General features: G+C 41.4%; 4 protein-coding genes across 11 annotated transcripts in view; 1 reads left to right on the top strand and 3 right to left on the bottom strand.

Annotated features, from left to right (window-relative positions):
* LOC147256392 (solute carrier family 35 member E2A) overlaps positions 1-1,837 on the bottom strand; it is a 7,235-nt gene extending 5,398 nt beyond the window's left edge. For both annotated transcript variants that reach the window (XM_086214330.1, XM_086214329.1), the window contains exons 1-2: positions 1,547-1,837; positions 1-304 (exon numbers count right to left, since the gene is read on the bottom strand). The exon at positions 1-304 is cut by the window's left edge and continues 148 nt beyond it. In XM_086214330.1, the coding sequence (XP_086070456.1) occupies positions 1-132 (132 nt within the window). In that variant the 5' untranslated portion in view covers positions 133-304; positions 1,547-1,837. The remainder of the gene's footprint in view (positions 305-1,546) is intronic.
* Positions 1,838-3,585: 1,748 nt separating this feature from the next.
* LOC147256391 (uncharacterized) lies at positions 3,586-11,231 on the top strand. Of its 2 annotated transcripts, none has more exons than XM_086214328.1 (9): positions 3,586-3,753; positions 4,877-4,973; positions 5,092-5,266; positions 6,310-6,455; positions 7,709-7,885; positions 8,593-8,709; positions 8,809-8,895; positions 10,421-10,568; positions 10,773-11,231. In XM_086214328.1, the coding sequence occupies exons 1-9, from the start codon at positions 3,740-3,742 to the stop codon at positions 10,790-10,792; spliced, it is 981 nt and encodes a 326-aa protein (XP_086070454.1). In that variant the 5' UTR covers positions 3,586-3,739; the 3' UTR covers positions 10,793-11,231. The 2 variants fall into 2 exon arrangements, with proteins under 2 accessions (XP_086070454.1, XP_086070453.1); XM_086214327.1 differs by having other exon boundaries at positions 10,760-11,231.
* nadka (NAD kinase a) lies at positions 9,407-31,261 on the bottom strand. 4 transcript variants are annotated; one of them, XR_015117917.1, is made up of 13 exons: positions 31,106-31,261; positions 30,295-30,468; positions 27,813-27,896; positions 16,844-16,973; positions 16,495-16,603; positions 16,328-16,413; positions 16,142-16,244; positions 15,862-16,004; positions 14,636-14,735; positions 14,005-14,162; positions 13,663-13,745; positions 12,926-13,262; positions 9,407-10,555 (listed from the first exon to the last, which is right to left on the bottom strand). XR_015117917.1 is itself a non-coding variant. In XM_086214325.1 (12 exons), exons 2-12 carry the CDS (start codon positions 30,441-30,443, stop codon positions 13,115-13,117), a joined length of 1,293 nt encoding a protein of 430 aa, XP_086070451.1. In that variant the 5' UTR covers positions 30,444-30,468; positions 31,106-31,261; the 3' UTR covers positions 9,409-13,114. The 4 variants fall into 4 exon arrangements, 2 of the variants coding, with proteins under 2 accessions (XP_086070451.1, XP_086070452.1); XR_015117916.1 differs by having other exon boundaries at positions 9,410-9,993; positions 10,350-13,262; XM_086214325.1 differs by having other exon boundaries at positions 9,409-13,262.
* A 1,951-nt stretch (positions 31,262-33,212) lies between these two features.
* gnb1a (guanine nucleotide binding protein (G protein), beta polypeptide 1a) lies at positions 33,213-71,272 on the bottom strand. Of its 3 annotated transcripts, none has more exons than XM_086214323.1 (11): positions 70,889-71,272; positions 47,670-47,776; positions 46,340-46,378; positions 46,055-46,161; positions 42,995-43,058; positions 41,519-41,681; positions 40,153-40,219; positions 39,178-39,379; positions 38,789-39,005; positions 36,352-36,467; positions 33,213-35,471 (listed from the first exon to the last, which is right to left on the bottom strand). In XM_086214323.1, the coding sequence occupies exons 2-10, from the start codon at positions 47,724-47,726 to the stop codon at positions 36,361-36,363; spliced, it is 1,023 nt and encodes a 340-aa protein (XP_086070449.1). In that variant the 5' UTR covers positions 47,727-47,776; positions 70,889-71,272; the 3' UTR covers positions 33,213-35,471; positions 36,352-36,360. The 3 variants fall into 3 exon arrangements, with proteins under 3 accessions (XP_086070449.1, XP_086070448.1, XP_086070450.1); XM_086214322.1 differs by lacking the exon at positions 70,889-71,272 and adding an exon at positions 48,969-49,117; XM_086214324.1 differs by lacking the exon at positions 70,889-71,272 and adding an exon at positions 48,287-48,446.
* Positions 71,273-71,633: the final 361 nt, after the last annotated feature.

Below are 71,633 nucleotides of genomic sequence, written 5' to 3'. Positions count from 1 at the left end.
GACTGTGATCTTCAGCACCTGCTCCCCTGGCAGGCTCTCGCTGCGGGCCAGCACCACCCGCTCCTGCCGGGTGCGAAACGGTGACAGAAGGCGCCATAGCGGGTGTTTGGCATTCTGCTTGGTGCCTGGCATCGCCCCTGCTGCCTGGGGGCCCCTGGAGGCCCGACAGGACAGGGGTTAGATGGAGGTGATGGGTCTTAATGAAAGTTTTTAAAGGTTAGTCCATCTTCTGATCAGTCGAGTAACTGATCTTGCAGTGGCCGCTGGGAAAAAAACTTAGATGCTGATGTCGCGCCTGCAGCACCTGGAATACACAAATATGGTCATCAGGACAAAAACCATCTTTGCATGCGCTGGACAAGAGTCGTGACAAGTGTCACATGAAAAGCTACTCACAGCGTTTTCATAACTTTGTATTTAATGTGCTGATAAATAGTTTCACTGTTGGCCTGATACGAGCCCAAATCACTGGATCTGAAATCCTAAAAATGGATATTTGTACGCCCTATGATCCATTTGCCCAACTCCCAAGCAACGCAAACTCTGAGCAACATGGTGTTAAGAGACAGAGGCATCAGGGGTCACACAGACTGGGGCCCCTGCTGCAGATGTTACATAATCAGGCTGCAAGAATTTCAGTCTTTAGGGAAGGAGGGAATAGAGCAGCATATTTATTTCACATTTCCATGCAGCAAAGCACCACAATATAAATACATTATTAGGAGGTCTGTCAAGTAACTAAAAATGTCCATCTAAATAACATAATATTTGAAATGAATTGATCATCTCAATCGAACCAGGATGTCAATTTTGGCCATGCCGATCAGGATTAGATATTGAGGTAAATATTAATAGATATATATTTTAGAGCTCAAAATCTTCTGTTGATTTCTAGCTGAGACTCATTCCTGCCATCAGCTGGTTAATTCCAACATAAATCCATGCATGGGGTCAAGGGGCAAGACCACCAATAATTATTTTATCTCTACTTTATTAGTCTAAATGCATTAATCAGGTAGTTTGCCCACCTTATTATCTACGGGAGGGAGGACGATATTGTATTGGTGACAGAGATGCTCAATCGGAGCCATTCCCAATAAGATCAGACATCACAAACACAATTTTTTTTTTTAAATCAGAGCATTTTACCACTCACATCACGTTACACATATTTTACGTATGTGACGTCAAAGCGCATCCATTTTTATAATATTTCTGCTTCAAAAACTTGGTTTGAGTAGTTTAATTGGTTAACGCATGAAAGTGTGCGAGCGTCAGCAGAGATTCTCCCACGTAGGAGACACGTCCTCAGGAGAGACTGACGCCAACCTGCACTGTTCGCAATAACGGGACGTGTTTTACACCGCACAAAATAAAGAACGACGCAATTACGAAATAAGAGGGCGAAATAAGAAATTAGAGCATTAAAAAAAAAAAACCCACTCGACCTTCGAGGGACAAAGAATGAGATTTGAAATGCAGCGTTTTGAATCTCGCTTCACACGGGGTTTGACCCTAGACGCCACCTGCAAAAAGAAAGACTCACCTGTCGGTGTCCGTGTGCAGATTAATGTTACAGTAACACAGCTGCCCACCCAGACAGTGGAAAGTGGTATAAAAGAAGGAGGCTGCACGTTGACGTTAGCTAGCTGCTGCTTGTTTAGGGAAATGTGCTCATATGTAAATGTAAACAGGCGAGAACGCCAGCCGTGCTGCCGGTCATATACGGCTACATGAGACAACAACTTGCTGTGTCTCCCCACTCAATCATTCGTCTACCATCTACACGGGTTCCTCATATCTGTACACCTGACTTTTGGACGTGGCTGCTAACACCGTCAAGTTAACCAGCCCCGAAACGGAAACGTCAAAACCTTCAAAATAAACTTCTCAGCACGAACTCACCTGCCTTTCGGGGCAGAAATCAACGGAGTCGTAATGTATTTTGTGTTCATAATCATTCTGGAAAGGATTTAGATCCGCATTTTTTTCATTTGAGCTCAGTTTTGACCAGAAATATCATTTTTGACTTCTATGAACGAGCGAATAATGCTTTTATTTTCTTAATGGGTGCAGGCTTAGTATTTCCGGTCAGATTTATTGGCTTTTGACGCTGCTGCCACACAGCACACCGATGACGCTTTCAGGGTCGTTTACGTTTCCAGAGTGGACTGTAACTTGAGAAACTCAGCTTCTGGTTGGTACTGATAAAGATGAATATTTGCGTTTTCAAATACAAATGAACCGAAGAATTATTTCTGTTTATTGATTTATCAACACCTTCTGCCACTTTGGATGTGATGAATATTCCATCCATCCCTTTTCTATACCGCTTGGTTGAATGATACTGGTTTTTAAGTGGACGGTGGCAGCTACAAAGAACCGATATCACGGTTTGTTATTTTGGTTTTATTGCCATTTTGGTTTGAGTTGCATATTATAAAGTACAACAATTTAATAATGACGACAAACGAGAAACAAAATGACTGAAATTAAACACTTATTACAGAGAAGGAGATACTAGTGAGAGCTGAAGTCTGTAAATGTTTGGTTTTATTTGGTCTTTGGGGAACATTATTACGAAGATTATTTCAACACTCTGAATTACTCATCAGTTGAACTCCTGAGAAATATTGGAAAATAAAAATGGGTGTGTTTCTGTTTTGTTTTTTATTTCCTGACAGGTGACGAACAATACATCGATCTACATCCAAATTAAATGCTCTAAATCACGCATAGTTAGCTAACAGCTTAAAGTTAATTGCTCCAAAATTTAATTGGTGCCTCACTGGCCTGAGTGGTTTGATACATTAAAGACACCATTCTAGCCTGCTAAAGACGGACACACAAACGTTTTTCTATATCTTGGTAAGACAAAACTCTTGAATTTATGCCATGTTTTTGAGGTGACAATAGTCAATAAACTCCTTTACATGGCTGCTGAAATTTAAGTCCATGACTACAAGTTTTCGGAGTACTTGATATGTTCATTTTAGTGTCATCCATTTCAGGTGAAAGCTGACTCTTAATATTTCCTTTTTAGACAGTTCTAAAATATATATATATATATATATATATATATATATATATATATATATATATATATATATATATATACCGTCGTGAACTCCCTGTGTTAACAAAAAATGCCGAAAAATCTGGCGCATCTACAATTTAAGAAAAAGTCCGGAACGATCGGTGACTGTTGTGTCGTGATTAATGGCATGTAGTTCCTGACCGGACCACTGGAGGGCAGTCGACACGGATAAATTAAACTGCTATTGTAGGACTTCATTACTGCACCACAAACCTAAAAAAAAAAAAACAGAAAACGAATTCTTTTAAACTTCCACTAGTGTTTCATTTAAAAAAAAATCTTGGCGGCTGGTTACATTTTTATTGGGTTTAATGGGAATTTCCCTACTGTGACCACTAGAGGACTCCACATTAAAAGTATTATTTCGAGAGAGGGATTAATAATTGATTCAACAACAAACATTCTCAACAAACTCTGGAGACTCACTTTCATGGAATCATTTGGCTGTGATCCTCTAGGGGGCAGCGTCGTTCACCAGCAACGAAAATAACAGAGGCGAATGCGAAGACCGTAGAAGAAGAGGGTTGGCCAGCAGTTCCTGTTGATATGAACGAAAGTAAATGAGTTTTTCACATCTGGGGTGTCAATGAGGGAGGATGTGAGGGACTGAGGTGCGGGCCCAGCAGTCTTGTCCGGGTGGAAATGGACGAGATTAGGTAAGTAACAGACGAATAACAGTTTGTTTTGGGGTCGGCCATTAAAAAGAAAAGAAAAGAAAGTGACAAACTCTGGCAACTTCCTCAATTCGAAGGCGTTGTGATCATGTTAGAGGTCAAATAATAGAATAACCAAACAACAGCTGGTTCTACGAGAGGGGGGGGGGGGGGGGGCTGTCGGGACCGGTTCATGTTTTAGCTTCTTCAGGTTAAAGTTGAGGTCTGAACCCGATAAGACTTATAAGAAGAGAGATGGAGACGTGACTGAAAACAACCAAAACAGACTTGTTAATGAGGTTTTTATCAACTCTTAGGGACCCGAATGAGCCCCAGCAGGCACGTGCGGCCTGCATTTGTCTTATAATCATTATTATTATGATCATCATTATTATTATGATGATGTTATTGTTGTTATTATGATGGCTGTAGGGAGACATGAGTTAGCCAGGTGGTTCCCTGAATGGACTGGTTCATTCGAAGGTGCACGAATCTACACTCGAAATAACCAACAAAGGTCACGTGGTCTCTAAAGTCATGAGTAATTTCCCATCCACCGATTGACTCAACTTCTAATATTCAATTTTGTTTGCAATACAAACAGTTACTATACAGCAAACGATGTGAATATCCACAGTTTTTTTTTACTCATTTGTTTGGTTTGGTCCGCACGTTGATGACGCAGTAATAGAGTCGTGGATGTCTGTTGGTGTAGAACAGTGTGAATGGTCTTTTTTGCAGTTTTCTCCGAGGTCCACATGCTGATGTTCTGTCCGCTGGAACATCTGGAGGCCGTGGTTATGACGAATGCTCTCTGTTCATGCCTTACACCTTTTTTGTTTCTCTCTTTCAATGTGCACTTTGCACTTTGCCATTTTGTGATTTTTCTGGATACCTCGATTGATAGTCCTTTTTGAAAAGTAAATGCATTCAATTCTATTTTAGGATTCCAGTAATTATCTTTTTCGTCATACCTGCTCTTTGAAAGGTACTTTCAATGATGAATATATTGCAATCGTTTCTTATCACTGATTATTTTGCTTGTTATCCACATAGAGATTTTTTTTTTTTTTAAGGAAGAAACTGCATCAATGTTGAATGTGTTCATATGTATCTGATGCTGCAGTCCACTGTTGGGCAACCCGGCCCGGGAGGGTCCAGATCCTCTGTCTCCAAACCTGAGACCGAGACACCAGGAACTGATCCCAACACCATGTGGACCGGTGAGATGATCCCTCCTTTCTTATGCTGCAGCACTTCAGATCAACTGACTCTACTGCTTTTTACTGCCTCGTGTTAATTCACAGTCTTGGTCCTCTTGCCCCCCCCCCCCCCCTTCAGATAAAGTCCTGGTCCGAGCTGTCCTGCCTGCTGAAGCTCTACTTCTGCTTCACCATCGCGTCTCTGCTGGCGCTGCTCGGCCTCACCCTGTCCAGCATCTACAAGCAGCGCATGGACAAAGACGTCTCCGGCGAGGACAACTTCACCGTCTCTCTCATTCAGCTGGTGGGAATCTGTGAGTGCCCCCCCACCCCCACCCCATCAGCAGGGCCACGCCTGCTTCCTGTCAGCACTTTAAGGAAGTAATTCATTTGAATCAGTCAAGCTGATAGTAAAAAGAAGAAGTTTTCCTGATGTAATCATGTGATGGAAACTGGCTGGATAGTGACGTTTGGAGAGTTTTGCTGCATCGTTCTGCTGTTAAACTCAACGCTGTCACGTTTTCTCATTTGAAACCTGAAAATATTCCATGAAGCAAACTGGAATCGGTGTGAAAATCTAAAGAGCCCGTAAATGTAGTTTCTGTGGGCTCATCAGTTAATCGGCTGATCATTTTAGTGCCGATGTTTGTTCTTCAGTGATTTACTCAACTTCTAAAGATGCACTTCCAGATTCCACAGCACTGAGGGGACAAAGGCTTCCAGTGTGTTGAATCCTGCAGCGGGAAAATCTGAACGTGTCTTGACTCCATTTTGTGAGAAACTCTGGCTGACCCTGATAGCGTGAGGCGGCCCTGCTGAAATAGCTGCAGCTTTTCCAGCATGCACAGAACTTCTTTACTGCTGAGAAATACAAGTTATTAATCCTTCAGATTGTCATCTTAGTTTGGGTCCTTTTTGGTAATCCTCCTCTATATACAGTTTTTGTTAACGGAATATAAATCACATGTGTATATAAATTCCTAAAAGTATGTAGAGATGACCCTGTTCCTGTGTGGGTTCTCTCTGGTACTCCAGCTTCCTCCCACAGTCCAAAGACATCAAGAGGGGACGAGGCTGATTGATACTCTAAATTGACCGTAGGTGTGACTGTGAGTGCGAATGGTTGTCTGTCTATGTGTGTTGGTCCTGTGATGGACTGGTGACCTGTCCAGGGTGAACCCTGCCTCTCGCCCGTAGACGCTGGGATAGGCTCCAGCCCCCCCGTGACCCTTAATAGGAATAAGCGGAAGACAACGGATGGATGGATGAATGGATGTAGAGATGATGGAGTGGACGAGTGAACAAGCCACGAATGTAAAATGTTTGGAAATAATGGGGTGTATCCAACGTCCTGCAGTGTTCTGCATCTACTACATCGTCCGTGGCGTTCTGCAGGAGAACCGACAAGAGCTGGTCAAGTTTGTGCTCAGCGTGCTGGTGGTCATGGTTCGATCAGTGGTCAACTTCTCCGTCCTGGACTTCAAGGACAAGCAGGAGCTGCTGGTACGCTGCCGCCCTCTAGTGGACGCAGAGACACACTGACGCATAGCTGAGGAATAAATTACTTTAATCATAAAATAAATTCAGCTAAAGAGGAAAAAAAATTCCAGCATTGTGAATGACACAAGCTCATTTATGAGACAAACAAGAATGTGAGTGGCTGGACTTCATCTGATGTGATGTCATCGAAGTTCTGATCATGAATCTTCTCTTAATATTTCTTCTTACTCTTTTTTTAAAATCATGAGTCTTTCCTTCTTCTCCCTGATAAACATTAAAAGTCAGTAGCTAAGTGTGTCAAAGGTGACGCTCTCGCATCCCTGACTTCAAAGATCGAGGAGAGGGAAGCAGGCAAACACACGTCTGATGACTCGACGCGATCACCGTTCACAACAGTATCACCAGTAGCTTCATATTTTATCGTTCGCGCTGGCGGCATCCAGAGCCAAACCTGCAGAGTAGAGGGTGATGAGAGGGTTTGAGGCAACGTTTTTTTGGCAGAGACGGACACCTCGCTGACACGGCGATTCACACTCGTAGCAGAGGTGGTAAAGGTACACACATTCATTGCTCAGGCATCAGTGTAGTTGTAGTAGCAGAAGTACTGCGTAGCAGTTACGTGTTAATGTTAAAATGTAGAGAGTAAAAGTAAAAAGCTGTCAGAAAAATAAAGTGAGGAACAGATACCTGAAAAATCTACTTGAGTGCAGTAACAAAGTACTTGTACTTCGTTACATCCCATCACTGCACACTGCAGCAGTTTAGTTCTTGTTTCAGCCTCTTGATGCGGCCGTCATGAGTTACGTGTCACCGTGTTTGTGGTTGGCGTGAACGTTAAGGCAAACTTAATCTGTCATCCTGTCACACGTATGATTCTACAGATCACCAACATGGCTGCATGGCTGATGCCAGTGTTGCTACTCTCTTCCTGTCCTGCTCTGTGAGCGATAACTGATGGTGAGATTTGATCTCGCACATGAGGAGAAAACCCTGCTGAGGCTGCGTCCCTCACTCGCCTCTGACATGAACCTCAACACGACAACACACGGCTGTGTGTTTTGTTGATCGGTGGCCTGCTTCTACAGACACTTTCATCTCCCTGATTGTCACTCTGTCACAGGCGTGGGATCAAAGATCAAACTACAGGATCTTTCAGCGCACAGCGTTGATGCTGCAGCTGCGTGAGCACCTTTTAGGCAATAAACCTGCCAATCACTGCGGAGTGTCGCTCATCTTTGTGCTTGTTTGTGTTGCAGGTCCGGTTTGTGTGCATCATGTGTCTGGGGGTGGTCCACATCTTGTGTGCCACGCTGCTCATCCAGAGACCGAACATGATGGCGTTCCGTGTGGGCGGGGCCTTGGAGAGCCTCCAGGAGCAGTACTACCTGCTGAACCTTTGTTTCTCCATGGTGACCTTTGACCTGCAGGCTCAGGTAGTTGCAGAGTAATCTTCAAATAGTGAATTGCATAGTTTTTTTTAGTCCGGACTGAGATGAAAATGTTCATTCAAGCTCATCAACTTGGTAGTGAAACTGACACCTAGAGCCCAGAAGAACGCTCCGAGTGCAAATACTGGAAACGGAGACCAAAAACTGGGCTCTTTGTAGTAGATGGCGTTCCTGGGCGCGTTCTTCAACCCTTCACCTCACAGTAGAAACAAGCATCAGACAAAACAAGCAGACGCAGGTGTAAACAAACTCTCCTGGAGGAGCTAATCAAGGATAGGAGTCCCTCCCTGACTGTCATTGTTGATCTGCTGTGACCCAGTTTTCCTTCTGATGTCATTGTGTCCTAGAAACACTTCCAGGGAGCATGTCTGCACCTGCAGCTGATGACCGCGTGTCTCTGACAGGCGTGGCAGGCAGCGTTTGGCTTCCAGGCTGTGTCGCGTGAACGCCTGAAGGGTGTTTTAGTGGTTTAGTCTGACTCACATCCACTTTGACTGGAGGATGAACGGGTTGTACTGACCTCAGGGCAAAGTTTTACACGTGAGAGCTGCTAAACCATTTTCTTGATAAGGGAGTGCAACACAGAAGAAGAGACGAGCACCACGTGGAACGCTTCACGAGTTCATTAGAGAGGGAACAAAGATAAGCGTGACAAGAGTGGACTGCTGATGGTGTTGTGTGACCTTTTCCAGTTGTGTTTGTGTATCCTGATCACCACGTCCGACTCTGCGATGTCGACCCCTAACAGCATCATCCTGGGCGTGGGCGTGGTCTGGGCCTGCCTGACCTCTGCTGTCGGGGCTGTCGCAGTGAGTGGATAGAAAACCTTCACCAGGATGAGTTCTAACTATCTGAGTATTGCGCCCACAGGAGCATCACATCAGCTCTAACTGTTAGTTGTTCCTCAGGTTTTAAAGGAATCCAGAGTCTTGGTTTGGGTCTTCATGGTGCAGAACCTTCCTCAAGCCGCCTTCTTCGTTTATCTGATGTACACGGTGAGTTTTACTCAGACACGGCAGGTGAAGAGCCACCACTGAGGTCACAAAGGTCAGAGTGAGACCAAGCAAACAGCACACAAGAGAAAGATCCTGCACTCTCACTAAGCTGGCAGGTGGAGCTGACTGACCTTCTGAGGGCTGGTAACGAACACAGGTTTGTGATTGGTAAATCAAAGGATTCCTACACACAAACCTCTCCTGGGAGTTACCAGAAGTAACCGTTCTTCTCTCACGCTGAGTTCGATTTTCAGATTGTGAAGCCACAGCCACCATGAATTCAGCACTCGTCCTTTTTTAAAAAAATCTGTCATGAAAACTTTCATCAGCATTCAACACTGACGAAGGCCCGAGTGCCAAAACTGACCTGCTGATCCAGTTTTCATTAAATGACAAGGAAGGACTCAGATGGAGTTGCTGTCTTCTTCATGAATGTTACAACCAGCTCGGCTAGGGAAAGGGGAAGCAACGGTGAAATAAACCAGATTGTTCAATGATTTAATTTAAAGTTATTTATTTAACTAAGGCAGGATAAATGAATTTACAAAGGAGGTCAAAAATAAGGGCAAACCAAAATTACCAGCAACCTAAAAAGGTTTACAAACTAAATCAAGTGCAAAAAGAGCTAAATAAGAAATAATTAACTCTAAACATAAGCCATGCTCAAAACCTCCAAGGTCCATTTACGCAAGTTTCTACCTAGACAGGAAAATTGCTAACTAATAGCAGGCTCTGCTGAAAGCCCCGTCTCAGCCGCTCCTTGGCCTTTTTATACTCGGGGAGGGCTGGTGGATCTCGATGGAGATTGGCTGCGGCGGCCTTCCGCAGCAGCTCTCAATTCAGGCTGACGATCTTCGTTCTCCCGCGTCCACTCCCTACACGCCCCCACACTCTCACTCATTCATAAGCTGCCACTCCCAGGCCGATTGGTTAGATTGAGGAGGGGGCGCGGCAGCAGCCGTAACAATGAACCAGGTGGACCAGTTTTTGGTGGCTTTGGTCTTTTTATGTTCGTTGAAAGAAGACAAAATACGGAGAAAAACACTTCCTGGAGAGAAGGAGATTCCAGGAAGTAACTGTACATGGTGCAAACATAACCTGGCAAAAAAAACCAAAACAAAACAAAAAAAACTTAATGAAACTACAGCTTTTTTACGAATGAAACTCGATATGGTTTATTAATTGGTGACCTTAAAGGCAGCGACTGCGACCTTCACACAGTCGTCAGCAGTGACCATCATCATCAACTTAGACTCTTGGATTTGAATCATAGAAATCCCACTTTAACAAGAGCAAGTACCAGAACTGTAGTATCTCAGTTCCTGTTCTATGAAACCTTTTACAGTACCACTACAACCTCTCAGGAGACATCTGAGCGTGTGCAGGCAGATCCTCTCAGATGAAGCTCATACCCAACTTCTTTTTCTGTCTTTATGGAGCCTGACATTAATCACCTGGATTTAATCATGCTGTACATTCTCGTTGAGTTCCCCTGCAGGGGAGTGACGGTTCCGTGCAATTTCAGGTGGCAATGAAATGGTTCCAAGACAGCACGTACACGCTGGAGGCAGCAGCTGTCACCGGAGCTCTGATTTCCTTGCTGATTAAAGTGGTTTTATTCTGGAGCCTCGTCAGACTGGTGAACAGCTTCGGCCAAGGCCTCAGGGAGAGAAGTGAGTGGATCACACACACACACACACACACACACACACACACACACACACACACACACACACACACACACACACACACACACCAGAGAAATATTAACAGCATCTTTTAAATATGTGTGTTCCTGACCTTGAGTGTGTCTGTTTTGGCTACCAAGTGTTAAGACATCCAAATATACTAATAATAACCTCAGGTTTTCCTTGCAGTGTTTGCACCCACCAAGTGATTTAACGTCCCAGCTGCACGTCGAGGGACCAACACGCCACATTTGTATTACTCAGAAACTCCTCCACTATCCTGACTAAAGGTTTCAGCCAAAATCCTTGTGCCTCTACTGGTTGTAAAATAACTTTCAGATGCAAACGTGTGTCGTAGCACAGCTACACGGAATGATTTGTAGCTTGGATGCTTTTTAAAATTTGTATGTCCACTCTAATAACTTTACCTCCTGATGTGTGAAGATTGAGAATATTTCCTTCCTCTTATTAACTGATGTTTACTGGCTACTTTTTTTGAAAAAAGTTTTTCTTAAAACATGTATCTTCCAATTGGCATTGTCTCAACTACTCCTTTTGTAGTATTTTTTTTAACTTCCTGCTGCACTTTTACTTGAATTACTGATGTGATTTTTTTCAGTCCGTGTTTCATAAAATATGAAAACCAAAGGGATGTGTGGGTCTGTTGCTGCGACGCCGCTGCTCAAACAGGGGGGATACACACTTCCAGGAGGTTTTACTCTCTCTTTATTAAAGTGGTCTGGGAGGAAAAATAGCAGAATTGATTTTAGAAACAAAGAGTGGACACAAAAGTGAGAGAACTTCAGTTACAAAACTGGAAAGCACTTGACAACATTTCATAGAAAAGAGAAATCAGAGTCCAGACTGGTGTGAGGGCTCACACACACTCACAGGAAACTGTAGCACCAGACTACAGCTGAACCTGCCTTACAGGGACTAACAGACTGGTTCGATCTGGACATTAAAATGCTTAATCTTCAAATGAGACTTGTTGAAGTTGTGCTTGAATTAACTTCCACTGCCTGTAAAGTTTTCTGACCTGTTACAAAACAGAATCTTTGCTACTAAAAAAAAGACTGACTTAACAGAAGAGCTTATTAATGTAAAAAAGTACCAAATAGATTTATTTTAAGCAATGATACATTCTAAACCAGTTAATAAACATAGATTTTTTTTTTTTTTTTACAAAATACATCTTATTCAAGCATCATATATGTACATATAGTCAAAGTTAAAGGAATGATTGCCATTTAGAGCTGGGTTGGTCCTCTGTTCATCCTGGTTGGACGATTATGTTTCGACATCTGAACGATACGGTCGGATTCAGTGAAGACTGCAGTGGCAAACTTGTAAACTGAACAGAAACACACACACACACACACACACACACACACACACACCTGCATACCATTAAAGCCCACTAATATGTAGTTTAGCTATGGCTTTGAAGACTTTCTTTAAAAAAAGAACACACATCTGAATTGTTTCTTTGCCTGGAATGAACATGATGCACCACCTCATGACTGCAGATCAGAGTCTATGTAACATTCTACATATCGAGTTGATTTCTCGGCTACAGTCAACACTCGGGTGCGGTGAAAAATCAACCAATCGAAAGTCTGTACAGTTAGTGAATTTAAAAATGATGTAAACTGTGAACATACTTCCATACGTGAATGATACCAGTGTTTAAGGCACCGTTTGTACAGCTCTGCTAAGAAGGTGGACTGGAATCTGCTGCTAACATTTTCAATTTTACTTGTTTTTAATCAACATGAAATTTGAAAAGGTTCCTCAGAATTTTCCACAAACGTGCAACTCAGCCTTCAGCGCCTCTGAGAGAACTCTTATAAAGTAGACGCGTCCCTGCCATCCGTCGAAAAAGGTTAAAAAAGTGCTGGAATGGACCTGATAACAACCATCCGGAATAATCTAATAATCCACCGCTGATCCTTGTGCATTTTAGTCCAAGATTATCCTTAATAATCTTTTCAATTCTTTGTAATTACATGACAAAATGTTTTACACTTCTACGCGTCAAGAGTGGGGTCATTCAAAACTTCCATTGAAAAATCGACTATTTTAATGTGATTACACCTTTTGAGGAAATATCACATACTCCTCGTTAAAGTTGCATATCATCACCTTCTTAAAATAATCGCCTTAGTCATTTTTTTTTTCAGAAAATACAAAAAACTGGAGACAAAACATCAAAAGGAGTTGCTTTAGACAAACGAAAAAAAATCGTCAAAAAATGACTGGCAATTATTTGAAGAAGGTGGTATCTTTTTTTAAACTCCAAACTTCTCTTTAGCGTCTCAGACTATCACGGTTAAACTCACATTTCTTATTCTCACCATCTCCTTTGCTGGGCGTGGTTTTGCTTGGACTCACTGTTAATCATCAGCTGCTCTATGGTAGCTGAACTTTTCTGAATGGAGTTTCTATCCATAAAAGACCAAATGGCACAGAGAGAGGTCGAGGTAAAGCCAGAGAACTTAGCAGGAGACATGAAGATCCCGGAGTCCTCCTCAGAACTCTTCGTCCTCTGAGCTGAGGTAGTTCTGCTTTTTCCTCACGTTCCAGTGTAAACACTGGGCCAGGCTCTCGAACCAGTCATTGACCGGGTCCCGGAAACAGATGGAGGGAACGGGGAAGCAGGAAGTAGTGATGGTTATACTGGTAAAAGGGATGGACAAGACAAAAAGGAAAATCCTTAAAGGGTGAGGAAAGAAAAGCCCAGGTATTTCCAAGAACTAGAACAAAAGAAGAAGTGATGACATCGTAGAAGGTGGCAGGACTTCCTTGTGAGGCAACTCTGGGGTATTTGTTGACTTCTTCGTCAACATTTTAGGAACCAGGAAGGCGATTATCTTTACATGCTTACATAAAGGAAGATGGGACGCTCCTTGCCTGGAGCCCCCTAAGCAGGTTGATAAGGTTACATAACAGGCAGCTGCTAAACTTATTATCCTCTCACTGTGAGCTTTGTTTTGGCTCCCTTCACTCGACTTACTGTCTATGTGCTGCTTGTTTGCCAGGTCTGAGGTGTGATAACCCGCTCAGTATGTGGACTAACCTGTCTCCGTGGCAGATCTCCTGTCGCTTTCTTCCGTCAAAGGACACCCAGGCTGTGTTTCTGGCATCACGGGACAGCATTATCTGAAAAGCACAAGAGGAAACACACCTTTTCTTAGGGCTTGTTTTTTTCTGAAATCATGTAATTTTCCATAAGACTTTAGGTTCATCTTCCTGATTTAAGTGAGATGAAGCTAAGGGCTTTATATAAGGCTTTCAAATGATCCCCTTGAACAAAATGACCAACTTTACATCTTAAAAAGAGCCTCTGTCATCGTCCAGATGATGTCGCTGCAAATTAAAATTAAACCACTTCTTCAACACGTTCAGTGGGTAGAGGTACCTTAAGCTCCACGCCGGCAGGGACCACGATGGGCCTGAAGGAGAGCGAGTGAGGGCAGATGGGCGTGATCATGATGGCCGGGACGTTGGGATGGATCATGGAAGCTCCTGCTGCTACTGCATACGCTGTGCTGCCTGTGGGTGTGGATACTATCACACCTGGAAACACACACACATTTCACTCATAAATACTGTGACCCACAGGTGACTGCTCATTGTTTTCAAGTCATTTCCCTGAGGCAACTCAGGTTACTGGAAGTAATAATTCATGATAAAGCTGCCAAAAATGTTAAGTGTAAAACTAAAAACCCCCTTGTGGCACCAAAAAAATGTACAAGGCCTCAGATCTGCTAGTAGATATTTGACAGAAAGACTACAATCATACAAATACTAATACTTCGAAATGGTATTTGTATTGAATTGTGTGTCCATCTAGAAACGTGCTGACTACAGACTGTCATAGTCTTGCATGCTTGATTTGTTTGCTCTGACATGTATGACAGCGCTCTCCTGACTCTGCGCGTGCGTGCACACACACACACACACACACACACACACACACACACACACACACACAAAACTGTTTCCACTTTCCACGACCTCTGAACAGGCTGACATCTGTGCTGTCTCACCATCTCCCTGCACCGTGGTGATAAGGTGTCCATCCAGGAAAAGGTCCACGTTGGAGAGATAGGAGGAGGGTCCTCTGTCCACCACCACCTCGTTCAGTACCTGGAACAAACCCCAGGTGTCACATAGTGATGTCAGAGGGAGCACATATTGTATGATGTGGTCTGTAAAGCTATATTATTATGGAAGTGTCAAATAAGTTCAATCAATCAATCACAAGCAGATAGAAAAACACATTCTAAAGATGATTCACTGACACAAACGTGACTCTGTGCCAGTAGAACTGTAAGTGTGAGCTTTACACCTGCTGTCACACCCTGTTCTGGCTCAGGTTGTTCTTTAAGAACTGGTTCAAAGCCCACAAGCACTGAGTCGTTCTGACGAGGACACGCTCTTCTAGTGTTGACATGGTGGACCTTGTTCACCTCGCCATCAGTCTACAAATGCAGACAATGGAGGTCCAAATGTTCCAGGGGTTCGTGGTGGATCTGAGTCCGTGTGAGAGGGGACGACGGCGGACAGCCCACTCTAGATGTGTAACACCACAATCCTACATACATTCAGGCATCCAAGCTGGCGTTTTTGGTTCTGTGTAAATAAGCGAGGCATCACAATGGCAGGGGAGGCCCAAAGTTAAGTGCTGCTGTTTCAGCTTGGACCGAAATGTTGCCCCGTTGTTTTCTCGTCACCAAGAGTTTTACATTTTTAACTGGGAGATAATAAAAAAATTCTGCTGGCCAAACTCCAGCCCAGCCCAACAAAGCAAGTAATGACATGTGTATTTATTTTGATAAAAGGGGAAAAAGAAGAATTTTGTCCTTTTAACAAGCTTTCTGGCCTTAAGAATACATTTCTGAGTTCCCAAGGTTCACCTGAACACATCCTGAATTAGCTCATTTACATCTGTGACAGGAAAAATAGCAGGACTCTCACGTGCAGCAGGTGTGATGTGCTGTGTTGATTAAAGAGCGCAGGGGGGAGAGAGTGAGACCCAGTTCAGGAGTGTAATGGCAGAGACAAAGAACACAATCAGGCCCCCGGAGACCTAGTTGGACCACGTTGATGTCTCCAGGAGTTCCATTCAGATGAGACCATCACAGACATTTACTGAATCATTATTTTGGTTTGAATATTTACTTGCCAGTTTGGGGATTAAACCAGGGATCTGAGATCTCACTTTGGACCCTGCCAAGTGGTAAAAAGTACTTCTTTAAGGTGCAGACGTTACCTGGTACTGCACAGATTTGCGACTTGTCTCCATGTCCCCGTTGGTCAGAATAATGCCCTTTTCGTCCACTCTGGCCTTTTTCTCCCAGTTCTCTTTGAGCACCCGAACTTTCAAGCGGCTGCGCAGGATGATGGCAGCGTTACCTACAAACACACAAGCACACAATGTTTTGGCTGCGGATGAAAACCGGAACACAACATTTTGGTGTCAGACAGCACTTAAAAGGGCGTGTTAGCTGTAGGAAGACAGAGGTTGACAAACAGGTTTGAGTGCACAATACCTTCAATAATTTGGGTGACCTGAGACTGATAGGTATCGAATTTGAATGGTGTAAGGAAGCCGAGGGAGCCGAGGTGGAAAGCCATGACAGGTGGGACACTCTCCTACAAGTCAACAAAGATGATTAGCTGACAGCAGTAAAGCTGTAGACACCTACAGGCTGCATAGGAAACAGCAGTCTGAATACCTGGAAGAGAGACGACGCGTACAGCAGCGTTCCATCTCCACCCAGACAGATGATGAAGTCCACACGGTTGGAGATGTCATCGAGATCTGAGGACCGCAGAGACAGTTTAAATATCTTACAGAAGACACAAACACAGCATTCCTAGAATCCTAACAAAGCTGTCATACCCTCTCTGAAAGTGCAGAACTTCTTTGTAATGGCCCCGAAATTTTCATCCCCGGAGATGGCTGGGTCCTCCAGAACTTTCTTCTCCACGTAAACAATCATGTCTTTGACCTACAACCAGCACAGAGAGACAACAGATGAGTAAAAGACACTTTAAGAGGGGACGTGAGGTCCCTGAGTCATACTGACACCAGGATTGTTAAAGTAGATGTGGTCAGTTTAACCGGATTACAAGACACCAGGAAAATGGTTACGAGGTCATTAAAAATATAGTTTGTTTATCAGACAGCAGTGACGTCAAACTGTGACAAGATGCACACAAGTTCTGGCAGATGTGTGTCAGCGTCGTACCTCAGTCAGGAACACGCAGAGCTCCTTGAAAGGCTGAAGCAGACTGGCATCTCGGATCTTCTTGATGACAAGGACACTTTTTGGTGGCTTGTTCCACGTCAGTCTCTGGCTGGCGGGGTCCTGGATGTGCCTGAACACACACAAACACAACAAGGATGGAAGAACACACTCAGAGGTCAGCTGAGGAGGATTCCCTGAGTCCTTGAGCTGATGTAAGATATGTTTACTATGCTGTCTGCAGCCAGGACCGTTGGCCCGATCCAATTAGACGCCCATGAGTTGTCTGCAGGGCTAACACGACCTCGGATAGTGACTCTGGGACACTTTCAGCTCGTTGTAAAATGTAACAGAGCCACATGAGCAGTGCGACTACAGAAAAATCAATGGATGAAAAATAGAATAAAGAGCTGTGTTAACAAATCTTTCATTCTGAGGCCAACCAAATGTGAAGAGGAAAACAAGAGATATGGAGATCTGAAACTCTGCTGGCTCCCAGATATCCAAATAAGATGGAAAACTAAGCGAGACTGGGAACTGCCAAGGGGTCTTGGATGATTTGGTAAGTCTGTTGACTGTGGTTGGTGACAGCGCTCATTAGCGACAGCGGTGTTATGCATAGCAGGAAAATACTGATAAACAGGATGAGTCCAACTCATATACAAGAATTTACTGGGGTGACATCATTACATTTAGCAGAGGAGAGCATGAGGACAGTGCTGTATAATTTACGTGAGGGCTCATTCATAAACACACAGCACTACAGCGCGTAGATGAACTGTGGGGAGACATTTTAAATACCAAATTATGAAACTTTTTTTCAACCATTTATAAAAGACGCAGCTGAAAAACTTTACTTTTTGAACATTTAGATGATCAATCGTATTTTCAGGTGAGGTTACATGACTATCCACATCCACAAACTCTGACCCTTACTATCATTTTCCTCTTTCATCAGCATCTGTATCACTCTGTGACATTTAGGCCCATCACACGTGCAGAATAGTGATTTCACGCCCAGTCAAAGCCCGACTGTACCAAACAGTAGCGTTTAGTAAGACGAATGACTGAATAAGGGGACCGTTTCTCATCTGAAGCAGCTTAAAGGACAACCAGATCAAACTGATCATTTATTCCAAGCGTCCATTAAGTTGTTTGACGTTAAAACCGGCCGTGATGTTGAGTTGGAGGTTTTTCAGGTTTTTATAGTCACGATGGACATCCCACGAGTGGTTTGTCCACATTCATATCAGCAGCTCCAACAACTTTTCACCCACCTTTCATTACTCTGACTGACACCGCATTAAGTTCACCTTTCAAATGGGACCTCCCCAGTACAAGCAAGTGATACGGATATTTTTTTTAAAACAGCAAAAATAAAAAACAACTGATGTATCTCAACTACATAGCGGTGCATGATACATAGAGACTTAAGGTATTTCTAGTACTTCAGATCTAACTGCAATGTCCAAAGATCGAGGGGCTATATTCCATTAATGAATAATAAGACCCCTTTGTTGAAATCAGGAACTATATGGAATTATGTCAATTTATTTTTATTGGTAATCTGAACTAACAAACTGATCTGATGCTATGAAGTAGTTTAGATAAATAAACAACTGCAAACCCCTTTATACTGAGGATAATTTGAGATTCAAGAGCACGGCACAAACAACAGCTCTCATTAAACTCAGTGAGCAAAGTCATGCAGCACAAACACCATTATAACACATCCCATTCCTCGAGCTTAAGTATCAGGAACGCCAAACAATATCATGCAACCGAACACCTCAAACTAAAGCCCTGAAATTGTACAGGTGATGAGAAAGGTAGCATTTATCTCTACACTAGACAGGGGTATTTTCCTAAAACTGTGTGTTCAGGGCAGATGTTCCACGAAGTGAGGAAACAGAGAAAAAGGGCTCATGATGAGGTGGCAATACTACAACAACCAGCATACAGCAGCTGCCTTCCAAGGCCACTGTCAGGCTGCTGGAACTTAGAGAACCTGGTCCGACCATTGATTTGGATGGGGAAGGGGAACAGCGTGTACAGGTACAGCTGCCACTGTTGTGGTCCATTTTCTAAAGTGGCACAACTTTAAGTTTAAATTCTGCCTCCACACTGTAACAGTACAAAGCTGGTTCTCTTACCAGCCTACAGTCGTAACAGATTCTGATTAAACATTCATGAAAATCCCCCAAATACAGACGAGTAGGAATACAAAGCTGTGCAGACCAGGTTTCCACTACGGACAGAGGACACAAAGCTGAGCCTCATTAGCATCTGAAGAGGGGATGAGCTGTGATCTATTCATGGTCAGTTTCTCTCTGCCCACCTCAAAGCATCCCTACCAAAACCCTCCTCTTTCATTCAGCACCAGCGCACCCTCCTAACCATGGGGTCACACTGCTTCATCAGCCAGTCTGTGACAACACACACACACACACACACACACACACACACACACACACTTCCTAAACTTTGACCACACACACACTTCCTAAACTTTGACCAGCTTCAAATATCCATATCACTTCAAACCGAAACACTCAAGTTTTCTGTCATGACTAAAAGCAATATTCCATTTTGCCTAAACATTTGCAGCAAGTCTCTGCTGTTACATCAGTTTAATATTAGCTCACTGCAGTGAAGGTCTGTGACCATGTGGTGGCCAATAATCCATGTGCTGCCCTGTGGGGTCAGTTAATATTTCACCCCAGCACACATGTTGAAAACGAGACAAGGAAGATGCTAAAAACTGGTCTCACCATTTCCACACTTTGTTCTCGTTGTGGTTTCCAGGAATGTCCTGCAGTACGCACTGGTTGAACTTCATGGTTGTACACATATAACAAGGATGCTGCTTCAGGTCGACTCAGCTGGAGAACGGGGCTCTGTCCAGGTGGCCCGTTCTGACAAAACAACTCATTCTACCTCTAGCAACTACTTCCTCCAAAATTGCACATTGCAGAGAGGCAGAAAAAAGTTCACTTCTTGTGGTAAAGCAGTGAGTCAGCTGCCAGCCGGCTGTCTGAGAGGCTGAGTGAGGCAGCTGAGAGTGTCTCCATGCACCGCGGCCGGCCTCAGTGATCAACTAACAACACCTCCAGCTAGATGCACTAATGCTATTTTTGTCCCAGAGAGGACTTAACACTAAACCTTCTTGCTGCATTCTGCTGCTGATTTAAAGCTCTCACTCATCTTAAGGTTGACTTCATCTCAGCCCCCGCCTACTCTGCTGGGCTGAGCACGCCCATTTCAGGGAAGGGCTTTCCTCATTCAACAGGTGGGGTGAAATGAATCACAACTATGATGCCGGTCTTCTAAGAAGCAATTAATCCACTCTAATGACAGGTGATATATAATAATGTGTACTGCTGTAACAATAAAAATACAATTTAATCACTATAAACCACGAACAGCGGCTATAAATCCTTTTACACCTCGAGTTAAATGGGTAAGGTTTTTTGTTGTTGTTGTTGTTGTTGTTTAAGTGGAAAATCCTTATAGGCATATTTAAAAAAAAAGATTTTAAAATATGTTTGGGTTTATTTTTGGCAGAGCTGCTTCCTCTCTCTACGTGATCACACTCTACTCTAGAAACTTTGAATTGAGCAAAAACACAATCTCCCAACACCATGTGGAAATTTGTGTTGTAGGATCTAAGAAGTCATAATTCTATAAGTTCTGTTTGGTGTAAAAGCAGCACCAAAAAAGAAAATACCGTATTTTCCGCACTATAAGGCGCACCCAAAAACCTTGAATTTTCTCAAAAACCGACAGTGCGCCTTATAATCCGATGCGCCTTATGTGTGGATCAGTATTGGTTCATTATGGCTACTGTAGTCAGGGGGTGTCGCCGAAGTAACGGCGGTAAAAACGGTATCGTCACTGAACTGCCAGACAACAACAGTAACACTGACTCGGATAATGACGACTTTGACGAGACAGAACCGGGCACGTTGGATGCCGTACTCGCCCAACTGTTCAACTCGGACACTGAAGAGGAAGAATTCGATGGATTCGTGGATGAGGAATGAACTGAAAGAGTGAGCTTTACGTGTTTCTTTCACATGTTTACAACTGAACGAGGCTTGGGAGATATTGTGAATATGGACATTAACGTTTGGACAACGTTGAGTTATTTAGATATTGTTATTTGCACTATTTCGAGAGTTACTATATTGTGGTTGCACTAGCGTTTGATTTACTGACTGTTTCTTTTACGTGTTTACTGAATCAGGGAAAAGTTCACCTCCCCGTTTGTGAATGCACTAACTTGTTTTGGGAGTGAACGGAGTTGTCAGAACGTTGGTTTGTATTCTACGAATAAAGTTTGACTGACTGACTTATCTGACTGTTTTGTTGACGTTCCCTTTAGCGCAGCTCCATCTAGTGGATGCATAACGCAACCCCAGCCACTACAGTCGTTAAGATTCTATGCGCCTTATAATGCCGTGCGCCCTATATATGAAAAAAGTTTTAAAATAGGCCATTCATTGAGGGTGCGCCTTATAGTGCGGAAAATACGGTACTGATGGTGAGGCCAGAATATTTGCTTTGAGGTTATTTTTCATCAGCTGGAGCTTCAGTCAAGGTTGAGCATATCATGAACAATACTGCAGCCAATAATAGCAGATAGCTGTGGATTTTGGCTCAAAATGCTCAGAAATCTGCTTGAAAACTGAAGGAATTTCACTGCTCTAAGTGATGACCTAAGGCCTGCATGAATTCATTAGAAAAAGGAACGACTTCACCAGAGAAACACCAGGATTCTGTTTTGGTCACATTCTGGTTCACTGAAATGAATCCTAAAGATCAGAGCTGGCGGACTGGCTCCCGTCCATATAAGGCCCTGGTTTGTGGAGGACAGGAGCTGGTCAGAGGGGCCTGCGACAGAGATAGAATATCTGATTGAAAGCCTGGAAGCATGATGCAAGTTTGGATACCACAAGCAAAATTTAATATCCAAAATACCGAAAAATATGTTTAAAGATAAAAAAATACAAGAAGATGGAATATGCAGAATGGAAAAATTCATGGTGAGATGCTAACAGCAAACAAAAACATTTGATAGAAGAATGACGTATGAGGCGTAATATGATCATCTCTGCCAAACCATAAAATAAGATTCTTTGGTGCAAATCTGAGGTTTAAGCAAAGTCCAGATATTTACAGCCTACCTTCAATTTTTTTATGTTACTTGCTATCACAGTTGATATTGACTAGTTTGATTTTGCCATGGTTGACTTGCTGATAATTCTTCTTTTGCGCACTGATTTGACTAAAAATGACCAACGTAAAGAAGAAATGAGCAAGAGACTGCAGTGCAGTGGAGAACCATTATTACGGATGGTGATTCAAGTTACATGAAGCAGTTAGGAAAAGATGATGACAACCAGCAGGAGGAGTAGGAAGGGGGATGAGGAAAGGACTCCTACTACAAAGGGTATGACCTCAGGAAAACTCATGGTAGTGATGTGGATGAGTCAGAAAATGACGGTGACAAGCCCAGAAGGTCAGGAACCAACAACAATAACAAAACATTTACCCAAGAGCAAAGTGACAAGGAAGTACGAGTATAAATGGAGAAGAAAAATCGAACCTTTAGATTTGAATTTGCTAAAAGTGCTGAGGTAAACTCTGAGGAGGCTGGTCTGTACACTACACAAGTATTTCTAAGACTTTGTGACATATAAATTGGGACCTATATAATAAACAATTTGTACAGTGTGCAGAAAGAAAAAAGTAACAGCTGTTGCCAACGAAGCAGAGCAAATTTTAGATGTATGCATACACAAGGTTAGTGGAGATGCCCAGCCACCAGCCTATTGGCAGATGGAGACAAAGCACTTTGGAAGACACTTAGGAAACTCAAGCCTTGGTTAGGAAAACTGCATTCAAGAGTCTTTACAAATGTCTGTAGTTGAAATCACTGTTGCCTATCGAGTCCACATGCCAGCCTAAGCTCACAAGTGTGTGTTCAGGACGTGCGGACACGCAGGACAAATTGGCTGTCTTTATGACTAGCATTTGCCAAGGGCCAGAAAATCCAGACCAAGTGAAATCTGATGTTGGCGCCATTGGAGATGTACTGAAAATAACCTCAATCACAAGGTTTTTACACACAGCTATTTAACGTCACTTTAACTGGTGGAGAGCTTGAAAGACAGAAGAATGTACTACATAAGCAGAGTCTGAATGAACAGTGTAAGAGGCTGCAACATGGTGGATGAGACAGATTTGTGAGTAAACTAGGACAACAGGATCATTGTGTGATGACATAACAAAACGACATGAAACACTGGGATCAGACATCCAAAACCCACATAATGATTCCCAGATCAGCCATTGTTGAAACACACGTTTACGGGAGGGTTTGAAACTCCGGGATCTGCACTCTACATGTTCAACATCAGATCCTGAACATGTAACATGTATTTTTGGAGACACACAGTCACAGCAGCAGGAATCAATGCATGGAACCAGTATTAGCACAACCAGCAAATACTGAGGCTGAAGTTTCAGGTTGCTCTTGGTGCTTTTCTCTCAATTTCTATGACAATCAAACTAAAGTGACCACCCTCTCCAGAGGAAGGAGAACCACCTCCCTGAAAAAGGCCAACCTCTCGTGTGCCTCTTGATGTCAGAAAGAACTGATCAATTCCCTACATTGGACACCCAGCAAAGGGCACACCGAGTACGGCACAGGCACAGACAGAGACTGTTCTCACCAACCATGATGAAAAACAAAGCTGCTAGGAAGCAAACAATGAGCTAAACAAAGCAAAAGGTTCCTCATTGTTATGTGACATATAAGGAACATACAAAATAGTTTTTACTGCAAAAAAAGTTCAGGCTTTACGGGGTTCAGCTGATACACTTAATCAGCTACTGTAGTTGCAATCAAATAAAATATATTTACTTTAAGGGCTCAGGCGACTTGTGGCAGTTACTAAGGCTACATTGGAAAAGTTCAACATGGGGGATGACTTGCACAATCAGGAATGTTTTTGGGGCTGTAAATATCACAGTGTCATTCTTCAAAATCTTTATCATGGCAAAGAGGACAGAGGAGTAAACAAAAGAAGACATTTTTGTTGCATGAAGATTGTAGAAATATGATTACATAAGATATAAAGGAGAAAAGCTAGATAGATTCCAGTTAAAATGTTAAAACATCACCGCATATGAATGAGAGAACTGTCAAGTCACAAAATCTTTAACACAAAGACCAGGAAGAGACCTGGTGACCTGCTGGAATGGGACGTCCCAGGGTGAGACATATCAACATGATTACAACTACTCTGCCATGCTGGAATGTTTCAATGAGCGTATTATTGCTGCTGGTTCCGTGTTTGAACACCACTGTTCTCAGTTTCTTCAATCATCACTAACCTTATATGATCATTTGGGCTTTGTTCCAAACCTATTAATGGTCGACCGATCGATCGGCCGGCCGATTAAATCGGACGATTTTTGCTATTTTTTAGTAAATCGGCATCGGCCGATTATTTAATTTGGTCGCGCCAATTTTCAGTCAGGCACATCTGCGGGCAGCTATTTACGACCCAGCGCAGCGCTGTTCATTCAGAACCAGAGGGCCAACAGGTAAGGCTTCAATTCTTATATTCCAATGTCCTAAAGTCATATATTTGCTCTCATTATAAGTTGTAATCTGTTGCTTCATTTAGCGAAAGTAAAAACAAATAGCATTTTCTGCTCAAAATGAAACGTTGCTAGCTCATAGCTGTCAAGTCTCCCGTTTTGGCCGGGAAACTACCGTAACATTTATGACGAAAAAAAGAGCCGCCTTAAGGGCGAGCATGCTGAACAGTTGTGTTTCCTGCATGACAACCTGCGTTTCTTAAACTGGCAGTATTGAGAAGCATAAAACATGCCAAACTGTGACTGTGAAATAATGTAAACAAGTTTTAAGTTTAACTGCTTTTGTCATGTTCCTTTGTTACAAGTGTGTTTGCAGCACTAATATATTTTTTTAATTCATATTCATTCCTATGTTGGTTATATACTGAATATTTAGGAGAGTTGGTATTTATTTATTTGGGATTTATTTATTTTATATTTACCGGTATTTCATATGTTTATTTTTTTTGATGTTCAATTTTCAATAAATCGTGTTAAGTTTATATTATATTTTGTATTTATTTATTTTATATTTACCGGTATTTCATATGTTTATTTTTTTGATGTTCAATTTTCAATAAATCGTGTTAAGTTTATATTATATTTTGTATTTATTTATTTTATATTTACCGGTATTTCATATGTTTATTTTTTTTAATGTTCAATTTTCAATAAATCGTGTTAAGTTTATAAGTGTTGTGCGTCCTCTTATTAGTATGATATTTTAGCATGCCAATTAAGGACAATACGATAGCATATCGGCCCTAAAAATCGGCCCAAAAAAATCGGCAGCTCATATCGGCCATCGGCTGACTCTGACTTCTAAATATCGGTGTCGGCATCGGCTTTAGAAAAACCCATATTGGTTGACCTCTAAAACCTATTATGTCGTTGATGTGCACTGAGCCCTCATCACACCACACCCTAAAAAAGCTACTGCTGCTGATCATCTGGAACCTTATTTTTTAAGATTAAAGCTGGTTTTGAACACTCAAAGTAACTCAGCGTGTGACTTTCTCCAATTCCATGAAAAATCTGGACCATTCATCACCACTTGGAAGGTTGAGAATACTGAACTAGGTGAGTGTCTACATACCTGGGTGATCTAATTGATAGTTTCCTTTTAAAACCTCATGTTAATTTGCTCATGAGGAAGCTAAAACTGAAATATTTCTTCGTACAAGACCTGCTTTTCAATGAGAAAGACTAGCTGTTTCTGTAAAAATATGTTCTTGTTCAAAGGTGGCTCTTAACTGACACCACTGGATCATTATTCCGATCTGTTTCAGAGTGTGTAAGTGCATCAAAACAATCAGCACAAAAAGAAAGACAGATAAATCAAGCTAGCTGTGGGACCATCAACCTTTAACAGTACCGCAACCACAACCTTCCACAAAATGAATGAATGAAAGAATGAATCCTCAACTTCTCCATCTGGAAGCGAACCTGTTACTTTGATCTTTTGTGGTAAAACATATTTTCCATTGCTGCAGGAGTGAGAGCCCACTGGCTGTATTCCACTGTGGAAACAGGTCAAACACATTCTACTATAGCTGCTGATTTTAGCATAAATATAGCTTGGTTTTACTACTTTTAACCGGTCGAGCAGCTTTTCTCTTGAAGAGGCTAATCCCTCAATTAATGCAACTTAAAACAAACAGTGCTGGCAGCCAGTTCTCTGACTGAGGGCATCAAGAGGCCAACAGTCAGAAAAAAACTGGATCTTTAATCACTAACTCATGAATGTCTGTGTTCTAGCAGCTGCAGGTGAATGCATCACCAGCATGAACTCTTGCTACTTTCTCTGTAAAGCAATTAAACACGAACAGTAACTTTGTGTTCAGCTCAGCTTCAGCTGAGGATGTGTCAGAGCGGTTCTGATAATTCTGCAATGCATTTTAATAAGGAAACAACACTGCTCGACAGGCTTAAAGCCAAAATTTGGGTGCTTTGTGAAGGCGGCACTGGCGGGGTTTTGTGTTGGAGCCGTTTGAATTTAGGCTGATCATAAAAACGACCTTTCTGGCTGGAACGCGACAAGGCTTATTATTTTAAATCACAATAACAGACATCACCAGTTTCACAATCTCACCTGAGGCGATGAATCAACATATATTAAACAAGCATGTGCCTGACATTTTTCACACAATGTTTAAGAGGAAGATGCCATTCACTAGGCTGAAAACCACTCATAAATCACCTTCTAAGGAGGACCGTACCCCATAGATCTGTGTGGCGTGTTCCACAGTGGCACAGTTAATACCCAGGGGAAAATAAGATACCCCTGTTACATACAGCTGTGTCGAATGCCATTATTTTCAGGAACACTGCAATTATGATACAATTTACGATATCATGTCATTTTCACTTAATTTTTCTAATTCTATTGGGAAGCCCACTAAAATGATTATGTAGTGGTTTTTGTTGGCATTATCACACAGCGAAGATGACGTGCAGGCAGGACATCTCTCCAGCACCATAATATTTAATTCAAAAACAGAATCTGAAGTTGGATACATTAAGATTTTGATTAAATATCCATGAATTGTGTGGCCCACCAGCACCACGATGCTCAGCACTTTTGAGTTTTATGCTAGTTTCTACCCATTTTAGTCTCTTCACATATTAAGTGTTGACTGAATGACTCAGTTGATAATCACTAACTACCAGGAAACGAGGTTCCCTGAGCACCGTCTCCCATCATTGCTGTATTCTTGTTAACCAAATTCTATTCTAACTTAGTGAAGACATGGTAAACGGCACAGAAGTAGTTAGGAATCAGCTCTGTGTTCTGAGTTTGTCTGGAATCACGTCTCGCTGTCGGGTTTATATTTAGCACACAAAGAATAGGTCTGAAAGGCTGCACCCAGATGGAGTTATATATCGGTATCTATCTGAAAAAGCAACCCCATCTGTTGGCAGCCAGCTGTACTGGCCAGCTTCAACTAGTGTTGTTTCAGGTGAAATTGGTTCATTTCTTTTCAACACTGTGTTGCAGCATACAAGAGATTTTTTTAACTTCCCCTCTTGTGCAGTTTGGGAAACAGAACAGAGGGTTTGAACAGAGGGTTTGATGATATAAATGAGCACAGTCACTCGGCTATGGGCTCTGCTAAAATAGTAAGGATCAAATCTGTGCAGCTACAAATAAAGGAAATGATTTCAAGAGTTGTTTTTTTTTTTTTTTATTAGATCTAAACCAGCCAGATCTAAAAGGAAGAGCACTGAACTAACACTACTATGCTAATGCGACTCATGACAGTTAAATAACAAGGCTAAAAACGCTACACTTGATGCAAAAACTTTGTTCCTGTTGACTTACATTACTGCATGTGGATTCTGAAGCATGCATGCCTTTGGGCCGAATGTGGTCACAGGGCTTGGTCCATGTAGTGACTGAGTCCTCCTGTAAGAGAGCATGACAAAAACACAACAAGCTTTTAGCAATGGCGTCAGCCTTGGTATGTAAGAGATGAAAATGGTTGCTCTTGTTCGTTGCAGCTGGTCTCTAAAATTCTGACATTTCTAAATGGGTATTAACTGTATGTCAAATTTCAATGGACACTTTCATTTCTTTAATAAAGGAAAAAAAGGGAAGTGGAACTAAAGCAACTGTCAGAACTATGAGAAAACACAATCAGGTAAAAACACGCTTGATTGTGCAGCCATCTGTGACCACCCATGCTGAACACTTCACCCAATGACTTTTACATTTCTGGGCTAATTTCAACATTGACTTGTGAAATGTTGATAATGAGCTTCACAGAAGCAAATCCTGCGGTATCAGTCACTGATAAACTTGAATCCCAAAACGTTTAACAACCATGAACACTTACAGTGGCTTTTATCTTCTCCCGAGTTATGAGCAAAATAAAAAATACTACAACAACTGTGTGCGAGACTTTGTTGAAACAATATGATTTTATTGTGGTGAAAGGTCAGTGACATTGAACACCGGTGGTGCAATAAAAGATGGCAGCCTGGAACTACAGAGACCTTTGTGCCATCTCACATCACTCAAACAACAACTCCTGTTTGCACTCTGAATTTGCTCCTCTCTGCTGTTTAACTGCTCTTAACCCTGCATTTACATATACTTCCGAGTCAACACTGAATGACACGTGGAAGGTGTCGCAAGTATGGAGTTACCACTTGTTTTGCAGCTCTACAACCAGTTTTTGCGCATTGTTTTCGATTACCAACAACAGCAGCCAGTTTCTAGATCATGGAAAATCATCAGCTACAGTGATACATGCTGAACAATGTTTTAGTCAAATAAATAGCAACAACAGAAAATAATTATAAATCAGCATTTATGCAGTACTGTTGTTTTTTTCCCAGCTATAAAATTGCTCAGGCTAACATCACGATTTAGATTTGATTAACTGTGCAGCACCACAATGTACTTCAACATAATTCTGACAAAAAGTAACGATATCGAGTGTCTTTTTTACCTCATCAATCATCTTGTTTTTAAAACTTTCATCGAGTGACATTACACCATCAACCATGAATCTTGACACAACAGAGACATACAATGGGGCAACTTCACAACACATTTTGAATTAATGACTTCAGCGCAACTAAACAAGCCTGAGTGGATAAATACAAGACTTAACCCCCCACAAGATTTCAGGATTTTAAGTTAACACATAAGAACCTTTCAGTCGGAAGAACCAGTTCAGTTCATGTGTGTTTTTAATGGAGCTGCGGAGTGACAAAATAGTGAACCAGGAGCTACAACTTATTCTCTCAATTTACTTTTGAGGCCCCAAGTTATAACTATTCATTTCATATTTTTTTAATCAAGTTAATTCTCCTTGTCAAAATTAATTAACTTGAGGGGAAAAAGTTAAATCACTAAAAATAAATACATTCTGGGAAAAAGTTATATCTCATGGTCTCAAATAACTACATTGAACTATTAAGTGCTTGTGAACTAAATGTATCTTTCTCCCTCTATGCTCACAAATTTGTTTTCCCTCTATGGCCACTCCAGGAATCTAGGCTTTTTTTGTTGTTGTTGTTTGTTTGCTTTAGTTTTTTTTCAAGAAACTATTTAGCCTTAAATTTAGACAGAAACTCTGAGTTCACACTCGTAAACATCTTTCATATTATCTGTTTCATCACAATGATTTTCTTTCACATGTCACAAATGAGAAGTGTCATTGCTAAATTCAGAACAACTGTGGGAGTGAATTTTCAACATCTCAGATGTGTGTGATCTCAGGATGAGGGCTCACTTCCCCATCAATAATAAAGCAGCTTTGGTGTGGGTTTTCAGAGTAGGGGAAGACAAACCTTTGCCTTTCCCCCCCTACGAGGAACTCCAGATACTGTTGCCAGAACACAAACAAACTTGACACGCGTGACCTACACAGTAGGAAAAACATCTCAGGCGCTGAAATGTTGAGCTTCTTTTAAGTCATTTGTAATGAGTCAAAGGATTGCGGACATTTCTCAAATGTCTGGGGTGGTGCAACAGATACTATTTTACAAGCTTGTTCCTAAAATGTGTCTAACGCAACTGGGTTAGCTATTTGTGTAAATACTCCACAGCCCACACTCAGGGAGTTGTGTCAAAGTGCCCTGTTAAATTAAAACATGAAAACCTGGAACACCTAGATATGTTCAGGCGGAACAAATGCCAAACAAAGCCAAATTTCATCATGTTTGTACCACATAAATGTATGTAAATTCACTTTTTGCTCTCACAGGTTTAATGTGTAGTACAGGATGACAACAGGTGTGTGTAGATTAATTCATTTCAAAACACACATTATGAACTGTGGCTGAACGTTTACCTGTATTCAGACGAGCTGGCCGAGGAGGTGCTCAGGCTGCGGGTCTTCCTGTTGCGTCGAACCAGGCTGCGGCTTGCCACTTCCCCTCCATCAAAGGTGGAGCAGCAGTATGGGACAGCTTCCACCCGAACCTCTTCTCCAACATCCATGTCACACAGAGAGGCCACAAGGGACCTGGCAGGTCACATCAGTTATTCATGAGGTTAGGGTTTATAATTATTTAATAACATTAATTTGTCATAATAACTTGAGGGACTCACAGCCTCCCCTGATCCAATCAGACATTGCTTCAAATCATGTTGAAAAAGTGGACAGTCACACAAACCAGACACACCTTAATAATAAGTAGCCTCGCGTTCCATCTCAATTTTAACATTTAAAAAACAGTGTAACTGATGTCACCAAATAAGCTGATAAAAAAAACAATAACTATAGACGTGCAAAAGCATAATAGGGAGCAAAGAGCGTTTTTTTTTTTCATTCTGCGACGCTTAAATAAGAGTACGAACTCTACACATTAACAGGTCACATGAATTAACGACAGGCTTTCATTATGTAGCATCATGTGAGTTAAGTCGGTCAGCTGGAAATGCCGTTACATACTGAGGAATAATAAGCTGCAGGCTGCTGATGTTTCATTTATTTTCCACGAGTCAAAAAAACTAGATTAAAGTTTGAGACAATGACATGCCCGTGAAGTAGGTAGCCACTGCGAGTGAGTGGGCTAGCTAACTAAGCTAGCTAGTTAGCGACCTATGCGGCACATTCAACACAACGCGTTATTATCATTCATTTCTGACACCAACATTACCTTTGTTCCCACAACGTTGGACTGGACGAAGTAATTTAGGGGGACAGCAAGCGGCCGAAGGGTCAAAGCCTCGCCTTAATTCATTAGATAATAACGTTTCACCATATTTTTTTTTTTTTTACAGGGGAACTGTCAACAGTCGGCTCATCACGTCCTGATAGAAAACGACCAATCACAGGCTGGCTCGTAGATGACGTCATGTTGGACGACCCCAACAAACCCAGACACTGAGAGAGCCTCTTCAAAAGAAAAAAAAACAAACAAGAAAAATAGATAAATAATAATTTGCTTTCACAATGAATTTAATTTTAATTTCCGAAAAAAAATCCTTCATCTTATACATTTAGATCAAAAACACACTTCGTAGTATTTCAAAGGCTATTCGACCAACAAAAGTCGATCATAAAACAAAATTCTTGCACTCTTGTTTAATTATTCTATCAATGCCCTTTATATTACCTGTATACTGCATTTTTTTCTATTCTGTTTTTTGCTCAATTTAAAAAAAAAAAAAGGCGACCGGACTTTGATGAAAATGCAGCGAAACCTAAGGTTATTCGTTAAGGGTAAGGGTTTCTTCCTGGTTGGCAGATTCTTATTTTACAACGATATACTCTTGATATTTGCTTATATTATAAAACAGGGTGATATTTTGTCATTATTCTTGCATCAGTCAATATTTTAGAGAGGAAAATTTTGTCTTTCCTAAATCAATGAGGCCCACCACAGTTGAAGTTTGGATTTATTCCAGTTTGTGTGGACGGTGACGTAATGCAGCTGAATGGTCCGAGGGCTCTGAATAGCCGGTAAAACTTGCTCAGGGGCGAAAATGGAAACCAGGCTGTGGCTCACTGATACAAATCTGTCACGTCATGTTAGTGTAAAAGCAATTTCAGGGGTCAAAATCATTTTTAACAATAAATTTCCATGATTTTCCCACATTTTGGGGGAATTTTCATAATTATACAGTCTTTAAAACCTCTTAAAACACATGAAAAACAAGAAAAATCAATTTGAAAATTCACCCGCATGTATTAAGCTAAAGCTAATGAAAAACTATGTAGTTTGATACATCAACATGTGTTTTCAAATAAATCAATATTACCCAAAAGTGAACCAAATCACATACTCTAATAGTCAGGTATTTTAAAAAGAAATTTACACTGCTTTTCCAAAATTTCCTGGCTATATTTATTTTAAAACTTTTTCAGCCCTGGAAGTTGTTTTCCAATTCTAACGCTTTTCCAGGTTTTTCCATGACTGAATAAAACCTGTCCTTTTTAATCCTAATTTTCTATCAATATAGTAAGAATGACTTTTTCCAGAGGTTTGAAATAAACATCTGTGAATTTAGAGTTAAATATTCACTAATAATATAATGCATATTGTTACTGTCACAGGTAAACTAATGGACAGGTCTTATGGAATAACATGCTGTCATATACTTTCCGTTTGTTATTAAGAGAGGTTAAACTGCGGTCAGTGCTGAATGAAAATGAAACAAATCTGAATAATTTCATAGATAGGAAGTCCAAAAAGGAACACGCTACTCTGATTTCAGTAATTTTCTAGTATTTCCATTTCCAAAAACAATAGATCTGTGGTTTTGTTAAGCCAATCAGTGGCCTGTCAGGAGTATCAAAATGTGAAACCGCCGCAGAAATTCACATAACGTCCAATAGATGGCAGCACAAGTCTAAAGTTCTGATCTGAGTCGTCTGGGGTTCAACATGAGGTACTTAAAAAAGTTGATATCTCGTGTCAAAGAAAAATTTGGACCTGAAGGATGAAAAGGACCAAAAACTGGATGTATGTTTGTCCTGATTTTTAATATTCCTCAGGACTTTGTGGAACATTAGATACAGTAGCCAGTAGCCACAGATTAAACACCCAGACAAACTGTAACAGGTCAGCTTGTACTTTGAGTTTCCCTGTGAGGAGAACCGTCAATTGTATAAAATGACAGGACAGAGGAGCCAATGCTGATTCAACAGTGGATAAGAAATTGTTTATTTGACTTGAACATAATTACAAGGAAACCAAACAGTCTGCAACATTCTAGCTTCAGTGGGAGCCGCTCTAAGTGAATCACACTCAACACAGTAGGTCATCTCAAACTGCTTTTTATTACATCTTAAATAACAGTACATTTTAATATAGTTTCTATCTTGCATCCAGCTTTCGGTTGTACACTGACTGACTTTAAAATTAAATACAAAAGGTGAAAAGGGAACAGTGGGGGTGCAGAGCTCTACAGTTATTTGATGGAGAGAAGAGAGAGAAAGAGAGAGAAAGAGAGAAAAGGAAAGGGAATTTAATTAATTTTTAACATTTTTTATTTCATTTTATTTTTTGCCAACTCCAGGCCTAACGCACAATTACAGCACATTTTTTTTTTGTACAGAATGTCGCAGAGAAGAAAACAGAATGGAAAAAATGTCACTACTGCTAAAGAAAGAGCGTCTCTGTTTACAAGGAGAAGGGAACAACAGAAAATTCTGCCATTCAGATGCTGCAAGATTTTTTTTTCTTCATTTTTTATTAAAGGACAGAAAAAAACCTGTTATAAAATGTTTTTCTTTGTAAATGGAATTTTGTTTGCTACAGAAGGAATGAAAATTTATTTGTCCCATTGTGTATGTTTAGGTGAATGAATGTATGTATGCATGTGTGTACAAATTAAACATTTACTTCTTAATTTGTGGAATCCCTCCCAAGTATGGACCAAGTAACCGTTTATGTTGCAGGGTTTTGCTTCTCGAGTGCATAGCTTTGACATTTTAGTTGAATCATGTATGCACAGAGTAGCCAAAAACAAAAAGAACTTAAAAAAAGAAGAAAAAATATAAATACCATTGTATTGATATATTCAACAGGTTATTTTCTTAAAGAAAAACATCAAAGGACTTAATTCCATATGCACCTTTTTAAGCAATTCTACAGCATGCGATTCTAAGAGATAACCCACCCATGGCAGACAACCAAAATCTTTTTTTTTTTCTGTTTTTAACTTAAAAAGTTTCAATATCATTATTTTCAAACATTGATTTATACAACATGTCATTCACAGAGTAGTAACTGCATTTCCAAGCACGGAATGGGCACCTCTGTTAAAAGAGAAACGTCCGGAGTGAAACTGTGCTGAGGAGGGGGAGGAACCCCCGACCCAACCAGTCACAGCACCGGTCCCAACCACGGGCAACAGAAACCAGGGACAACAAAACTAAAGTGAAGGAGAAAACAAAACAAAACAAAGCAAACAAACAAACAAAACAAAAAAAAGGAGGGGGGGGGGGGCGGCGGGTGGATTATGATCCGACGGGTTAATCTTCATTTAATTAGTCTAGACTGTCGCCAGACAAAAAGGTGTAAGAATGGTTAAAATGATTTGTTTTTGTATATTTTTTTGTTGTTTTTCGTTTTAAAAACGAGCATTCATTATCATAAACAGCATGTGCTTGGTTAGTTAACTTTTTTCTTTAGACATTATTCTATATATGCAAAGTTAAATTTTTGTGCAAACAAAGATTTGTGGACTACACTGGAGAAAAAAAAAGGGGAAGGAAAAAAAAAAAAACAACAACAATAAAAGTATCGGGGGACTAAATATACAGAAGGGCCAGAAGTGGCTTGAGGACTCCCTGTTGAAGCTAAATTCTCTTGTTTTTGTTCTCCACCGGGATAAAGCTGAATTTAAAATGACATGATCTGGAGGTTTGATTTGAGTTTGGAGCTTAAAACATTCGTTAAAATGTGTAAAGACTAGGAAATAAAACAAAGCTTTGATCCTCATTTTAAACATTAAATGACAGTTCGCTGATCTACTTCTCTTCGACAAAAAAAAAAGAGAGAGAGAGAGAGAGAGAGAGAGAAAAAAAAGAAAATAAGGAGAACAACAAAGAAACCAAAATAAACATGGCCAAAAAGCTATTAAGCGTTAGATCACTGTCATGTAAGAACCTTCACTCAGACCTGTGTTTAATGAGGTCGCAGGACACGTTTGCTTGGTGGTGGCAGCAACGGCGGAGGGTGGGCTGGGGCGGGGCTTGTATTTTCACTCGTTACAATACCAGACCATGGTCATGGGAGGAATGCACAATTTTTCCCTCCGTTCCGTTTGGAAACTACTGAATTCCTCAAGCTTTTACTTTCTTTCTTTCTTTTTTTTTTGTAGCTGAATGAGTGACAGACAATTGTGCTCTTTTAAATGAGAAGGAGAGAAAGAGAGAGAGAATTTTTGCCCTTGATAGTTTTTGGGGTGTTTTGAGTCAGTATCATGGTGTTTTGAAAAGATTGGATATGCAATACAATTGAACATTGTGAAGTTGGAATGGTCTTCCACTCGACTTTGGAGTCTGGACGCCATCTGGAACAAATGAAGGAAAAGATTCTTTGAGATCGTTGCAAACAGTGTGGATCAGAATTTCGTATCAACTTTTTAACTGTTAGCAATATTTCTAATTCAAACACACTGCAGGAGCGACAACAAAAACAAACAAAAACATTTTACTCACAAACTAATTTACTTTTCAAGCACTCACAAATGCATGTCTTGAGCTTGCACAGACATCTTTTCACCGCTGCATCACTTCTTCATGACTACAGGATGCAGAAAGAACCAGCTGAAAGCTAGTGGCGACCCGCTCGACCAAATCCCCACACCAGCAAAACTGTTCCAAAACATCCGTTTCCAAAGCGTCACGCTGCATCACTAATTAATTAATGTCTAAGAACAATAAAAGTAATCTTTTGGGTTTGGTGCCCATTCACATAAACCTGAACCAGAAGGGTTACAGCGTGTGGTTGAGGGTTGCCAGTAGATTCAAGATAAATATACGTCTTTCTGCATTCTTGAGTCATGAAGAAGCAAAAGGTCTTTTAGAGATCAACACAACATCAATGACTGTGCAAATTCATGTATTAAGTTGAATTTTTGAAGACAGGTGATTTCTGAGCCCTCAACACTAAGAAACACAACTTAGTCCATAACAGCCACCGCACAACAAAGATGAACAAAATCATCTACAAGGATAAAAAAGAAGCAGCTGTGAATCCATGACGATTAGCTTGAGGGGCTACTATGTGTAGTTGCTCCGATCTCGAGTTTCATCAGTTTCTCATGCTGCACCTTCTTTTCCAAACACCAGATGGCAGTATTTACACACTCCATTGAAATCGAGCTCAACTTGGCTGATGATGTGTTACTCAACTCATTGCTCCCAGAGACAGACCCCACCATCGTTTACCTTCAGACTCTAGTTCCAGATCTTGAGGAAGCTGTCCCAGGACCCTGTCGCCACTGCCATGCCGTCATCGGTCACACCCAAGCAGCTCACCCGGTTGTCATGACCAGCCAGGACACCTGCAGAGACAGCAGGAGGTGAGTTAAAGCAGCACACCTGTCCTGTCTGGTGGATACCATAGACTGGCATGATGTTGCCAAACATTAAAAATGATGTCAGAGATGAGGGGAAGCAGGTTTAGGGATGTTGAACTGCGCTTTTTTTGGAGCAGCAATACTCCAGATGCTTTTGAACGTTGACCCAGTATGATAACCAATATTCAAGCCATTGAAGCATCAAAAAAGTGTATTAGAAAAGGCTCGTCAGATGTGGGCCTCCTCTGATCCCTTCCCCACCATGGAGTCAATAATTGTAAAGTATTCATGCCTCCACTGGGGTCCCTTCACTGCAGGAGCAGGTGATGCCTGGTGTCCTACCAGATGTGTAAGAAGGCAGCGTTTCTGCTTCTTGCTCAACACTTTCTTCTGCGACTGCTTTTAGATGGAATCTCTCTGCAGCTGTTACAGACAGGTTACTGGGACTTCTGACACCCAAGTATTGTTTTCTGGTAAGACTTGAAAATGATGACGTATATGTTGATGTGCACAATCTCATCTGGAGGCCAGTAACATGTCAAAATACTAAAACTAAAGAAATACCTCAAGACCACATACAGTCGTACACCACTCACAGGCTCCACTGGCACATCTGCACTTGACATTGAGGGGAAATGTGAGCTGTGTTTCAGTGTAGTATTTTTTTTTTTTTTTTAAACCTGTCAGTGACGAGCTGCGGACCAACTTCAAATTGCACACCAGCAATTTGAAGAGAGGGAGTTTCTCCTCCTTCTATAGCTTATCTACTGGCTTCAAATCTATCATTAGACTTGATGAACTGAAGCTCGCAGGGTGACTGAGTGCACAAGCAAACCGAGAGAATGGCGTGTGGCTGCTGTCAGCTGATCGGAGCAGGACCGGGTGAGCAGTACTGTGAATGTAACTACTGTACGTGTGCAGTGTTTCCCATACATTCATTTATTTGCAGCGGGTCACCACAAATAAAAATCGGCCCACAGCAAATTTATCTTTTATTTTTGGAGCCGGGCACATCGATCTTGTGCTCCCTCTCTCTCCTAAAACAGCAGCATAGTGGTTTTGCCTAGAATTTTTGTGATTTTTGCTGTACGCTCCTCGAATGAGAGCATCTGGCAACATGGAAGTTTTACCCCCTGCAATTTAATCCAGTGAGAGGCAAAGGTGCCAATCCAGAATGCTATCAGGACATACCGCACCTCTAATTCTGGGCCAGAAAACTTCCTCTTTAGTCTGAGTCACTATGGTGCATCCTGAGAGAGTCTGTGCGTAAATCTTCCTCCAACATTTGTGTGACCCTTCTCTGGTGTTCTGATGCACTGTGCTCAGATGTGCTGCCCCCGGTAGATGGCATTAATCGTGGTCAACTGGCTGTGCCTGTGTTCCTAAATGTACACTTCGCAGGTTACCTGCAGGTACTGCCATTTCCATCAGTGTTGGCCCTAACCTCTCAGTCATGTGCTCAAATATTTATCATATATGATAAGAGCTTCCTGAGTCTGATCACTTGAATGAGACGCTATCACTGCATTCCTGGTACTTCGATACCATCTGAGCGAGTATTCTCTGTCACTGGTCTCAAAGTCAACAAACTGACACCCCAAACATGTCAATATGTTTCCTTAGAAACAACAGACAGCTGTTTGTTTTGGTGAGGGCTGACGCAGGCGCTTGACAATCACTGATTACCATTCAGAATTAAAAAAAAAAAAGAGCATCTGTTGTAGATATGAACTTGGGTTTATCATGTGGTGTTTGAATTACACGACAGCAGTGAAAAGCTCCTCTCAGATTTGAGAGGGCAGTTGCACAATATTTGTAACTTTCCAAAACCAAGAAAGTGAGGGCCACGCCCACTTTCTGGTCAAGCGCAGTTGTGAAAAAAAGGGGAGCCTAGAGTGTGCTGAATATTCTGTGTGTGACAATCCTCAGATTTCTACTTCCTCTACTGTTTTCGGCTATTGCTGAATTCTGCCAACAAGCTGTGTGCTGGCAGTGGTTTTCTCTAAACAGCCGGGTCATAAGATGCTCAATTTCTTGTGTTTTTTTTTCCACTTCTTTATGAGATATAGGGCAGATTAGCTGCCAGACTAGGTGTAATTAACATGCATAAAGAAGGTAGGATTTCTGTCTGATGAGTTAAATTACCTCTAAAAACAATCTCAACATCCACTGTCTCTATCACTTGTTGTATGTGTAGTTAATATGCCCAAGACACACTCAAGACTAATACCTCCAATCAAGTACTTGAAATTCCTACTATTCATGGTTCAACACCTCTAAAATCTCTCCCCCGTGTAGTGGCGTACCAGCACGGTCGGCCTTCAAAGTGTCCCAGACGTTGCAGTTGAAGTCGTCATAGCCTGCCAGCAGTAGGCGGCCACTCTTGGAGAATGCCACGGAAGTGATACCGCAGATGATGTTGTCATGTGAATAAACCATCAGCTCCTGGTCAGCACGCAGGTCAAACAGCCTGCAGGTAGCATCGTCTGAGCCCGTGGCAAAGGCATTGCCATTGGGGAAGAACTGCAAACAGTGTCAATGTTGATGATTTACCGTCAACAGTCAGACACAAGAATGACTTACACCTTTTCTGGATCTTTGCTGGTAAGATTTGACTAGCCCTCAAGAACGGAGTCTTACTTTTCTATTTGTAACAAGTAAGAGTATGTGTGCTTGTGTGTGTTTCTAGCCTTACACAGATGGCATTGATGTCTGACTCGTGGCCAGTGAAAGTCTGTCGGCACATTCCTTCTCTGATGTCCCAGAGCTTGGCCGAAGCATCGCAGGCTCCAGACACAAACAGCCTGGTGTCGGGTGCCAGGGAAAGACTCATGACATCACCGGTGTGACCAGCAAATGTAGTTGTCTGCTGACCAGTTTCAATGTCCCACAGAGCACTGTAAGGAAGACAGACAAATTACAGCTATGACACATAAAAACAACAGAGCGCTTTGAAAAGTACCAGACATTGAAACTGAAGTAAAATGTGCTGCTTCTTGACGCACATACGACTCTTCAGATTTTTTTCACCGATTTTGCTCAGAATGATTGTGCTGGCTGGACATGTACTTGTTCCTAGGAGTGACTTAAGTGAAATAAAGTAAAATGCAGATGCAGGCAATGAATTTCACAAACAGATTTACTCAGATAAGCGGTTGTTCTGTATTTAGAAGCACAGTTGAATGGTAAGCATCAATATATCGTTATTTGCAGTAAATTACATTTTAACATAATTCTTATATCAGTTGAAAACCGACTATGCCAACAAATGTAGGTCATATAAAGTCACCTATATAAGTCATTGAGTTTGTTCAAGGCCAGTTAGCTTCATTGGTCTTTCAGTTTCAAATAAAAGTTTAGAGTGAAATGGAGTAATAGCATCAAAATACTTCCCCCTTCTCTATGGTACCACTGATCCGAGCTGGACGATAAGATGCCGACAGGCTCCCTCCTACGGCTGACTACGGTAGATCATGCCATCAACCCAAATAGGAAACTGATATAACTGTCTTCTCTATCAATAGCATTTACGAACACAGAAGCTCTCAGGGCATCTTAAAGCAAGCAAATACAATGGTCTTTAACTTGTGATGAAACTGAGTTAGGGAGACAATGAGGTCATTTTTTGTTCGTGTTGGTGGACTGGATTGGGTGCAATACTAAAACTCACCAGGTGGTGTCTCCAGAGCTGGTGACAATCTGGTTGTCATCCAGGAAGCGACAGCAGGACAGGTAACCTGATGGGAATCAAACACACCGATTGAACTCACTCATACAGGACACAACTCCTAGCCTGCACACAGGAGAGCAGTCAACACACCCACAGAGAAGGCTGTGTGCATTGGACGTGGGTGCGTGTTGGAGATTCATTGACTGATTCACAACCAGACATAAAAAAAACAAAACAACAACTGTGGGGCATCTTCCGGTTCATGACTAGCTTCCACAATTCATCTTTTAGTAGTTTGTAGTGTGTTTGTGTGTGTGTGTGTGTGTGTGTACCCCTCCCTATAGTGAGGGAACTAGAACTAAAATGCTGACACACTTCCTGCATCATGTGACACTGATCAGATGAATGCTTCTTGGCTACAAGCTCGGCACTTTCATTAGTTTGAGCTGGGATGCAGCTCCAGCCAGTTCTCTCTTTTATAGACACAGAATGTGACTGGAATCCGTCTGGTGTTAAAAATGATGAGGCTTACACCAGTACAGAGGGGTTACACGGAACAGCAAAGCCAATAACAGACAGCTTACACCCAACTGGCCATCAGGAAGAAGGCCCCAAACATTTAAAATCTTCAATGCTTGATACAGCTTGGATTCCAAAGTAGCTGTGATGGCTTTTACATGTTCTCTACCCAAACAGAGTGTAGAAAAATGCATACCATCGTCAAAAAGTGCTGTGTCATAGCAAGATGACAAACATTTTTACATGACCTTTAGGTATGATTTTGAGTAAATGAGTTCAAGCGTGTTTTATATTGTCACTCTGCTTAGGCAAAGTAATGTGCACAGATCTGTTGAAAATTTAGAACTAAATTTATTAAAATCAAAAAATGTGCTAACCAATATGCTTTGGGCTCTGTGCAGTATTATGACCCTGCTTAGTAGAAGCTAGTATCTGCAGGGATGACTGAACGGGGATAAGAAACCAATCTGGGGGATGGAGTGTACAGGATGGGTCCACAGCTGGTTTTCCATTGCTGTCACCTAAGGACCCTCCTCTCACTATCCTGGAATGCCTAAAACCTGACTCCGAAGCCAAAAGATTTACAGTTTGCCACAACAAAATTTAGACTACAACACGATAGTCAGCTTGATGCACAAATGCCCTGAGAGCCATCATGCATCACCAGGATGTTGGAGGGACACGACTTTTTGTTGAAGGGATTTTAAGATCCGAGTCTCTCCAAGTCTGCAGGAGGTGTTCTACATAGTGAGTTTTAGTGCAAATATGATCTGCAGTATCTGCAGAATGTTCTGACCTTCAAAAATCAGCAGGGTCGGGCAAAAGTTAATGAATGTGTGCAGCCCACCTGTGTGGCCAGCCAGCTCACGGCTGACACGCACATTTCCCTCACGGGTCTTCAGGTTGTAGATGGAGCAGATGTTGTCCAAGCCTCCACAGGCAACATAGTTCCCAGAAGGTGCATAGGCGCACGTCATCACCCAAGAGGAGCGCAACGGGATGGCGTGGACCTGGAAGAGAGGAGGAAGATTTAATATTAGATAGTATGCAGTGACAGATGGGAGCGAGAAGAGAGGGCATGTGACCAAGTGTGTCCGCAATATTGAGTTAACCTTTCAAGGGCACTATAAATAGCATTACTTGGCACAGACACTTGTGAATTCTTTTATAATGAACCCAGTCTTTGTTGATGTAAACCAGTCTCGTTGTCACAAATATGGGAGTAGTGATTTGTGCTGAGTTGAGCTTTGATGAGCAGGTTTGATGAAGGTTCGCCTGACAACCATTGGGGGGAAAAAAGTGTAATAGTATACAAATTCATGGCCAACGGTTTTTGCCACGCATCTTTCAGTTGCAAAGCATGAATGCAGGTAAACGAACTCTACCTTTGCAGTAGAAACTCTGATCTGTGAATTCAGGCCCACAGACTCAGAGGGCGAGAATTTTTTTTCATCCACCCAACCAAGCATCTGCTGAATGACTTAATCAAGAGCTTGAAGATCTTATGCATATTGTGACTTGTAACAGAGCCACGTTTACATTTTTCCTACATTTGAGGCCGTGTCACCTGAATGTGAATGTTAAAGCCAATTGCTTTTACATCCATACTTTTGCAATCACATTGGGAATTTTTTTTTTTTTTTTTTAAATAGCAGTGGATGTGTGACCGTACTGGGTTACTGGGTTGTTGAGAACACAAGTATGAAACACGCTGAAAGTAGAACAGCGCCCTGTGACAAAGTTCCCTCAACACTTCAGTCAGCAAGTACAAAAAACACTACTACACATGAAGTACAAATAACCTTCAAAGTGTTAAAGCTTGGCAGACTTTTCTGTTATTACGTTATGCATGTTAGTTTTGGTGCAAGTAGATATGACTTTTTCCAATCAGTAGGTTACAGCAATATTGAGTTGTTGTCTTCAAGATGGAGCCATAGTTTGTGTAGTAAATCACTGTTAAACAGAAGTGATTCTATGTTTTTAGCATAAATGTAGTAAATCTGCTCATGACCAGGGTGACTCAGTACTTGAGTATGAATACATGTTGCCTGGTTAGGTTCCTGACTAATTAAAGATTAAGGATTAATTTGGTTTACTCATCTTCAAGCAAACAATATAACACCTAAAGCAACGCCAAACACCAAAAAGTGGTTTCGCTTTTGATGATCAAATATCTGGGAAGTTTCTCTTTTGCAATGTAACCATTCATTTACAAGGTTAATCACATTTTTTCATGTAACAATGCAGGCAAACAGTTGCTTGCAATTTGTTGAATGCTTTGGAACACATACACACACACGCATATATACAGTTAACGTTTTACCTTGTTTGTGGTGTAGCTGTCCCAAATAATGAGTTTTCCATCCTGAGAGGCGCTAACCAAAAGCCTGAAGAAAACAGAGACAAAAAGTTGGGATAGTCATTTTGGTTGGCTCCATTGTCATCCATTTCAACCAGACAAGCAGGAAAATGTGGGCTTGTAACTGATATGTGCTTAATGACAAGAATGTACACAAAAATATGCACATTTCATCGAATCACATGATCAATGCATTCTGTACATATTTAAAAATATATGCAGGGTTCCCTGTAAGCAATGTCCTGAAAACATTTCCTGACTGGATGCTCTATTCAAAGAAATCAGTTTAACATCTCCCCAACTGAGCAGTTCATGGAGCGCAGAGTTAATACCTGTTTACTTAGATTATACTTATCATCCATCTAAATTGTATCAAAAACAGAACCTTCCTTTGGGCACCAGGAGAAACAGCAGCCAGGTTTTCACTAGTAGATCAAACGAATGCTTCTCCAGGTGAAGGACACACACACACACAGACTCTTGACTTACAGTTACAGTACACTGCTGAAAGCTGAAAACTTGTTTCTGCAACTGATGATCGAAGGTAACAGTTTCAATGGTGAGTCTACTGACTAATAAAACAATCATCAATTTAAATTTGCCCTTAAAGGACCTCAGACTGGGTGTTTGTACACCCAGTCGGGTTCAATGGAACCAATGCTCTTGGTGCTCGCTCTGTTTTTTTTTGTTTTTTTTAACTGCGGCTAGTTTGTGGGGTCCCACCAGTAGGCACTGTGACAGAGGATCAACAATGAGCATATCAGACCTGTAGACCAGTTCTCATAGGAACAGGTAGAGGTTCCGTTTTCATACTGGACCTCTCTGAGGTACCACTGCAGCTGTGCGCTGCAATCTGGGTGAATCCAGCAAAAGTAACCACAGCAACGATCCCAAAGCACACAGGAATAGGAAAAAGAGTGAGCACATCAAGGCCAACTGGGAGTTTGTCAATCTTAACTACCAGGCTGGCAGGAGTACCCTCACATGTGCACACTCTGACAGCAAAGCAGTGGACAGAACCATCTGAAGAATTAATATTCCAAAACAGAAAACATAGTAACTTAAGGTTAGACTCCACATTAAGTTCCCACACAAAATGAGACATGAGGGAGAGAATGAGAGTGAGCATATGTCAGTTGGGAAGTGATGATGAAGTGTTCTGTTCTGATGGGCTCACTTTCTGACATCTTCTTGGTAAAGGAAAATGAGGTCAGCGCAGAAGTGTCAAACCTGTATACTCTGTCAAGGATAGCAGCAGGCTACTAGCAGCATAAAGACATCTGATTGTACTAAAGTTCTCCTCTTTCTTGATTACCTCAGTAAACATTCTAGTTTGTGGTCTAAATATTTACTTCAGAATCATCTTCAATAAAGCATGAAAATCATTTCATAAATTCTGTTCCCATTTGGGGTGAAATAGATAACAATACAGGATGTTTTCTGGGTGTGGCAACCTTGTCATTGTTACATCGCAACCATGGTGGAGCTGATTCAAGTTAGAGCTGCTCCACTTCTGGTTCCGAAAAATCTGGCAAGACACAACTTGCAAGATTCAAGCCTTCAAAACAGGAGTCAACAGATGGGGGACATCTAGTTGGCTATGTCCTCATCTTTAATTCTGTCTACGCTTTCCAACAAAAGCAAAAGATGCATAAAATGAACCAATCAAATATTCTTTACAGTTGTTTGCTTTCTGAATCATAAAAACAAAAGATTCTGAGTCCACGTTAAAATGAGGGATTGTGTATTCATCAGCTCTAACCATGAGGCTGTCAAATGTTATTGTCACGCAGTGTGTGTGTTCAGCATGCGTGTGATATGAGACAGAATAAAATACAACCACACTTCATGTACAGTCTATAAATTTGACTATTCTTCGAATGAACTTCAGTTTATGTAATTTGCTTCCACATTAAAGCAAATGCATTCAGCTACAAACATTCTATGACACCAATATGACAATGATCTGCAAAGGTGGTTCATTGTAAGATTATGTTGATAAATAGCAATTTCTTGAGAAAAATACTGCATTTTGCATCTCAATGGCATTTGGGTAAACATCAATATTGGTTACAGAGTCCACAGAGTACTGCACCCTGAACATTTGACTAAATGTAATAGTAGCTACAGACAGGAAGTGGAGCTTACTGATGGGTTTCTTTGTGAAACTGCAGAAAACACAGCCTCCTCTGAATTAAACCAGTGTCTTCAGAGGGCTAAAAATAGCAGACTTGGCCTAGACTCTGGGTCAAAACATCTTCATGTGACCTTCTTTCTGGGTGGCTAAATCTCAGCAGGTAGTCTAATAAATACCCCAACTCCTTTGGGGAGTGGAACATTAACAGATGAAACAAACAAACAGAAAGAGCTGACGGTGGGTAAACACAGCAGTAGACATTTTCTTGGATATTTGACTGGGAAGATGGTGAGGTGACATTGCAGTTTTCCGTGATCTCTCTGTGGACTGACGTACACCAGCACTGCAGCGATTAGCTTATTGGTTGCTTAGGTGAAAGGTGTGTACAACTCCAGGGAAAAGGCTTTATGAAGTGAGTAGTGTTGCTTCATGTGCCTTGTAGCCTCAACATAGCTCTGACAAAGGCTGACTCCATTTTGAGTAATTCCTCTACCCACACACCCAACTCCCTATGCACAAACATGGCCCACATTGACACACAACATAGTAAACCCTAAAGGATGGTGTGATGAGTTGCATTCCCAGTAAAACATTGCACAAAAATGCATTATCTGTTGTGCGTGTGCATAAATATCCTGCAGTTGTGACGCAGGAACATATATTAATCTGATGTCTTTGGGCAGACCTAAAATAAAGACCTGTTTATGGAAGTGAGATTGGGCTGTTGTGGAATATCATGATTTGACAAGGACCCCGAGGAGAAGCAACCAGCACAAAGACAGCCCAGCATGCTTTTATAGCCATTTCCTGCATTTAGGCGGGGGTGGGGGCAGAGTGATGGGATGAAATATTTAGTTAATGGACTGAATGGACTTGAATGAGATTACCTTGAATCAGTGCCCCAGTGCATGGCATAGATTTTAGCCAGATGCCCCCTCAGTGTCCGTCTAGTACGCATCTGAATTCGGCCAACAGGGTCGATGTTAGCTGTGATCTGAACAAGGAGATCAGACAAAACATTTACTAGAAATCTAATTTCAAATAGCCTAGAACAGTGAAGTGGCATTTCTACTGGTTAAACATATCACAGCGCATGAATTTATTAAGTTTTTTTTTCATAACTAAGTTATAACAACTGTGCACTTAGCTGATAGAATGAACATATTTCTTACCTGAGACAGGGTAGCATCTGCACACGCTTTCCTGGCATCCTGAAACACAACAATGCAGGAAAGTCTTTTTTAGCCCACTGTGTCTGAATCACAGGCTAGGTAGCAAACAAGACTTCTTCTTCTTTTTTTTTTTTTCTGTGTTTGTAGTACATATTTCATTGAGACGTGCGTGTAAGCTGCAATTTGATGTCACACACGACATGTAAGTGTAACAAGGCATAAACAACAAGCTGATCAGACAACCCATCTACAATATTTCCTTCAAAGGAGGTGGAACTTGAACTTAAAATCCTCAAGTGAAGGTTAATTACCTCTGAAGTGTACTTCAGTTACATTCTACCATTACTCTCTTCAGGAGCTGAGCAGTAAAACTGACAGAGCAATATACTGCAACTTTTTGGTCATTCATGGTACCCATATTCCAATCCTTAGTATTGATATTTATTGTCTTGATGACATGGTGTCTTGTCCAATTAATTTTATTAATATCATGGGATGTACATATTACTAGACAACCTGGGTCATACACTGAAAGTTGTATTCGCTTATCTCTATCTTGAACTTTTTAGTAAATTATGGGCATCGCAATATTTATCACTTGTATTGTATTGTAACATACTGCGATGGAATCGTATCATAATCTATGCGTCCTGAGGTCCATTCACAGCCACAAACTATCCAACTCTAAGATTCATGCTGCAGCTTTGTTCTGAATAATAATGACAAAGATTAAACCCCAATCAGAAACACTTCATTCATGCTAATGAAAACACGTCATCTTTAGCAATAATTAACAGTCACGAACAGTAACCGACAAGTGGCCCCTGCTGAATCGGAGGTTGAACAGTGTCTCTGCTAACAACAATGAGGGAAAAGTGTCAATTAGTCCGGTAGAAAAATGACTTTAAATGTTTAGGTCACATCAATGTGACGACTGCATCCATCCAGTCTGGAGTGAGTACATGGAACATGATTACAATCCTTTTAATTGTATAGCTTGTAGATTGGCACAGATTCACTTTCACTCAGCTGACAAGGAAAGTAGCTCGGGGAGTTAGCAAGCTAGCTAATGTAGCAAACATAAGCATGAGTGACAGAGGAGGTGTCACAGGAGAAAAGATAATGCTCAATTCACCCCCACACCATCTAATTGTACTTCACAACACTATTGTGAAGTGTGATCGTTTTACACTCCGTTCATTAACATACTATATTGTGAATACCTTTTTAATCACTGCCTGACACTGCTTTAAAAAGTCTCTTACTTAAAACTTACGTTAATTTGGATTTGTAAAACAAACAAAACAAAGCATATGAATAAAATACTTACTCTGATCTGGTTCTTGAGCTGCTCAGCCTCCTGGCGTAGCTGATCCAGTTCACTCATTTTCACCTTCTAATGGGGTGCTTCGCTCCGCCGCCTATACTTTTGCTGATCTGGAGGAGACAAGACACAGGAGACTCAACATGAATGATGAATTTTTTTCATTTTGGTATCAATAACAAGAATACATTTACTTTAAGATGTAGTTGCAATGATGTACACATAGATCTATATAGGAATAGATTTATCCATTTTGGTAGACCAGTTACTGCAACAAAACTCGACTTAATATTACATAATATGGCGTAAATCCCATCTGCAGGTCCCAGACGAAGTCACAGGGAACCTCAACAGCCAAACCTTTTCTAGACAGCTCCAGAGTTTTCCTTCCCAGCTTGAAACTGTTACCTAGCAACAGGCACTTGGCAGCTACTCCAGGCTTAAGATAAAAAATTTTGAGGATGATGTTGAATTAGCTCCCTCTCCCCTAACAGCAAACCTTAGTGCAAAGATCTGGCCATGCCGTACCACTAAAAACCATTCCTCAACAGCAAAGACAATAACAAATTATCTAGCAAAAAGTTTTTAAAAAATCCAGTCAGCCATAAGAAACAACAACGTACCCCCTGCCGTCAAAGAGAAGCAAGGATTAAGAATCCAGATATCAAGAAAGCAGAGGGGTAGACCAAGAAACCAGCTTGGGCGCTGCTGGGAACCCAAGCTGCAGACGTGGGTGTCGCTGCTCTGGCCTCTGGACACTAAACTCTCCTCCAATGTCATTCCTGTAATCCTGGGACACAGTTGATTCAGCTCCTCCAGCCAAATCCGGTTAAGACAAAACCTGCTGATGATCCTAAAAGCAGTGGCTATCCCGCTGACCCCAATCCTCTGGTTGACACTCTTAGCACTGACACTTTCACTTTCCATTGAAGAAAAGATATATTCAATTAAAACCAAAAAGACTGTTGTGAATATGATGAACTTTGGCATCCAGTCCAGGAGAGATGTTGGTCAACCATGGAAAGTGCAATGAAAATGATCATTTCCTGTGACTGTGTAGGTCCCTTCAGCCTACTAGTCAATACTCTACTCTGAAACAGTTACCATCAAGATGACTTGTAATGTAAGTGACCACATCCTGCAGAATTACTTTGGGGAGGGTTTTCCCTTGATACACTTGCATCCATTCCAAAAACAATTAGCCCTTGCAATTCTTTAAAACTGAATTTCCTTGCAAGAAATGTTTAAAGAACCATTAACTGTCAAATATATTCCAACTACCATTGTGCAGCAGATGCAGCTTACCTCCCTGTTTCCCTGGGTTTCAGTATAGATCCTTTGTCCAGGGCAGTGATGAGACCTTCTGAATGAACAACTTACCCTTCAGGCACCTGACACGCAAGTAGCTACCTGTCACCTGATTGGCTGGGGCTGTTAAATGGGTCTCCATCTATGCAAGGCGCCTTAACGGCCTAATCTTGTTGATAAAAATGTCTTGTGGTAGTATCACTAGCTAATTCTTATCATCTTGGTAATATCCCTGTGTAAGTGGAAATGTGACCCACCAATGGCCTGTCAACATGTGCCAGGAGATCCTTTTACCTCACTACCAAACATTAAAGACCCACATAGCTGAAAAAGGTGACTGTAGTTTATATGCTCTAATGAATTAGCACAGGGCACCTTCACGCAGCCCCTCAGTTCTCAGCCTCTTTCAGACCCCCTCCCTGAAAGCCCATATGTTTCTGATTGGCCCACTTCTGGGAGACTGGTGAGGGATAATATCCCTTTTGCTTCATGGCCAAAAAGTGTGCAAAAGCATTTCTGCAAGACACACTCAACATCCATCTAAAATCTTCCAGGACCGTTCCTAAGCAGAGAGGTCAAACAAATTTAAGAGACAGATTGTGAGGCTGGATGGGTGCATCCCTGTACTTGATGGGCATGTGCTGCCTGGAGCAGATGACTGTAACCCATGTTGCAATGTCAGGGTATTCCAGGTCATCTGAAGCCTGACCTTTTTTTTTACTCTTGCAGGGTGATGAATTGTTGCCGAAAGATCCATCACAAGGTTTCGTTTGAGTTAATATTGGGGGTTACTGATCATTGTAACAGTCCTTCTTTCAAATAAGATTGCTGGACAGAAAACTTTAAATGTAACCACTTTGTCAGTCGGACCTAAAAATCCTGCCATAACTGTTGAACTGATGTATCAGTTTTATCAACAGTTATCAGCATCTACGGTCATCTTCTCAATTACATTTTTGGTGGTGCAACCAAACATACCATTGTCACATTACGGACTTTCTGCCTGATGCTTGTAGAATGCGCCATTATCTAAATATGATGGCTAAATCAAAAATAACATGCTACCGACCTACTTTCTTTCTGCTATTGATAAAATGTCCTCACAAATATCAAACATAATGTAACAAAGTTAATAAAGTCAAATTTAAACAACTCTGCCAGGAGTTTGCAATATCTTTATATCTACGCTGTTGGTGTTTTCTTATTATGTGCTGCAGCCACTTTCACTTATTTCTTGTTTTAAGGATTTTTTAAAATTTTGTTTTCACTTTTTAGTTTCAACAATGTAAAACACATGCTCAGAAGGGCTGAGGTCTGTCAGGAAAAATTAAACTAATTATTCAATCTGTCCTGAAGTTGTGTATACTGCTGACTGTTTTTTTTTTTTTTTAAATGAAACAAATTATCACATACATATTACTCTTAATTTTAAAGAAATAACATTATCTCAACAATCAGATAAATCCCAACTTGATGGAGAAAAAAAAGTATACTAATAGAAACAAAAGGGAGGGAGTGCTTATTAATATTAGCAGCCGAGGTGTGATTCAGAGGATTTTTCCTGTGCGCTGCTGGTGGGAGTGATGAAGGCAATGCAGCCCAGCAGAGCCTGGACTTCACTGCCTTCCCTTTCTGACTGCTATTTTTAGAGAGGTGTTGGGGGAGGAGGAGAAAGAGGGAGAGAAGCAGACTTCACATTTTCCAGCCACTCCTATCTGCTCTGACATCTAGAGCGCAACACAGTGACAAGGAGAGGGGAAGTGTAATTTGACTCTGAACACACACACACACACACACCACACATTCGTTTTTCTCCTTCCCATCCAGCAAAGAGGATGCACACCCTCTTCACTTTTGCACGATACGAATTTCAGTAGGTAGGCAAAGTGGCCTTCCAACATTTAGGGTGAACTCAGATGAGACTGCCCCGGTTGATTACTTATATGGAGATAATCGTTTTTATGTTTTGTTTCTGGAAATTCTTCTTGCGTTGAATGTTCTATGATAACTGTCGATGTTCTGGCGTTTAAAATGCATCAATGAAACAACAACAAATGTTCCGTTAGAAGGGGACACATACCATGCACCTCTACAAGCATAAAGTTACAGATATACACACATTAGCTTACCCTGCGTTCACATGGTTGTAACTACAGGTTAACAGGCTAGCTAATGTAGCAAACATGCACAGGCAACAGAAGGAGTGCGACAAGGCAGAGAGGAGGCAGGTCCGTTCAGGGCTTTTACAACTCGCACATGCCTCCGATCTGCTGCTAACTACCCCCAGGCTAATTAAAAGTGATGTGGCAGATTTATCAGGAGTGGGCCAATCTTTAAAAACAGACCCTCCAAGGAAAAGGAGGGTGGAACACATACAATAAGAATACTTTTACAAATGGTTTTGAGACGATAGTGTTGGGCGAGGTCGACTACAGTATCATGAGAAGGCTGCAGGAATTAAATACTGCTGTGTTGTTGGAAATAAAGCAATGAAACAGAGCATTCTTGGCCATGAATTCACCAAGTGTCATGCTGCCTGCCTGTCTGTGTTCTGGGCTCAATCAGAGCCTTTCATCTGACCCCGTGGCAGCACTAACAGTAAAGTTTGAACAGACAAGCACTAAGATGCGGAACTGTACAAGCCCTTTCAGTTTAATGCAAAATTGATTTAAATGAAACTGTAAAAATCATTTTGCAGCCGCTGGTGTGCATCTATGTCGCATGTATGTTTTGTCTCCAGGTCCTGCTTATTTTCTCATTAATGCAGTTGGGCTGGTCAAAACCAAGATGTCTGGGTACATCAGCAGTTGTACTTTGTCTTTAGGTCACCCTTAGTGTGTGTCTTTCAATCTAGCGTCTAGTGCTTTTGGTTTGGCTCCCTGTGTTTAGTAAGATGACTACCTAATCAGCCCAACACAGGTCCAAAACTTGATTGTGTTGAACTTGAAACGAAGGGCATTTTAAACTCAACATTGAATATGTGTTGGACTATTACCTTTCAAGCTAAGTGATACGGCTGGAGGTTGAAGTCAAAGTGAGTGAGAGGCAGCGACGGCCACAAAGGTGAGCAGGTCGTTTTTTATTTTTTAAAGAGACAGCTAAATGAAATTAACTGGCTCTCTACTGCCAACACTCATCTTTTTTGTGTCTAGCGCTAGCAATTGGTGTACTCTTTGTCAGTCAGTTTTCTAAATAGTGTAGTACATAAAACTCTAAAGGTGCACAAGTAATATACTTCTTAAATATACTTCCATAAGGATGACCAAATTGCACATTTTTGTCAAAACAGCATCACAGTGTAGCATCCTGGACTGGTCCGTTACCCTCCAGGTCAGTGAACATCTTGGGAGGCAGAGCTATACTACACTGTGCTGCGCTGCTCTCAGCCTCTCTATGAATTGCTAGTGATCCGTTTTGGTGATTGGTGACTAAAAACCATTATTACAGATCTACCAGTAATGTAATTTCAATAAAAACATCCAATAATGATCAGCGGCCAATAAAACAGTACTTTCCCGTATATACAAATTTTTTGATTGTCAAAGAAAAGAAGTTCGGCAGAAAAAAAATTGACCTGTTGGAAATCTCATTTGAATATCGTTTAAGATTTCAGGATAACTTAACAAAAATGTTAATGTTAACCCACAGATGTGGGTTGCAGAGAGATTTCAAACCCATGTAAGCAGCAGGCGCAAAAGAATACAACTTTAATACAATATTTGGCTGAAGGGTTGACAACCCAAGAGCCACCATGATGACATAAGGAGTAGAATAGACAATGAGATGTTCTGGTGCACAAGAGGATATAGGCAAGAGAGGCAAGCTGGAGGACAGAGCCAGATTAAACTAATGCGAGTGAACAAGCAGAGGACAATTGGGAGGAGAACTACTAATTAACCCCCTGGTAAAGAGAACCAAGGCTCAGTGAGCTTTCCAGCACTTCATACTGAGCAATGGAGGTCTACACTTACTTTGCCTTGAATTCTTGGCCTTCAAAAATGTTTTTTTTAGCAACACATTTCATGTTAAAAGGTGAACTTACGGAGCTAAATGCATTGCACATGTCATACTGGCAAAACATCTTGATTAACTTTGAGTTTGTGATGTAAGTCAATTATATTGTGATGTCTACAAGTCATTGGAATAAAAAATAACAGGGATGCATCTTACAAAAAAATGTATAAAACAAAAAACATTTCTGGTGGTCGCACCTCTGTTTTATGAATCAATAATAGCTTGCCAGTGGTGAAGTGAACCTAATGTTTGCCACAAGCTGCAATTTACCCTTAATTTGCTGCCGAAGCTCAGCTGCTGCAGTCAGAAATTAACAATTGATTAATTAGCGGTGCTGCTGCCAGGCTTTGGACATGTACGAGTAGGATATTTGAACGTGAATTCATGCTTAAATTCCTTGAAACACGAGTTTATTTCCCCCATTTTGGTTTAAGCAAGAGGAAGCTGCCATGTAATGTCAACTGCCACCCTGGATCTGTCTCAGTTAAGTGAGCTAACTAAGATATCCTCTCCCTGAATGTGCAATAACATTACTGTACAAATGTACTGGCTAGTTAAATACTAGCTACTATACATAGTCATGATGTCTCCAAGGTAGTCAGTTTAGCTCAAGAAAATAACCAAATACACACAGACACACACACACAAAATACCACAGAAGCTAAATATTAGGTGACATTAATCAGAAGCCGGTTTGATTGTCAGACTGCAGTGAGAAGTGTGACCTGGTGTAAAAACCTTCTACACAGTAGCTACAAGTATATCAGCTTATGAACCTACTGTTAAGACATGGGTTTAGCAATACATATAACCTCTAAGTAAATCACAGCACTGCACAGACAGCTTTGGGCTAAAAGCTTTTCATTTCAGGAAAGCGAATGGGGTTGAATGACTGAGCAGTCACACCTTCAAGTGAGTGCAGAAGCTAGCTAGTTAGCTTAGCTGTTCCAACTCACAGGAGCTCATAACTAATCATCATGCTGAGCATCTAGAGACACTTGAGCCAGCAGCAAACCTCAACATGATTCTCCCATGTAAAGACTGAAACAAGGTTCTTTGTGGCAGGTCCGTGATCAGTCTGGCCACAATCCTGGTCAGCAGAGATTGCTAGCATGCTATATCTGCCTCCACTTCTGTTCACTGGACACTCGCTGATCCCCATCAACAGCCGCCCAGGCATGACCGCCAAGCTTGTACCCACGCTGCCAAATCATCCCTAAATCTATCGCTTCCTCTGGTGTCTCTGTAGTGGTTTCACATATATCAGCAGGGGTGCAAAAACACCACCATTTTATACAGTCAATAGTCCGACAAGGCTATTTCTCAAATGAAATGCTCTGTCTTGATGTTGATGAGTTTAAACTGTTGCAAGAGGATACATCAGGAAGATATGGCGGCTTAAAAACATGTCTGAGTGTGTTTGCTTTAGAATGTTGGGTGAGGGAAGAGTTTTAGCGTCAAAGGTGATTTGTCCAAAAATGGACATTGAACATAATACACATTTCATTCACTATCCAGCTGTGAGACTTCAGCACAAAGCCATGTCTTAAGCACAAGCCCCTGTTTAAAGGGTGGGGTTTAATAATTTAAACCCTCCTGCTTGGGTAGCAGCTGCCCCACCCTTTGCTTTCATGAGAGCTGTCCCCGTCTCCCCTCCAGTACAGTATGAGGTGCAGCAGGATGTGGATGGTGCTGGTCCTACGAGTCAGTAAGTGGCTGGCTGTGACGCTGCAGTGATCATCTGTTTTACTGCCTCCACCTTGATTATGAGCGCACGGGCTCTCTTAAGCAGGCGTTTCCTCTTTAAGGGTGTTTCCCCCTGTTTCTCTCTATCTCTCCCCTTTGTCAAAACATTCAGCGGATGTGGCGACAGTGCACACATACAGACACACTACACAAATACACATACTCTGTGGTATCTGCTACAACTTCAGCTACCTGTGTCCATCTTGGCTTTGAACCAGGTTATGCAATTATTTGCAGTACAAGGCCAAGTCACACATGACATCCTGAAAGACAGTCAGTACGTTTATATGCACAGTTGAGTCGAGCTACTGTTATATTTAATCAGACTACTGCTGTTGTCCCAGTACACGTGAATGGGGAATAATCATAAGTCTGCCGAGTTTGTCTGCTTCCTGACTGGAAGGTGGCAAGATGCCCCCTTGCAGCTGGGGCTGGAGGCAATCAAGGCTTTTTTTCCAGTTCGCCTTTTCGTCATCATACACAAAAACAAGTCAACAAGTGGCAAGTGCCCCCCATCTTAATTAACACAACATTCACATTAAAATAGTGAAAAAGCAGCATGCGCCAAAAGGAAGCATCTAAATCAAATGTCTGAACCACCTCAGCTGACTACAGTACATGTGAAGGAGGAGTGGTTCTTGAGCGAGCTCCTCTGAATGTTGGAGCTCTTCAACCTCTCTCTACACGCCAAGCCACCCTGCGGAGGAAACTTCTATTGGCTGCTTGTATTTATGATCTCACTTGTTTGGTCCCTAACTAAAGCTTGTGAACAGAGCTGGATCGGAAGAAAACATGAGAAAAGAAAAGAAAATCGTACACAATCAGGGTGAGACACGGTGTGTGGCGCAACACCATGATAGACTGGCACTTCACTCAAAATCAACTAGGTTGCAGTTAAGACGAGCCAATTCTGGTTAGAAAATAGTTGGTTAATCATCCATTTTTAAACATTAACTGGCAAGAATTCAGCCTGATTAATATGCCAGTTAAAAACATTACTGCTTCCTGAGGCTGGCTACTTTTAGCAAGGCTACATCAATGCATTCATAGGAAATCACAACCACTGGTGTGGGTCATCTCTGGGTCTCAGTCAGCAGAATTGGCATCAGAGTAAACTCAGGGTACACCAACATTTTTGCTAACATTATTGGCAATTTGTGTGAGGTGTTTGCTATGTCTCGGCACAGCAACAACAACTTTACACATAACTTCCTGGCAATGATCAGTGTTTTTGTTTTTTTTTACAGACTGTTCACGCTATTGGACACATTGAACAGTTTAATACAAACTAATACAACAGCAAAGAAAGAAAATCTGCTTTTTGTTGAAAGGATGTAATAACTGAATGTGAATAACATCAGTACTGACAACCAATTCAAACATTCCAGATCAGACAACTGCACTCTTAGGTCATGATGCAACTGGAAAAGAGGTGCAACTTCATTTCTCTGCATCATTTTCATCCATCAATTCATGCAATATTTAGAAGCATTCTCTTCTCTTAGGCAGTTCTCTTATTGTTCTCGTCACCTCTGAACTCATCAGTATTGACAACAAGCTAACATAATGATCATTTCAAATTTATTAATTTCTTTTCTTACAACCTCAGTCTCTGGACTACTCGAATAAATGACAACCTGCAGAACATCGAGGTGTAATGGTGGGTTCCACCTGTCTGTTTAGAGCTGCTGCACCTTGAGGGATCTCGAAAGGTTTAACGTGTTGATTTTAAAGCCAAGTGCTGCTTAAAAACAATAACATTTTTTATGAGGTTTATGAAAATGATAGGTCTCCAAACATCTTTGGTGAATTAATGCATCCATACAATTAAAATACATGGTTATCAGCTTTTTACTTGATAAGCTTTGACACCCCGCGGTCATTTCACCACTTAGACCACAATAGAGTCTAAGGTAAAGATCATGATCTACAGACTCCAGTTAGTTCACCGTCATTAATTTACCTATTTCAGAAGATTACATCATTTAGAGGCGCTTTAAGCCCAGTTTACACTACACGATTTTAGGCGTCGGCGACGTCGGCAACTTCCCTTCCCCAAATCGAGGTGAGGCACTAACGACCGCCGCGACAAAAGTAATGAGGTGTCAACAGCTTGAAGACAATGGACTGGGAGGTCACATGCGACGTCGGCGACAAAAAGTGGACATCTACCACCGCTACATATCCAGGACTTGTCGCAGTGACGTAAAGCTGCAGCCAATGAAAGCAGACATGGGAGGTACCGCAAACCCAGACGAAAAGAGCTCCAGCAGCAGGGGAGCCGCGCATAGCGAAACATCAACAACAACAAAAATGACGAGAGGCATGGATTCTACAAAGGGTTTGCGATATCCATGGACACAGGAGGATCTGGAATGCTTGGTCGAGCATTGGTGTGAGCACCCCTGCCTTTACACTGTCTGTGTTTGCCAATCCATTCCTTCGCCCACACCCTCTTCCTCTTTTTTTTTTGTTTTTTTGGCTACATAGTAGCGCACAAACGACCTGGAGGGCTGCGTTCTGCTCCGCATACACATTTACAATGAAAGGGGCGTGCGCTGCGTTCAAGAGTTTTCTGGCCAGCTGGGCAGTTGGCCACATCTACTGATGGGGAAAATCATGTAGTCTGAACCCTCCCGTCCAGAACAAATCTTGTAGTGTGAACAGTAGCCCAATTGAGGGTCGGGTGGTGTGAACAGCAGGGCGTGTTGCAGACAAAAAAGACATGTAGTCTGAACAGGGCTTTAGAGTCATTTCAAAAAAGCTTTAACTTGTGTTTTTTAGACTTTGTTTCTTCAAAGCCCAACAAGAAGCTGTTGAAATTGCAGTTCATTTGCTGGGTAGGACAAGAGCTTTGGTGGGTAGGACAAGAACTTTGCCAGCTCAGTGCCTCACTGCTGCTGCTGCTGTGACCTCAGCGCTGTGCTTCCCTTCATGCTGACACTCCCCTTCTGACCAATGGCACAACTATCATCACTCAGCAACAACGGTCCCTCAGCGACATCTGCATTTATGGTGATTTATAGTCCTGCCAAAAAATGATGAAGAGGAAATCCGGTCCAGTCTGCATTGCCATATCCCATTCCCACAGTTCTACAGATTTACTGTATGAGCAATTACATTAGAAGCGTCTTAAGCAGTTATTCTCTATCAAAACAACTCTGATAATAATACAAAAAAAAAAAACCCAACAACAGCGATAGAAAAAGGATATGGTTTGACAATTTCTAGCACCAAACACGTCTGTTTTTTCTGGTTGGTGGCTGAAGTTCTTGTCTGAGTGCTGTAGGGAAGTGATGCATGGTAAATGTAGCTGAAACGCAACGAGGTCACAGAGAAGGCCGGAACAAGGGGTCTGATGATGCAGTAAGAGCAGAAAGGAGGAGATTGCTCCGGGACATTTCTTAAAAGCCTCGTCCAATATCACTCACTGTATTATTCTCCTCTTCACACACGTGCACGCACGCACACGCCCACCCCTTCACTATGGTTTGGTGTTTTTACACTAAACTGAAGTCAACCAAAGCACAACAAATAAAGACAATCTGTCCGCTCTCTGTCTGGCTCTCAGCTTTAATGAATATATGGTGGCACCTTTTAATGCTACTGTCAAAACAATATCAGGACTTCAAACCAAATATGAAACAATTTGTAATGGAAAATGTATTAAGCTGAAGTCCGAATAACTAGTCTTGTTCCATTGTAACAGGTTGCCAATGAAACAAAAGCTATCAAATTTTGGTTCTGGGAAATTTCTTATGTTGGAAACTAATCAACATAGACCGGGGGGAGCATTCATTGTAAAAAGGTCACAGAATTTTGAATGTCACCAGCATGACACTAACTATGCTGGTTCTCTTTTCCCCTCTCCTCACATGTAAAATGTAAAAAAACCCAAAACAAAACAAACAAAAAAACACACACACACATCCAAGAATGCTGCGAGGTTGGAGAATGACACTCAGGTGCACAAAAATATTGTGATGAAGGTGGACAATCATCTGAAGTTGCTTTTCATCAATTAAGAACAGCTCCATTATTGACACAAGAATGTCAATTCATATTGCGAAAGGCTACAAAATTAAAAAAGCGATTCTGACAGCAACATAGTACTTTGATTTCACTAACAACTTATTTACTTCACTTTAAAAGCAATCATTATAATCTGTAGTTGCATCCATGTTGGCACACAGGAGGCTGAAAAGTGACAGTTCAGTCAAGGAAGCTCACATCAGGGACGAAGAAATTTGTCAAACCTTGCCAACTTACCTAATCAATGACTCACAAGTGAAACAGTGGTTAGGACTAAAAAAAAGGGGGGGGGGACATTGTAACTGTAGTGAGGCAGACAAAGAGACAAAGGCTGTGATACAAGCACTCAGATCGTTCAAGAAAAATGCAACACTGAGAAGTGATGGAAACAAAATATATTACCCTGTGACATTGCCAAAAAATAGTGCAGGCAACAACGTCCTTTCCTAATTTAGCATTTTTAATTGCCCAAAAAATATTATTTTTCATAATATTTTTGTTTGCTCTCATTTCACAAAAAGTTTTCAGTCATATTCCGCAGCCCACACTTCCACTTTTGCTGGTGTACAACTACAATTTTCTGAATGGTGGTGGCCCTCGCAGGGAGGATTGTAAGCATTGTGCTGACTACTGGCCACTAATCGTGATTTAGAAAGATGAATGAGACCAAGCTGACCAACTGCTCTTCTTTTATTCGCTGTCTGAGGGGGAAGTGGATTTCAAATCTTTATGGGTCTCAAGAAGAATGGCTGAACTGAAAAAGCAAAAGCCTGAGGGTCCATAACCCATTCTACCAGATTGAAAGTAGAGCAAATTCCTGGGGCTACAAATGAGTATGCATCAACTGACACAGTTCTGGTCTTGATAATCCACTTGATGTTTACACACATGATTCCTCAAACTGAAACTGGGATAAGTAACTTACAGATATTTGAAAAGTTCAAGAGACTACCTTTTCCCTTAAGCCATGTGGGATGAAGAGGGTGCTCGGGTGAAACTGAGCAGAAAAGATGGTTTTAAGCATCTAGAAACTGTAGATCAGCAGAGTTGGAGGGATGGGGTAGATTGAATTTAGTAAAAGAATTCATCAAAAATGGAAGAAAGAAATTCTGCAGGGGCACAAAAAAACTGTGCAAATAGCATTGCAAAAGCTGGGTATTTTCCTGACCTTGAAATGTGGCTTGCCCATCTCTGAGCTATTTTGATGCTCAATGCAAATGGGAGGTGCTCAAGTGGGCAGGAATGTGCAACCAGGTGGGAACTTCCGTCAAATGGAGGAGCAAGAAGAAAGTTTTTAGTGTTTGATGTTGTGCTAAAAACAGACATCTCAGAATCGTGTCCGTTTCTGGCGTCACTTTAATTTGTTCTTGCTGCTTTAATCATCGAATACTTGTAACAGTAGTACATACAGTACATCAGCACATACAGTACATCAGCACTAATTAACTGCTGGAAAAAAACAAACAAACACACCATCTGTCTTTGGTTCACAACATACTGCTCTACAACAGACAACAATGGTACGAGCTACTGCTGTCATGCTACACTGTGATTGACACAGCTGGTTCAGAGATGAGCAGTCGTGTGAATGACTTAGAATTTAAAATATACTCACAATAATTATATATATATATATATATATATATATATATATATACACACACACACATACATACACACACATACATATTTATTACACACACATCTATCAGCCTCACCCAGCTCCTTGCACCTTTTGCTGCTCATCATTCGTGTAGCAAAATGGCAGGTGGGCCCACAATATGTGCAGCCAAGACCAAGCACACAGCCTGCTTGATGATCTTGCATGAACAAAATCAGGTTCTTTGGTCTTGTTTGTATAATCGTACATCTTTTTTGAAAAACTTGAATGGATGAAATGGGGATTTTGTTCAACTGGTTTATTTCAGCAATGCACTTCTATAAATTCTGTCTTCATATAAGTTATTGAAAAATTCTTTAAAAAACAACAACCTGTAAAGCACAGTTAAACTAAACATTTCAAAATATGTTTGGGCTGTATGACGAATTAGTCCCTTTAATTGGGCCTGATTTTATATGCGTGTTCCCTCAACGTGGCTCGCTGTCTGATTACAGTGGACATAACATCAATGAGACAGAAAGGAGAGTTTAATTGATTGGTGAAACATTCCATGATGCACGAACTAGACAGGGTACATTACTGGTAGAAATAACGGGCAGCTTTTGCAGAAGAGACGATTCAAATCAGTCACCACAGGTTAAATGAAAACATTTCTATGATCACATTTTAATACATCTAAACACAAGAAAATTCTATTTTTTTCTCCTTCAAGAAAAAACTGTGCAGGTTTGCTGTGTCAGCATACAATTGAAAGTGCATGTGCATGAGCATGGAGTTAACATGAATTAATATAATTTTTAGAAACTTAAAGGTCCAAGCCAAGGTTTCTTGACTTGCTGGCCATATTCTGATGAAGGGAAAGTGGAATGATTGATGCAGATGACCTTTTAAGTAAGAAACAACGTTTGGATCTCGATATAAAAATGCTAACTGTTTCATTTGTCTTCCTGTAAAGGGGCTTTGCAATACTGGAGGGTAATCTTGACACATGAAAGCTACCGTCAAGGCACAAAGATAGAAACAAATCTAAGGACAAATGTGAGTTAATCACTTTAATACCTCAGTTATTGTTTTTCAGAAAGATGCTCCATTTTGAGCCAAAAAAACGCACCGCCCAACAACAGAGCATCACAGCGAGTACGAGCTCTATGATCCCTGCGTCCAAAGACATCAGATTCTGTCTCTGTAGCTTTATGGTGCCTCTTACATCGATGTTTGAGTTGCACCACAAAACAAACACACACAAACATAGCAGCAGCAGCAAGTGGCCTACCATACCAGCAGGATAAAGTTTTACATGAGTCAATTACAACACAATGCTGCTTACCAAGGTACAACAAAAGCTTTGTGAGTAAAATCCCAATTAGAGGCCCCTCCCCTCTGTATAGGCAGAGGAGGACAGGAGGAAGTGTGAAAGTTTGGTAACATCGGCATGGGTGCCCGTTAATGTCTGGCTGAATGGAAACATCATGTCACTATACATAGCAATGTCCTGTTCTATCTAGGCAAAGGTAAAATTTTGCTTAACTGAGCAAATAAAACAGCACTGAATCCAAAGAGATTCAGAACACTGGAATTTGGTCTATTTTTAGCCCACGTCTTAAATAAGTTCAGCATTTTTTCATCTGTAAGTTGAAAATGTACCTAAAACGTTTAGTTATTCTGTCCACGGGGCAACATGGAATTCATATGCTATATGTACTTTGTACCGATTTTACATTAATTCTGTGACTTTTACATCTAAATATCAATTCTGCATCTGAGCTTAGACCACTTCTACAGGGAGTGCTTAGCATTGCCATTTGTTGTGCTTGATCTGCTTTGTCATTTGCAGCATGCGTGGCTACGTCCTAGAAGTGTCACCCTTCTGCCAGCCCGCAAGAGGCTTGCTGAGTTTTCAGCTCCACTGTGTTTGCATGACTATTTGAAATGTCCAACTCTGACTACTTGGCTAAAGTGCCATCAACCCCCCCCCCCCCCCCCCCCGTTACAGGGCGACACTGATTACCCTCTCAAGTTTAATGGGCGCCAACACAAGGACGAGGGAGGGACGCTGTGTTGTGGGAAACATCCTTGAAGGAGGAAGCAGAAGTCAAACAAAGTCACATAGTTAATTTGCGTTTAGTCAAAATGAATGTGTTAAAGTTTCCGGGTAAATCAGAGATGTGCCATTGTGTTCATGTTTCATCAGTAGTTTTCACCCAAACTGGTATGTTTGTCTATTAGCAGTATTAAACTAAAGTTACTGAGCTGATTTTCACAAAACTTGATGGAGGGATGCAACATGCCAAGGAGTGCCAAACAGAATTGAGGCGGGGCAGATCTGTTGAATGAGAAAAATAAAAACTTTTATTTTGATTTGGTTGCATTGGTGGTGGAGGTACATGTTCTAAAGAGAGTCATTCTGGTCTGCAAATGCCAGGGCATGAAAACAATTAATAATCCATGTTGAATAGGCAGAAACATTCACATATATTAACAATGGTATGTTTTGTGCTTGTGAAAACTGCACAACCAGCTTTTCAGATGCAAAACTGAATGAGTTAGATTTAAAAAGCAAGGAAAAAAGGAAGGGAAGGTCAGGCTTGCCCAAAGCCAAAAGCATGACTTTATTTAAAACATAAAATACACTTCTTTGATTGCATTAATAATCATACCCCTCCCCCCATGTGCTCTCTAACCGAGCTTCCAAGAGAGAAACAAGTGTGTGTGAAGAGTCACATGACAGCTAGCCCATTCTTTTGCTCAAGGAACTACAGATTTTCTTGTTATAAAGAGGAACAAAACTCACTAATACTGTCTTTCCCCATCATCTTGAGTTTCAGGTTTGGTCACATTTTTCCTGGGGCAGTCAAATCTAAGGGCTAGAATGTAAATAAAGAAACGGTTTCTATTCAAAGCAGAGAAAGTGTTACGGTGCACATGCAAAGTACTGCCAGGGACAGTGATGAGGTTTCAGTAGGATTGCCATATCTGACGGCTGAAGGAACCCTGGTTTTACCCTTTGGCTGGTGATCAAAAGCAACATATGCAATGTAATGGTTATACGGCACGACTCTACAATGGGTGGTGAAGGGAGATTGCTCTGCGTGTTGATGTTAGGGTCTGCTTGAACAAACTTTCAAAGCATTTAAAGCTATGGAGGTGTAAGCAAGTGTGCTGGGTAATACATGCATATGAAACTAGAACAGTGCCATGTTATTGATAATTCGTTTCATTTAAATATTTTTCAGACGTGTTATTTTCACTCACTGAAGTCTATGTTTATCATTTTACACTGAAGAGAACATTTTAACAAAGTGAAGAAGCTGAGATGGTCAGACAGATGATACAGGTTGATTATTACAGAAGGGGTGTATTCTGAAACCATGAGATTAGACTAAAACTGGGATTATAGCAGATGATTCTTGCTGGCCCCTGATAAAAGTCACAGCAGAAAACTTTGGTCTGAATTGGCAGTTTGTGTGTGGTCTGCTTTACACGTGTCCAGCACCAGTGCATCACTCAGAGAATGGGATTGAGGTGTAACACCTCTCAATAGGTAAGAAATTTGATTCACATTACAATCATGATTTCTATCCCTGCCCATTCAACATTGATTCATCACATCCAAGAATCTAAAAATAGATTTGTTTTCAGTCTCGCAATGCCATTGTAGCTATATTTTCCCCCCTGGGATTTTAGACTACCAATCCCTTAGATGGCACTGTGTTGGTTTGAAGCCCAGATACCACTTCCATTTTCTTAGCATGAGAGTAACAAACAAGCTAACATGGGTCAGCTACACAGCTGGGTGACTTCAATCACATTCACAGCAGAGAGCCCTGATGCTGCCTCTGGAGTCAAGTCTACCCGGGAGGATTGAGAGTCAGTGGATTTTCTTCTCAGACATGGGTACGTTCCAAATGGTAGACAGGTTCCTCAAGCAATAAGCAGCCGTTTGTGCTGTGCTGTTCTCTTTCCAGGTGTGACATGATGTGGAATTTGAAGATAAATGAAACTGATGTCCCCAACAGAGGAAATCACAAAGGCCCTCGAGTCACTGAAGGAGGCATAATGTCTAATGATGGCACAGACATTGTCAGTGGCTGCCCTACTTCAGCCAACCTTACTCCATGACATACAAGCTGGTTTCCATGGTGACGCAACAATCCTAGCAGAAAACAAATAGCCAATCCATGAGGATGTGGCTTCGCCCAAGTTGAGCAACAGGACATTCATTCCAAGGTGACTACTCAGGCTGCAGCGTTTGACATAACCTATAAACATTTTTTTTAAATATACAGTAAATACAAATCAAGAATAATTTCTAAATCAAGCCATGAGATTTTCTGGATCTGACATAAACCTCTATCTTTGAAACGGCCACTTGAGAAAATTTCGGATTCCCAGTGACCTGAAGAATAGCGGAAAAACTTGTGGAGCGTACTAAGACAGTTCAGTGTTTCGCAGTTGTAGGCTTTGTGTGCAGAAGTGCCCAGATATGCCAATCTGGCTGCGCTACTTGCCTTTTATTTACATCAACCCTAGGCCAAATAACTGACACACTTATCTATTTAGTAGTCTTGTCTTTAATTAGATTCTTTTTTCTCCTCTTCCATGGTTGCCCAAAATGATGTTACCTTGTGAGGCACTGATTTGCTAAAAAGCCTGCCCAGAGGGGTTTGACTAGTCAGTGCTTAACATTTACAAGTTGGAGGGACCGACAGCAGGGTACTGAGGAGATGAGCTAATCAATGCCCTTTGTCTGTGTGCTTGTAAGCCTGTTTCACAGTGACTGTAAATATTCTTATCCAATTTCTCAATATTTTAATGTTGAGCATCTCGCACTCTCAGACAGTCAGCTCCTCCCTTGCTATGCATGGATACACACACACACACGCGATACAGAATGGGTGTGGGGGGCTGCTCTAATTAATCTATCATAGATGTCGCAATGCTCTCAGACTAATAATATAATAAAATGCGAAAATGAATCACCAAATATACCTAATCATGCATTTTTTATGTGCGGGAAACCCTGCTGTACCAGTGGACACATTTCTAATGTTGCACTGTATTTTATCATTTCACCCAACCCTATAATAAGCAGTAAAAAAATAACACTTTAGGATATACACCATGTAAAAGATGTATCATTGAAAAGTGAAAATACAGTAGCCTGTAGCCCAGACTCTGTTCATATCCTGATCTCTAACGAGGTTTTATTTGCCGGTTTGTTAGACACTTATACTAAACACTGCCACCTTGATGTTGTAACTATGTTAAGCTTGCTAAATTCCAAGTGGTTTGGAAATATTTTCGATTAAAAAACAAGCTATTAGGTGCCGGGAAAGCCTACATAAGTTTCTAGCTAGAGTCATGAAGAGAGGCCAAGCCAGCGGCCTATTGCCTACAGGCACATTTCTTACAGGCACTGCACTAGCACAGGAAGAAACTAATCCAAGTGAGGAAGTACAGAGTTTTAACTATAGATAGCACATGTAACAGGGCATTCAATAATTAAAACCCATTCTGGGTCTCTCATTATTACCAACACTTACCACCACTGCTACAACATGTCAATCTGCCTCAAGGATTCTTCAAGGTGATGATATTTGAATGTACTAGTGATATCTGTTGTTCGTGCTTGAAACAACAACAACAACAACAACAACAGCAAAGTGCTGATGTTGGACTTTTGCATTGGTGCATTGGTGGTTTTGGCTCAACAGCAGGCAAGCATTTATTAGGTACGGCAATATACAACATTCAAAAGCAAAACTGCCATGATCTCACATGTAAAAATATAGTTTTGGAATCCCCAGACAGCTTGTGAAGGACTCAAACCCAAGAGTGTTTGCTCACACCTCCAGAAATCCAATGTTATTGCATGTTTTCAATGATGCTGCTAATTTTCCCCTCATTTCAAAATTACAAGCCACCAGGTTAAGATAAATTAATTTCATGTGATGGGACAAAATCTATCCACTGAATTGACAGAGAGGGAAGAGGGAGAGGGAATGAGCTTACTATGTTTGTTTATGGTGAGTGTTGGTCCGCCCAATAAAATGCTCCAGCTAGTTGTCCTACATTTCATACCACTGCAACTGTTGGCCGAACACCAGCAGACATCACCATCAGTGTGTGAACACGAAAGTCCCACTTGCTCCTGATGAAGGGAGGGAGGCAAGAAGGCTGCGCCCAGCAACTGTGGTCATTTGCCAGCAAATTGATGTGTTTTACGGGGTGAAAACTAGATAAGGCGTAACAGTTCAGTCTCAAGGAAAACTAAAAATGTGCAATAAGGCAGCAACATTTAGGATGCATAGCCAACGGTGGGGGTATGAGGTCAGATTTATGATGTTATTTTATTTCATCAGCTGAATTCACTATGAAGCTGTTCTCTGGCACATATTTGTCTGTTTCTGTTGCAAGATGACAAAAGGAGTAATGTTATCCAATGTCAATGAAACACAGCTTGGCTCATTAAAGCTACACGTTGACTGGCACTCATTAGCTTATGCTACCACTCATTAGTTTATGCTCCCGCTTATTAGCTTATGCTATCACCTCACAAAATCACCAAACACAAATCTGTGCTGTGATTTCAGCTGCATTCACAAATGAAATGAACACTCAAGGGTGTTAGAAGCTGCCTAGAATCTTTCTGAGGTGCTACTCACATCTGTGTGGCTGCAGTATTAACGTTAGCTTACCACTGTGGGCTGCTGACTGTCGCTGCCATGAGAGCCACGCCACTCGCTGACAACGGCTGTGCTGTGATTTGAAGCATGTGTAGCATAGGTTTAGATACTTTATCCAAGTGGCCTTTTTGGTATCATCAAAGCTTTACCCACGAAGGAAACACTGCGTATATGTGGAAGAGTTATGATCTCAGTGCTAGCTGTGGGCACAGTGAATGAGGCAGGTGAGACACCGATAATTGCAGAAAGGTTCCAGGGTCTGAAATAATATATCATTAATTAGGAAAATATTGCATTATCTGAAATGTGAGCAGAGACTTAATCTGATGCTCCTCCAAAGCAGAAATCTTCATTTTTCTTTCAGCATAATTTATAGACCCAAAATAAAGGAAACGGTAATACATACAGATACCTACATAGGCTATCATGAGCTGAAACAGAACCGCAGCACACAGCATTCGTACAAATGGAAAAAAAAAAGGTTTTTAAGATAATTCAAGGATTGTAATGAATATGTTAAAATGACCCTGATTTGCACTTTTGAATGTTAACTTTTTTTGAATTACTTAAGTGAAGAGTATGGGCTCATGGTTACATCTGATGTTTGCTAATCAAATATTCAAATTAGATTTTGTTTGCATGAGTGTCTTAAAAAAATAAACAGCATGTGTCAAATTTCATACTGTTTACATCTACTGCAGAATCAAACCAGATCACACTGCAGCAAATTCTAAGGCGTTGAAAATGATCAGATTGTTGGCCTAAAAAAGATATAAGACTGCACAGGGCAAAAAACTTGCACTTATTGCCTCTTTCTCTGCCCAAAACCCAATAATCCCAAAGAGTAACACATACAGAGTTTAATCTCATTTATATTTTAAACTTGTATATTTATGATAAAATACACATTAACAGGATTATAATTCTTTTATTTTAAACAATTAAAAAAAATAATACCGGGGCAAAATGAAAATGATTTAGGGTTCAAACTTGCACTCATTATCTGTTGACATTCAGTCAGATCCTGAAAAGCTCTCCTGCATGCCGAGGAAAAAAAGAAAGTCACACACATACTGCCGTGAAGGCATTCAGTGAGGCTCGTCATACCACTCATAACATTGCATAAGCATCAACACAATTTTTCAGAAATGTGGCCTGCAGATTATACAGTCTCAGTCCACATGGCTTCTGGCTGGAGTGGACAGTGTGTCAAGTACATGCCATGTGTCACTGTTATGACAAGGGTCATATCCAGATCACACAAGCTGATTACACTTATATGGAATTTATCATTTGTTTGATAAAGCAATATTAATGAAAACTCATACATGCACTGTACAGTGCAGTGAACATTTTGCCTTTGATCTGCAGTGGCTAACTAGGCAAGAGCAGTCGGCATAAGGTGCACTACTAGGAAACGCTCAAATCACAATAAAGTCACAAATCCTACTGAAATTGGGAATTATTTCTTTAAGCATGATGGATCTCTTTTCCTTTCGTTTTGGTGTATGTATTATGTTAAAAACCAAATGAGTTGAAATAAGAATCAAACAAATGTACCAGGGGTAACACATGTTCAAATTATCTTTCATTTAAAAGTGAAAGTAGTTCACATGCATCATAAAATGTTTTTGTATTTGCAGTGTTTCCTGGCATTCATGCTTACAGTCAAGATGTACAACACCCCTTTCCCACCATGTTGTCCTATATCCGAGATGCACATAGTGAATTCACCTAACAAGGAATCCGGTCGGCTTTAAACACGTTTAAAAGACATATTCTGTACATGTATGGTAGGGGGGAGGAATCGAATGTGCCAAGCCTGAACCCATCCGATGCTCGGCAGATGTCTCTCTCAGTCTGAGAAAAGGCGGTGATGAAAAAAGGCTTTGAACGCCATCTTGTTCATTGCAGCTGCTTGGGCCCTGAATACAGGAACCCATTCATTCGAGGAGGCGGAGGAAGGGAGGGGGCACACTGGCGAAATGAATTGAACCAGTAAATACAAGTAGCTCTTTTAAGAAAACCGAGCATTACCAAAAAACAAAACAACAACAAAACAAAAGACTAGTAATTTGTCCATTTCCCGCACTCAAATCTATGGAGACAACATCTCAACACGGCTCGGCGGCAGTAACTCCGACCTGGCTACATGTTTCTTGCCTCGGTGCCGGAGGAGGCGCTCAGCTCGGCTTCCTGCGACAACACGTCTGAGTCGTTGCTTAACCATCTTTCGAAATATTTACCGCAACATTAAGAAAAACAATAAGAATAAATCAACGGACTTCCCCCCATATTGTCTTAACGTATGTTTATTTGTTAGACTTGATCATTAACAGGAGATAAATGCCCCCGTTTTCCAGGCTCCGACTATGGTGGAGCAGCGGGGCCCGGTGGGGCATGGCCACTGTAGCTCCAGCTAACACATTTGCCCTGCAACGGACCCGTGATCGAGATAACCAGATTGTCCAGATCCAATTAGACCATCTCGTTTCCACAGCATTAAAACAAGAGGTTAAAATTAACACCGAACTCCCAACTGAACGTACCACTCATGCGGGAAAATGGCTTTTCGGATCCACAACAGCGCTGACTGCCATTCCCCCTCCCCTCCCGGTACTAGCTTTGTTTCTACTCCACAAACGATGCAAAAAATGTAGGCGTTATAAGGAAGAATCATGCTAACGAACTAGCCATTTCCCCTCAAACGCCAGCAGCGGCTGGCTGAGTCTGCAGAATACATGTGGGAATATGTATCTTTATCAAATAGTAACCCGGCTCCGTAACAGTGTGGTTTCGATTCACTACATTTAACACCAGGACCTCAAATATCCTGTCAAATCAGTGTTCACCGCTTCGAATCTCGGCATACGCAAACAATCTGATCGAGGCAAATATCAAAGCACGACTTTTACACATAGGCGGAATTCAATGACAACATATTAATTGAGAATTTGGGCAAATGGTTCTCGGCTGCCATGTTCTGGAGTTACACACCCTGATCAACCATACCAGGCTGCGGTCACTGCTGGCTAACTTGCAGGGACTGGCTACAGAACAGTGGGGGTGGTGGTAATTCTGTTGGTGAAGTAGCCATTTTTAGACTCCCTGAGTTGCATGATGCTACAGATTTTCAACACTAGTGGAAGGAACTCGCTGGTTTGAGTTATGCAAGTGTTAAGAAGTTGCATCTGCGTATTTAAAAAAAAAAAAACAGCTCGACCAGCGTTGGTCAACAGTTGAGTTACGAGCAACGTTAGCAATTCAACCAATTAGCTTACCAGGTAACCACTAGCTATCTAGCAAAGATGTGGAAAAAAATTGTGGGCCGACATGCAGATCCGGGATGATGGCTGTAATTAAAACAGATTATCGCCCAGCAGTGGATCCCGTTTTGGAATAATAATGATGTCTATTAGGTAACGACCTCAAGAAAATAGAGTTAAACCAATTATGAACTGGAGTGATGAAGATATCCGGACGTTGGAGAGGGGTGCTGGCTAACCTACCCCACTGTCGCCAAATAACCTGTTCATTAACAGTACCAAGGGGCCCACCTGTCAAATACAACCATTAAAATTTTAAAATCGCCTAAATCTTATTCTGGGTAAATGAATAATAGTGATCACCACCCACTCCTATTGGCGGCTAGTACTACCTAGCATCCAGCTAACGAGAACTAACTAACGGAGGAGCCACTCAACCCATTTAACCCCTTTCGCTCATCTTAGCCGCTCGACAAGCTAACCGACCGCTCAGACGTTTAAAAGCAATGCATTTCCTGAAGCACCATTTCAGCTGTTATTTCATCAACTTACCCGCTTTCAGTCGAGTGTATCCGTTGTTTTTATCAGTGACTGCAAACAGAAAAATCTTGTCTCTCCTCTCTCCACCCAGGCGCTCAGATTTAGCTAGTTTAGCTACCGAGGAGCGGCACTCCCCGAACCCAGTTTTTGACCCGCAGAGGGGGGAGACACACCGGCACAGGGGAGCAAATACAAGACGGTGTTCACCCAGATATACGCTTCGGAGTCCCGTCAAAGCGTTCTTCAAAGTTCACGCAAATTCCACCTTGAAGCAAAAAAAATCCCTTCTTGTCTCTCCCACCGTCGTCGTCCCTCTTTTTTTCTTCCTTCACGCCAGGATCTCAGTCGCTTCTTCCTCCGGCCATCAAACAGCAGAGATGGGCGCGGTAACCCTGCACTCAGGTCTGGGAAACCCCACGCTACGGCAGCGTCACAACGCACGGCGAAGGGTCGGCGACCACTCCAAACAGATCAGGAAATACTGCCATCTTTGGTAACACCAAACACACCTAGAAAACAATTACCTGCCAAAATACCACTTTTAATCTTACCTTATTTTTTCTTAAGTGAGCTCAGTCAACTGTGCTCCAGTGTCTGAGCATTTCCCTGATTAGTATGATTAGAATAACAGTCTGTATGCACTGTTTATGTTAATAGCTGCAGACTGCTTTCACTGTAATTCATAAGGAATATATATGAAAATTGATATCATTGTAAACTTTGGGGTTTTACTAATAGTATCTTATTATATATTTTG

Source organism: Aulostomus chinensis, chromosome 9 (assembly GCF_037954235.1).
Source record: "Aulostomus chinensis isolate RoL2024-O1b breed Wild chromosome 9, RoL_Achi_v1.0, whole genome shotgun sequence".
NCBI classification, from domain to species: domain Eukaryota; kingdom Metazoa; phylum Chordata; class Actinopteri; order Syngnathiformes; family Aulostomidae; genus Aulostomus; species Aulostomus chinensis.
Note: the sequence above shows the minus strand (reverse complement) of the source record. Positions and strands in the feature narration are given on the sequence as shown.

Coding starts and splice junctions, on each gene's coding strand:
- LOC147256391 (XM_086214327.1), top strand. Junction 7,886..8,592: donor CCTTTGACCTGCAGGCTCAG/GTAGTTGCAGAG, acceptor GACCTTTTCCAG/TTGTGTTTGTGTATCCTGAT. Junction 10,569..10,759: donor CCAAGGCCTCAGGGAGAGAA/GTGAGTGGATCA, acceptor TAATAACCTCAG/GTTTTCCTTGCAGTGTTTGC.
- nadka (XM_086214325.1), bottom strand. CDS start 30,443: ATGGATGTTGGAGAAGAGGTTCGGGTGGAAGCTGTCCCATACTGCTGC. Junction 16,604..16,843: donor TCTGCGTGTTCCTGACTGAG/GTACGACGCTGA, acceptor TGCTGGTTGTAG/GTCAAAGACATGATTGTTTA. Junction 16,414..16,494: donor GTTCTGCACTTTCAGAGAGG/GTATGACAGCTT, acceptor TGCGGTCCTCAG/ATCTCGATGACATCTCCAAC.
- gnb1a (XM_086214323.1), bottom strand. CDS start 47,726: ATGAGTGAACTGGATCAGCTACGCCAGGAGGCTGAGCAGCTCAAGAAC. Junction 41,682..42,994: donor ACAGCTACACCACAAACAAG/GTAAAACGTTAA, acceptor CCTCTCTTCCAG/GTCCACGCCATCCCGTTGCG. Junction 36,468..38,788: donor TTTGAAGGCCGACCGTGCTG/GTACGCCACTAC, acceptor CTGTCTCTGCAG/GTGTCCTGGCTGGTCATGAC.